The sequence below is a fragment of the Cajanus cajan genome, chromosome 4 (assembly GCF_000230855.2).
Source record: "Cajanus cajan strain Asha chromosome 4, NIPB_CcT2T_4, whole genome shotgun sequence".
Classification (NCBI taxonomy): Eukaryota; Viridiplantae; Streptophyta; class Magnoliopsida; order Fabales; family Fabaceae; genus Cajanus; species Cajanus cajan.
In genome coordinates, this window is record NC_138520.1 from 4,403,985 (window position 1) to 4,473,695 (window position 69,711).

At 30.2% G+C, this 69,711-nt stretch overlaps 4 protein-coding genes and 1 long non-coding RNA gene across 7 annotated transcripts in view; 1 reads left to right on the forward strand and 4 right to left on the reverse strand.

The window, feature by feature from the left end:
• Positions 1-21,974: 21,974 nt before the first annotated feature.
• On the reverse strand, positions 21,975-30,775 carry LOC109816654 (kinesin-like protein KIN-7C). 3 transcript variants are annotated; one of them, XR_002241275.3, is made up of 14 exons: positions 30,619-30,775; positions 30,146-30,530; positions 29,879-29,968; positions 29,577-29,677; positions 29,356-29,469; positions 29,185-29,266; positions 29,039-29,106; positions 28,885-28,950; positions 28,663-28,787; positions 24,849-25,167; positions 23,392-24,297; positions 23,008-23,312; positions 22,393-22,824; positions 21,975-22,271 (listed from the first exon to the last, which is right to left on the reverse strand). XR_002241275.3 is itself a non-coding variant. In XM_020381729.3 (14 exons), the coding sequence occupies exons 2-13, from the start codon at positions 30,363-30,365 to the stop codon at positions 22,503-22,505; spliced, it is 2,718 nt and encodes a 905-aa protein (XP_020237318.1). In that variant the 5' UTR covers positions 30,366-30,530; positions 30,619-30,775; the 3' UTR covers positions 21,975-22,271; positions 22,461-22,502. The 3 variants fall into 3 exon arrangements, 1 of the variants encoding a protein (XP_020237318.1); XM_020381729.3 differs by having other exon boundaries at positions 22,461-22,824; XR_003805815.2 differs by lacking the exons at positions 30,146-30,530; positions 30,619-30,775 and having other exon boundaries at positions 29,391-29,469.
• A 3,882-nt stretch (positions 30,776-34,657) lies between these two features.
• LOC109816649 (transmembrane and coiled-coil domain-containing protein STS1) lies at positions 34,658-40,539 on the forward strand. Its single transcript, XM_029275074.2, has 15 exons — positions 34,658-34,946; positions 35,402-35,486; positions 35,568-36,008; positions 36,256-36,424; positions 36,529-36,678; positions 36,835-36,929; positions 37,140-37,231; positions 37,685-37,755; positions 37,849-37,984; positions 38,518-38,577; positions 38,668-38,747; positions 38,841-38,917; positions 39,007-39,077; positions 39,989-40,046; positions 40,146-40,539. The coding sequence occupies exons 1-15, from the start codon at positions 34,792-34,794 to the stop codon at positions 40,290-40,292; spliced, it is 1,887 nt and encodes a 628-aa protein (XP_029130907.1). The 5' UTR covers positions 34,658-34,791; the 3' UTR covers positions 40,293-40,539.
• Positions 39,784-40,422, reverse strand: LOC145957574 (uncharacterized). Its single transcript, XR_014433609.1, has 2 exons — positions 40,284-40,422; positions 39,784-40,184 (listed from the first exon to the last, which is right to left on the reverse strand). It is a non-coding gene; the product is annotated as an uncharacterized LOC145957574 (long non-coding RNA).
• Positions 40,540-50,197: 9,658 nt separating the features above from the next.
• On the reverse strand, positions 50,198-52,034 carry LOC109816662 (B-box zinc finger protein 21). Its single transcript, XM_083073956.1, has 4 exons — positions 51,737-52,034; positions 51,340-51,648; positions 51,058-51,254; positions 50,198-50,829 (listed from the first exon to the last, which is right to left on the reverse strand). The coding sequence occupies exons 1-4, from the start codon at positions 51,923-51,925 to the stop codon at positions 50,820-50,822; spliced, it is 705 nt and encodes a 234-aa protein (XP_082930082.1). The 5' UTR covers positions 51,926-52,034; the 3' UTR covers positions 50,198-50,819.
• Positions 52,035-68,373: 16,339 nt separating this feature from the next.
• The window catches only part of EMB1967 (Forkhead-associated (FHA) domain-containing protein), a 6,405-nt gene continuing 5,067 nt past the window's right edge, over positions 68,374-69,711 (reverse strand). The window contains exon 7 of the mRNA XM_020381730.3: positions 68,374-68,725. Coding sequence (XP_020237319.1) covers positions 68,636-68,725 — 90 coding nt within the window. The 3' untranslated portion in view covers positions 68,374-68,635. The remainder of the gene's footprint in view (positions 68,726-69,711) is intronic.

Genomic DNA, 69,711 nt, shown 5'->3' on the forward strand with positions numbered 1-69,711 from the left:
AAAAAAATTAATTATTTAAAGTTTTATTTTCTAATAATATTTTTTTAGCAGATTTTATCTTTTATTTTTATAAATAAAATTTTCATTTTCCATTTCAAATCTCAAGTACTGACACTTTTATTGTGTTTTTTTTCCTACATATATATTCCCTATATTTTTTTATTTTTCATTTGAATTCATTATGTATATCAATTTCATTTTCTATTTGAAAATCTTATTAAAAATAGCAAATTTCCGTAATGTGCATGTGGTACTTTTTACGTTTATTTACGTGTATGTTTATATTAATGATACGAGAAGTTAAAAAGTTAAAAGTATAAGATATTTTATTTTTAATTTTTTTGTAATTAATTTGAAATTAATCATCCAAAGTGTATTAATGTATTATGTTTATCCAAAGTTACAAAATTTAATGATAATTTTATTAAATTTCAAATATACGAAATGCTATTAAATATTACTTTATTATAAATATTTGTAATTTATGATATTCGTATAAATTATAATGTTTATTTTACTAGTTACAATACTTTATGCTTTTCAACGTGATTTTTTTAAAATTTTTATTTTATAGTGATCGATTAAAGTCACAATATTTGATGCTTTTCGCCAACATGATTCTATTGTCAATATTCAATAAATATTAATGTATTAATATAATTATTGCAGTAAATATTAATTGATTAAATCAAATATTTATTTTGATTAATTTATAATAGTTATAAAATAATAGTTCAAAACATTATTTAAGCAATATATATTACGTTTGAATTTATAATCATCCAAATATAATTTTTCAATAAATATTAATTAACTTAAATTATTATGGTACATACTACGTAATTCATTCAAGTGTTTGTTTTGATCTATTTATGTTAGTTTTAAAATTATAGATTCTAAAAGTTATTATATTGGATTCAAATTAATAAAAGTATATATATATATAAGGGATCCATTTACTTCCGGAGTAACTCTTTGCATCCTCACTCTTTATTTTATTTAAATCTAAATAAATCTAATAGCTTATAATGAGTTACTAAAAATCATGTGAGAGTTTTTCATGAGTTACTGAAAAGACTTACGGGAGAGCTTATCTTGTAAAGTTTTTTGCTAGACAATCCCTCTTCCTTTATACTTTTTTATTTATCCTTTGATATTGATTTTGGTTCGTATGGTATTTCATTTGCAGAAGAAAAAAAAAAGAGCAATTAGATAAACATTTGCGAAAGAAACAATGAAGTTGAACACAAGTATTTTTTAAACTTTTCCATTGGCTGCCTCGACTCTCATGTGTATATTAAGATATTTTTTATTAAAGTACAATTTTTACCTTTTTGTTTCACCCATTGACAATATATATAATTGATATATTGTTCTCTGTATCACTACTTTGATTGAATGTATTTATTGGACATGTAACTAAATATATATAATCGATATTTTGCTCTGTTTCACCTTTATAATTTTCTTTAAAGTAAAAAATGTAACTAAATATGTAAGTTTTCTTATATATATTATTGACATATAGCATCTATTGACACACTATTTTTCTTTTCTTTTTTTATAATTGGTGTAGCAAGAAATAATGGACAACAATGGTAATGATTTTGAAGCTATGCCCAAGGACTTAGAAATATGGCATGAAAATATTATATTGGATGCTCCAAATGTTGGTAAGGAAACCAATATTGAACCTTGTGTAGGAATGGAATTTGTTTCTTTTGAAAAAGTTAGGGAATTCTACAATTCATTTGCTAAGAAGAGAGGATTTGGAGTAAGTATTCATTCAAGTAAACCTAAGAGATCAATTTTGGTATGTTGCAATGAAGATCAAAACAAAGTGAAAAAATATAGAAATGAAAAGAAGTGTTCAACCTTTCGAAATGGTTTTCCAGCTTCACTGGTTTTTTCAAGAGGTACAATAAATAGCAATTGGATTATAATTGCATTTAACAATGACCATAACCATGTTATGGTTAGCCCAAGAAGTATTTCTTATATGAAGTGTCATAAAAAGATGAATGGTGCAGCAAAGTGCCTTGTTGAAAAATTTAAGGAAGAAGGCATACCAACTGGAAAGGTTGCTACCATTTTCAATAATGGTGAATCAACATTCTCTAATAGAGATTGTTGGAATCATATTAGAAATTTTTGGAGGAAAAATTTAGATGTTGGAGATGCTCAAGCTATTTTCAATTATTGTAAACGAAAACAGATTGAAAACTCAAACTTTTTTTATGAAATTTAGTGTGATGATGATTAATTCTCGGATGATCAATTTTTTTTGGGTTGATGCTAGATCAAGATTAGCTTACCAAAAATTTGGGGATGTCATAAATTTTGATACCACATATAGAACTAACAAGTACAATATGTCGTTTGCTCCATTTCTCGGATTGAATAATCATTGTCAGTCAATTTTATTTGGTTGTGCTTTGTTGCAAGATGAGTTGGAGAGTTCTTTTATATGGTTGTTTGAAACCTGGCTTGAGGCAGTGGATGGTAAAATACCTATATCTATCATAACTGATCAAGATTTAGCTATGAAAGCTTCCTTAGCAAAAGTATTTCTTGAAAGTCGACACCGTCTCTGTTTATGGCATATTAGAAAGAAGTTTCCTGAAAAGTTAGCTCATATCTATCACAAAAAATCCATTTTCAAGCGAGAGCTGAAAAGATGCATTCATAATGCACCCAATATTCAAAGTTTTGAAGAAGAATGGAAGCGTTTAATGAATGAGTATAACTTAGAGGAGAATGAATGGCTTCAAAGGTTATATAAGATTAGAGAGTCTTGGATACCGATTTACAATAGAAGCACATTTTTTGGTGGGATGAATACAACTCAAAAAAGTGAGAGTATTAATTCATTTTTTTGATTCTTTTTTAAATGCATCAACGAAATTGAAAGAATTTGTGCTAAAGTTTGAAAAGGCAGTTGATAGTCGCTTAGAGGTAGAAAGAAGAGAAGATTATGAATCCAGACATAAATCACGCATCTTGACAACAAGGTCAAAACTTGAGGAACATGGTGCATCTATTTATACAAGAAATATGTTTTCTAAATTTCAAGATGAGCTTGAGAAGATCAACAAATTTACTAAAGAGAAGATCAAAAGAGATGGGCCTAGATACTTCTATCAAGTGTCCAACAATTTTGAAGCTCAAGATAAGTTCAATGTTGACATAAAAACTATCTCGTAAATCTTTTCAGTAACTCATGAGAAACTCTCAGGTGACCCTTTTTAGTAACTCATTATAAGCCATTAGATTTAAATAAAATAAAGGGTGAGGATGCAGAGTTACTCCGAGAGTAAATGGATCCCTCCTATATATATATATATATATATATATGTATATTAGTTATATATTAGTTAATACATAATTGTGTTATTATTTTAAATATTCAAATCATGGAAATCATTTTAGTGGATTAATATGTTATGTATTTTTATGAATTAAAAAAATATTTTAAACAAGTGTTACGCAACGATATATAGTTGAAAATCTAGAAAAATAAAAATAAAAAACCTGGTTGAGAAAGGATGAATTAAATATAATAACGAATTGAATATAATAAGGTAAAAATTATTGGTTAAAAAATTTATAATACCCCTTAACAGTACACTGATTTAAATACACATTTTTCCATCGATTGAATTTGTTGAAAATAACAAAAAAATTTTTATAGTTTTACATATTATTTAATGAATTTCTCTTAATTATAAATTTTTCTTAATTATTGTATTTTGGTAATAATTATATATTATGGTATTGAGAAACTCTAGGAGTTGAGGGATTCCTCATCATAAATCTTTTAGTGTTTTAGAGGTTTCTTTATGCATAAGTCCAATTTTACCTTGAGAGGAAAAATATACAAGGTTCCTTTTAAGTAGGAATGAGAATAAGTTAGGTCAGATTAGACTTTGAATATATAGGTTGACCTAAAATTAAAACCTAAGTCTGACCTATTATTTATTATAGGTATTTTTTATAAGCATGGTCTGTTCTTTTTAAAAGTTTGACTTAACCTATTAACTTATTTAAAAGCCTATTTAAATTATTAATGTTAATTATGTCAATAAACTTAATTTTTAAAAATCAACAAAATTATTTTTAAAATATAGTTTATTTAATATTATTAAAATTTAATTTTTATTATATTATATAAATGAATAGGCTGACCTATTAGGCCTAATAGACTTTTCTATAAGCCTAATAGGCTTTTCTATTAGGGGTGTAAGTGGATTGACTTGGGTTGTGTAACGCCTAATTATATAATATTAAATATATATTTCTTATATGTTATTATCCCAATTATATCATTAATAATATTTTACATAATACTATTTTACATTACATACTATTCTAAAAATATTTACATCATACTATTTTACACATTATTTATTTCTTTCACTTCTATTACAATAGTTACATTGGTGGTAAAAATAAATTTACAATTGGATTAGTATGATTGGCGGGTAGTCAAAAGAAAGTTACTATAATAGGTCCATCAATAATAGTGGAGTTTTCTTGGTAAAAAAGAATGAAGATAATCATATGCCTTGAAACGTGATAGAGTTGTAAACAACATCCACATTCCATTTCCCTCCATGGAAGACAACAGTAATAAAAATTGTAAAAGGACCTGGAATCGCGGGTATATCCATCTATTTGTAATATATTTAATTTTAAAAACAAAGAAAAATGAGGAGTGAGAACAAATATCCAATAAATACAAATAATTTAATAGAATATACAAAATTATTTATAACCAATATTAAATATATATGTATATGTATACATATAAATATATTTTAAACTGTCTTATTATAATAAAATTTGAATTATTTTAGTAGTGACTAGTCAGGATAAATAAGTATTATCATAATATCAACTAATAAAAGAATATTTCACCTTAAGTCCTTACTCATTTGAATTCCTAAGGTCAAACCTTCAACTACAAATTAATTCTAACTTTATTTCTTATGGCCATAGAATAACATTTATCTTTACAATATATGAAGAAATAATAAAAAGATGAGCTTAGGATATTTTAACAAAGTTATATTATAGTTAAAATTAATATAAAAATAATTAAGCTAAATAAGTTTAAATATTTTTAATTATTTAAAATTTAATATAATATAGTTTACAAAAATGGAATGTATTAAAGAATATTAATTTATTAAATGACAGTGATAAACATCATAAAATAATTAAACAACAAAAACTAGGAACACCTCATTAATTATTAAGAGTAAAAAGTATCTCAGATTAAGCAAGTAAATGGTGTTAGAAACACCCCACTAAAAAAATATACATAGATATAACATAAATAAACAAACATAATAGTATATAAAATCTTAAAAGGATAAAGATCTCCTCCCCCTTACCTTAGTAGAAAAATGAAATGACTTGGAAGTACTCTAAAATTGTTTATTTCTTTTCTTTTTTCCCTCTTTTCTTTCTCTCTCTTCATTCTTAATGTTCTTTCTCTCCGTAAGTTCTCTCTTTCTCTCTTCTCAATTTTTTTAGTTCCATGTTTCCCCATGCCACCCCATGACCTATTTATAGTAAATTTGATAATGATTACTTTTGGTTGCATTCTAATTATATATAGTTTGATTACTATATAATTACATAGCTAGCTACCATGCAATAAATGTTTTAGATAACCCTTATCTATACATTTAATGTAGATAAGTATCTTTTTTTTTTTAACTTCTTTCTTTTATATAATATATATATATATATATATATATATATATATATAAAATAATTATTTATATTAAACATTTAACAATTTTAAATATTTATTTTTCATAATAATAATTAAAATAATATGAAAAATATTATAAATACGGTTTTAAAATTTTATAATGTCATTATATTTTATATATTTCCATTTCAGTTTCTTGAAAATATTGTGATAAATATTCTAATGCATTAAAATTATATAAAAATATTATATTTAATATCTATTTATTTTAAAATATGATAACAAAAAATTTCGACTATTATTTTAAAAATAAGATAACAATAATAAAATTGATAATATTGTATTAGAAATTTAGGATATTACAGGTTTGGGTTTGGATAAACCTGTTACCCGACCCAATCAAAATTTAATGGTTAACAGGTTAGGTTGGGTCAAATTTGTGTAATTTTTTTAAAAAAAATCTAATCCAATCCAATTCAACCCAATCTAATCACGAACGGGTTAGGTTGGATTAATCAAGTCAACATAATTATATTTATTTATTTTTTGTAAAAATTTAAATATTTTAAAAATAAATGTAAATTATTTGATATATTGTTGCAAACTCAATGTTATCAACCTATAAAGCAAACAATGATACAAATTAAATTCTAAAATAAATTTATTAATTTGTTACATTATTATCAACTTAAAAAACCAATATTAATTAATACAAAATAAAATTTAAAATAAATATATTATAATGTTACAATACTATCAACTTAAAACACAAAACTTGTTACTAAGTAAGAGTCACGGTGAGTATTGTCCTGAACAAATGATCATTCAAATATTATTATTATTATTATTATTATTATTATTATTATTATTATTATTATTATTATTATTATTATTATTATTATATATGACCAGGTTGGGTCGAGTTGGTAACGGGCTGAAAACACAAAATCCATTACCCGACCCGTATAGTACCGAGTTTTGATCGGGTTGGGTTGGGTTTGACCCGAACATTGAAAAAATTTGATCCAAACTCATTGGGTTGGTTTGGGTCAGTTTGAGTTCGCGGGTTACCCGTACCTGCTTACATCCCTATTTTCTATAAGCCTAAGCTTTATACAAATAAGCTTTTTTAAAGTCTAAAGATGATCTTTTTATTAAACAGATCAGGTCAGGCCAAGATTTAAAGAGGCCAAGCCATAGGCCCATGTTTAATTCTATTCCCTACTTCTAAGAATTAAGCTTCATAAATTCAATTTTTAAGAATTTTAGAGAAATGAGTTAAAGAAAAGCACTCTAAAGTCAGTAAATTTCTCTTATTCTCTAAACCTTTTTTTGAGAGGGTGATTCTTTACCCAAAGTTCTAATTTGGCTATGTTTGTTGATTTAGGTCAGTAGAATCGTGAATCAAGATTGTTGAGTCCTGTGAAGTTTCTCGAAGAAGCTTAGAACCATTTCCTTTTTCTATTTTCTTCTAAGATTTCGAGGTAAAGGAAGTTAGAACCTAATTTTTGATATTTTTTTGGTTTTTATGCATGAATTGATTATTGAATGAGTTCAATTATGTTGCTAAAATGCATATATGATTTTGAATTTGGGTTGTTGAACATAGTGTAGTCATTTTCAAAGAGAAGAATTTGATGATTTGTGGTGATCTTTGATTGCATGTTGAGTTTCTTATTGAATATGAGTTGATGGTGGTGTATATATGTTGTTTGGTGCTTTGCATGCTTGAGATTTTCTAGTTTTCAGGTGGCTTGAGCCAAATTCCTGGTCTATTAAGTGTAGAACTCACCGTCGCACCGGACGCACTTTCATAACGTTGGGCATGGTTTCAATTAGAGGTTCTCGATCTTGCTCATGTTGGGCATAAGATTGGTGGCACTAGGTGTGGGGAGAAAGAATTGCCTTAGGTTGAAATGGTGTTGAACATGGGGTGAGAGAATTGGCTCTGTTTGGATTGACGCTAGGTGCCAAAGGAGTGACATCGGGTGTGAGGAGGAGACTCGTCTCTACCTGGATTGGGATCGGATGTGGGACTTTTCCATGCTAGATGGGAGTGTTCAAGGATCTCTACCTAATCCACATCGGACATGGGTTGCATAGTGTTGGATGTGGGCGAGGTAAAGATCTCTCTACCTTAATGGTGTCGAGCGTGGGTAACACAGCGTTGAGCGCGGGTTGTCTTGTATTAACTTGTTATTTTTATGAATAATTGGTGAACATGGATAGATTAGATGATTTTATCACATGTTGTATGTTGCCAGGTGCGGTTGGGGTTTATGTATATTGATTTGGGATAATATATGTAGATGGTTATATGGTTGAACTATTGAGGTGCATTTGTGTTGTAGATTGATTAATGTTGTTAGATTTACATTCATTGACCTAGGGTAATGCATGTAGATAAATATTATTTAGGTGTGATGCTGAGCATACTATAGGCATTTAAGCATGTTGATTAACTTAGGACCAAAGGAGAGACCATTTTCGGAAGTTGGATATCCCATTGTGAAAATATTGGTATGGTGCTCTATGAGTTCAGTTGTTGAAAAACCCCTTCTTGAGTAGGTGTTATCTTTTGGAGTGGATGATTGAGTCTCCTTTAGGACCTTAGTTGATGCGACATGTGGATCAGGTTGAGACATACAAACTATAAGTGACCAATGTTGACTCATATGTGAACAAGGTCGAGACACATGTGTAAAGTGACTAACTGAGTAAAGCACAAGGTCAAGGATTTAGTCTTTGACTGAGTATCGGAGGGATGTAGTATTTGGAGGATAGTCAATAGACTAAATCCATAAGAGGCTTAGTGTTGTAAGTTAATATTGTGGTAGACTCTTTCTTAACTTGTTTTATCTTGACATGAATATTAGACTTTCTAGTTTAAGTGATAATATCTAATAAACCATGTTGTTAGGGATTGATATCCCAATTTTTCTATGGACGTAACATGTGTAAAAAGGTCGTGTTTGTTCAATAGGGTCAAATCACTTAGATTACTCACCCTATTGTAAGAAATCTTTGTAGGTGAATGCGTGACAATGCATTAGATGAAGTGTATGCATATGATGTGGTTTGATTTGTCATATGCTTGTTGATTATACGGTTGAATTGTATGGTTGTTCGTACATGGATGAAATTTTTGTTTACCTTTGTAAGGTATTGGATGTCATGTTGCGGTGTATTGTTGTGTTGATATGTTGTAGAATAGGGAAATCTTTATTGTTGGTCTACATGTTGGTGTTGGTGAGTAGTATAAATATTTTTACTTCTATACTTGTTGTACGTTTGTTATTTTAAAGAAAAATGATAGAGCTTCCGAATTCTTCATTCCGAAAAACACTCTGAAAGATTAAAATATTAAGTTATAAAATATTAAATTAAATAATTATTTAATAATAAATTTATTAAAAAAATATTAATATTTTAACATTCGGACGATGATTCAGACGAAAAAATCAGAGGATGTATCTTCACTCTATTTTAAAATATAGTTTATCTTTGTATGTTTTTTGGTGGTTAAACTACGAAGATCATGTTTATATAGGAGTAAGGTTAGTTGGAGGCAAGCTGGGGCTTTTGTGAGGTCATATTGGTGGCTGGTTTGTCGTTGAATTTTGTCAAGTTACTTTGATGTAACCAATATATAAATGTTACTTGATTGACAACTTAAAATTTTAACGAAGATAACTAATTTCTTTAATATACGTAAAATCAATTTTTTTTCCTTAGAATATAGGAAGTATTCTTTGTATATGATATATCAATATTGATTAATATAAGTAGTAACTGATTGAGTCCCTTAATTAAAATGTTTAGAGTTCGAATAATCAAATTCTAACCTTAAATATGTAACAGTCTATGTTAGGAGACGGATATCAACCTTGTGTGTATAATTCCTGATGAAGATTAGTTTTTACGGTAGATATTTCGTATTAATAGCATAATTATCCTTACCCAATAAAAACTTTTATATAATGTTATAGATTTATGAAATCATTATATAAAAATGAAATATTCTTTTTTATAATTTTGATTGGTAAGGAGTAAATGTGTAAATTGATTTTTCTATCTTTTATTTTTTTTCTACCAGTACTTTGTATTTTTGTCAACATTGTCCCGTTTTTTTTAAACATTATAATAAATTTATGTAATATTTTTCAACAACTTTTTTTGTTCTTCTAAAAAAAATGCGTACACTGTTTAAAAACATTACATATATATAAAAATAAGATTGATTTAAATCCTGATTTTAAAATTATTTAACGAAATTTATTGAAAGCGCATAATTTTAAATCATGATTTTATAATAATTTAGATTATGATTGTAAATAGTTGTTATGATCATTGAAAAATAATATCAGGTTTTGAATTATATGTTTTGATTTTAATACTTACACTTATTTTTTGTCCAAATACTTATATTTATTTATTTTATTTTGTTTTGATAAAGATAGAAAATATTACAAAGATAGTCGCAATGCAAATAGAACCTTGATCCTCTCATGCTTCTAATTATTCCAACTACTCCTCATCCAACCACTAAGTTAACCCTTGTGGTTAAATACCTATACTTATTTGAATTAGTTGATTGTATTATCATTATTATTATTATTTACGTAAAAATTAATTTTTAATATCATTACTCGATTAATACTAATTAATTTAAATAATAAATATCAATGCATTGGTTTAAGTATTTTACTAATTGTAATAGTTTCAAAACTACAACTTTAAATAATATGTTTTGGAAATTGAATAATTAATAATGATAAATTAAAAATAAATATAATGTAGTGATGATGATAATAAATTAAATATAAAAAATAATGTATAAAAAAATAAAATGTATCAACATTTTTAGGTAATGTTTGTCCAAACATTTATAATCATATTTTAAAAATATTTTGATATTTTTGTGAAGTTTATTATAGCATGCAAATTTCAATGTTTATTTATTGGTACTTAAATAAAATATTTAATAATGAAAAAAAGTATTTTTATGATTTCTTTTTGTAACATTGGAAGTTAAGATATTTTGTCAAGCTGAGGTTAGTGGGGAAAATCCAAATTTAAGATTTTAAAGTCTTCTTCTTCTTCTCCTTCTTTACTCAACTCCACTATATTCTTAGAGAGTAGTCATGGTGTTGAAAACTCTTGGAAGTATTTGAGTGATGTTATTGTTGATCTCTATATGTATTGACTGGATGTGATGCATTTAAATAATATATGGTGAGGTATGGATGTTGAGAATGTGGTATGACATTAAGACATGTTGATTAACTTAGTACTTGTGGAGAGAAAATTGTTTTTGAAAACTGAAGATCCCACATGGGGAATCTTGGAGTGGTTAGGGATGAGAAATAAACCTGCACCCGTGGGTAATACCTGAACCCGTCCCGACTTTGATGGAAAATATCCGATTTGACTGGCTACGGGTACGGGTACGGATAAAACCCGATATATTAAACCGGGTACGGATACGTGTATATATTTACCTGCCCTGTACCCATCCCCGATTTAATACCCACCCCCAATTTAATTGTGTTAAAAAATTTAATATTTTATTATGTGTGATTATTTATTATAATCTGAAATATTTATATTTGTTTAATTATTAAGAAGTCTCTTAATTAAAATATGAGATAGAGAAATAACCTAATTATAATTGTAATATAATAGAAAAATAATTTAAAAATTTGTATTTTTTTTTAAAAAAAATAATAATTTTTGATGGGTACGGGTACGAGTATACCCGATACCCGATGGGGACGGGATAGGGACGAAAATAACATACCCAATGGGTACGGGTACGGGTACAAGGATGGGTTTGAGTTGCGAGGATGGGGACGAGTATCATGAAACTCGTGCCCGACTCGCCCCATTACCATCCCTCTTAGTGGTTGAGTAAGGTAGGAGAGATCGCTGACTATAACCATTAATCAAGTACATGTAAAGGTTGTGTGGTTCTTTGAGGATAATTAGTATACGAACTTTATATGTGACTTGATAATGCATGTCAAGGTTGTAGTAAACTTATTCTCAGTTGTACTATTCTTAAAGGGGAATAAGACTTTCTAATGTAAATGGAAAAATCCAAGAAATCATATTGGGATTGGTGATCCAATTTGGTTGATGGGTCTATCTAGTCTAAAGATGATGGGGTTGATTCAGTAAGGTCGAGCCACTTATACTACTTAGTTGTTATGAGATCTTCATAAGTGAATGTGTGATGACACATTGGTCGAGATGTTTTATATAATGTATGTTGTGATATATATGATTATGTTCATTGTTGAATGTCTTGCTTGACATGACATGGATGAGATACATGTTTGCTTTGAGATGTTTGACTTTCATGTATGTTTTGCTATGATGTTGTAGGTCAAAAAATTGTTTTCTATACTTATAAGTTTTCAAATTCTAACTTATCATTTATGTTTGCATGTGATTTTGACTACGATAATCATACACTATATGAGAGTAAATCAGAGCTAGACATGAGGAGTTGATGTCAGATAGTGTGATCTTTTGTTAATGATGATACTACTACGTGTAGGTTGTATAATTGTGATTGACTGACACTAGAACATAGGATTATTTTGAGATTATTATATACATATATATAACTTGTTTATATTAGTATAGACGTGTTACTTTTATATTCGTGTTATATATGCATGTAAGAAGCGTTCTCTCATTTAATTTTGATTATTCTAGTAGGCTAGCTTTTGTTACTAAAAATGGTGATTCCGTTAAGTGTAACAATCAAAACAAGTTGGTACACTTTTTGTTCAATAATGTTGATGAGTTTTATAAAATCATGTTAAGGTGACAATATAACAAATTTATGTTGCTTTCCAAAAATATGTAATTCATTAATCAAGTTTTTTTTTCAATAGTTATAAGGATTGTTTCGAGATACAGAAAATTAATCTAATGCTCTTAAATTTAATATTTATCAATATTAAAATAATACTTATTCAAGAAAAGTTACATTTTATAAATAAAAATTAGTTTTTTTATATATAAATTTGAAACACTTTGAATTTTTAGAATTTGGTTAAAGTATTTAGGATTTAGGATACTAGGTGAAGAAACCGTGATGCATTGCACTGTGCTATTATTAATTATTATGCAGCGTAATGATGCTCTTACTTAGGCCAGTGTATAAACTAAAGGAGTGAGATCAAAAGAGAAAAGTATATCCTCGTAGAGAAAATTATATATGCTACATTATCCATTGTCGATTGATTTCAGGAGAAATGATGAACCTCACTTTGTAAAAGATTAAAACTCAGCAAATCAAGTGCAACTATAGCGCGTCAACCCATAAAAAAGTATGGGAAAGATTATAAAGTTTTATTTATTGATAAAAAAAGATTACACCAATAATAACAAATTTCTAACTAATGTATATTAACTTTTACTTTACAGTCTTAATAATTTAACTTTTACTTACAGGATTGACATTCTATAAGTACGAAAAGAAGATTTAATTTTTTTTAATAAAGACAGAATGTTTTAGTCACGAGTTCGTAATTGACTTTATTAACTCTCCTTAACAAGAACTCACTTTGACAAATCAAATTGTTTATAGCACAGCTGTTATAATTCCATGAGTCGATGCATCTTTGCATTGAATAATGTTTGGACCCCGTTATTTTTTTTTATTTAGCAACATATATCTTATAAGGAAAATAATGTTACCTAGATTGAAAACGTGATTTTAAAACAATTAAATATATGCTGAAATAACCATAAATCACAAATAGTTGAACTACTGCACGTGATATATGACATTGATTAAAATAAATATTTATATTAAAATAAATATACGCTACAAGTGTTTTGTTAGTATACACCACTACTAGACTCTTTGGCTTTGAATCTTTCATCGGCCATTCTTTCTTGTATAAGGAAGGGCCAGCGTAAAGGCGAGTCTCCCAAGGTTCTTGCTTAATTTTTTTAAAAATATTTTATATTAATATATATATATATATATATATATTAAGATTTTATAATTTAAAAATTATTTTTTGTATTCTTAAAATGGATTGGTGCGCACTGAAAGATCTATATTGCTTAATCAAGTGAATAGAGTTCCTGATTTTTATGAATAAAAAAAAAACTCAAGTTGAGGGAGGTTATTCACTTATTTGGTGTCTATCAAGCTCCGGAGGAAGATTATGCTCATCGGTAATGAATAAAAAGAATATTTTAAAAGGTTTATCTTTAAAAGATAAATAAATATAATTATTTTCTTCAAAATTTATTTCTAAAATATATATTTTTTTTATCAAAAGACATTATTATTAATTTTAAAAAAGTCTCACCTTGAGATTTGTTTTAAGTCTAATAATATGTTGGACCAACCTTAGCACAAGGCTTGCAACCACGAGTCATCTTGATCCATTTACATATAGTCATAACATTTAATCATCTTTTCCAAAATCCTTGTAGTATGTTTGGATGAGGAAGTTTAGAAACTCAAAGAATTTGAATTGTTTTTATTTCAATTTGTATCATTTTTTTTAATTCAAATTAATATGGTTACTTGTGCGATGTATGAATTATTAATTTAAAATATTTTATATAATAATATAATAAAAAACTAATATATATAATAATAAATTTTAAAGTATACTTTATTTATAGTTTGAAATTATTGTTATTTTTATCTTATAATAATAAAAAGTTGATTATGTAACATTTAGTACTAAGTTGTTAATTCAAATGGTTTGGTGTTTATGTTCTCTAGCTAAAGATTAGACTTTGATCCTAACTTGAGTTTGATGTCATGACTGGAGATATCTCTTTATCTTTATAGGAGACGACCCAATCAGAGAGAATGATTTTTTTTTTGATAAGCAAAAGAGATTTATTAAAAAGGAGTACAAGAGGTACTCTAACCTATATACAAATACAATAGGCTAAAGAATACTTGTAGCAACTAAAAAACACGGTGCTTATTTTACATCCTTATCAAAGAAAACAAAAGTCCGAATTATCATATATATATATATATATATGAATTTCTTCTAAACAGTTTTGGTGATTGCACTTTTGTGGTATGTTATAGACATAAATTAAATAATCTTTTAATATTTTTCTTGATTAGAGATGTAAAATTGTGTTTTTGTTTCATTTTTGGTTTAAAAATGTTAGTAACTTACATCTTTTGAAATTATTGGATGATTGAGTTGTTTCATCTTTCCTAATTCGTGATAGTTAATCATACCAATTAATTAAGTTTTAAGAAAAAAATACAAATTGCATAGTTTAACTATCATATTATTACCTCTAAAAAAAAGAACTATCACACTATTATGCGATTAATATCTATTATTCAACTGATAAAATATTTTGTTTGAGATAGTACACCATATAAGTTTCAAAGAATAATTTAAATTTTACTACTTAAAATAATACAAGTAAATAGCATTCAAGTAAATGTAACTCTTGACTTGTAGCACTCCAAAGATAGTTTAGAATTTTTTTTAAGTTGTTTGATATGCAACATTTTTTTTTATTAATGGATTAACCAACATTAAGATATACCAAATTATTTGTTTCATCCACTGGTTGAATAGAATTTTCAAACCTTAACATAACAATTTCATAACAAAATCAATAATATGTCAAAATTTAACATAATTTATAAAATTTATAAATTAAATGAAAGGATAATAATGAATGTAAGAAATAAAAATTTAAATATTTTTCTTAATATAGAGATTTCATAAAACATAAACATAATTTATGAATTCATGGATAACTTAATAAATTTTTCAAATAATTTTGATCGTCAACATTGTTTTAGTTTTACTTACATAAACAACAATGATTTCTGAATAAAATGTCATTCATTTTAAATCATTCATGCATTCTTCATTATCTTCCAAAATATGATCGTAATTATGATTTAGGTTTTTCATTTGCAAAACATAATATTAATATGCATCTTCAAATTAAACACAAAATAAAAATAAAAAATGAATAAAAAAATTTAACATGCATTAGAAATGATTTTTAAATGAAACAACAAATAACCACCAAATAGATAATATGTAAAAATATGTCATGTATTTATGACCTTCCAATATTAATATAAATAAAATAGAAAACCAATATATATATATATATATATATATATATATATATATATATATATATATATATATATATATATATATATATATATATATATATATATTACACTATCTTGTATTTGGGGTTCAAAATATAAAAGGAGTCACGGTTCACCCATCCAAGGCAGGGAGTTGGTTCTATGCAACTTCTATCATAAATGGGTTTGTAGGTTAGGCAGCACTGTAATCAATGTACGATATCAATTCATGGATCTATCAAACCCATTTTAGTTGTGAACAAAATAAGTAGAGTTTTTATATCAGTGGGTCATACAATTAGTGAGTTTTGTGGCGTGACATACATGACCTAAGGTTAAATGGATATGACATAAATAGCGTATTTAACTTTCTTTATACAGATTTATATTAAAGAAAACCTCTAATTTAATCTTTTATTGTAGTTGCATGTATCACCTAATTAGTTCTTAAAAATTTACATAAATTACACTAACATTTCTTGAATGTTTCATGAAATTGAACTTATTGGTATCTTTTTTCTATTTTCAATTAACCTATACAAAACTCTCTCAGTTTATATAATAATATAATACAATTTCTCCTATTATTTTATGAGGGATTTGAGCCACTTATTTTATTTTTAATTTTTTAAGAAAATGAATTATATGATATTAGAGTAAAAGAAAAGATTTTTTTTTTCATTGAAATTTAATAATGTTATTTTTTAATGAATCAACCTTGTTCAAACTTATGATAGGCTAGATTAACTCACAGTTTCAACATTTTCCTAGTTCTAATTATATAGATTTAGGACAAATTTAGACCTTTTTTTTTAGAGGAAAGACAAGTTTAGACTTAGTAATTGACATGTTTCTTAAAATATTAGTTATTTTGATTGGTTCATAAAAAATATTACAATGACAACATAAAAACCTAAACTCTTATGCATTTATTTCGAACGTACCCTTTATTATTGGTGATCTATTAAAGTGTGGTTGGTTTACTCTCAATTAGGAAACAAAATAATAAAGAATTGGTTATTCTACCATCTCATAAAAAAATGTTTCTAAAAATTCATCTATTTATTTATGTAAAATAGGGTTATTTTATTAAAGATTGATTTGGTTTAAAGGAGGGAAAAATTTTATTGGAGGGGGTGGGAGAAGAGGAGAGAGGAGAAATTATAATTTTTGTTTGGTTTAGAAAAGATAACTTTTATTTTTTGATTCACAAAAGAAATGAAGAGATTTTAAAATTTAATTTACTTTTATATTTTTATAATTTTAAATTTAATAACTTAAATAAAATATTTTGAACATTATATTAAAAATATTTCAAAATATCTCTCCTCCAAATTTCCTCATTCGAAAGGGAATCCAAAATTGGGTTATGATGGATTTGCTTTTCTATTCCCTCTTCTAAAGATAGAACTAAATAAGAAAAGTTTTTAAAAATGTTCCCCTCATCTTCATTCCCTCCAACCAAACATTATATAAGAGATGACTAAATACTATGTGATTTGTTTTAATTGATGGATTGTATGAATTGTTGTAAATTTATTAATATAAAATTTATTTTTTTTGAATAAAAGAAAAAAATACGATTATTTTCCATCTGTCTTGGAACTAGAAGGTTGGCATAGTAAATAATTATACAATAACTTTACATAACAATTTATACATCACTTTTTTTTCTTCTAAAAAAAAAAAAGTGAGTGCTACAGTGAATCAACTTTGTAGAAAGTTGGTTTACCGTGCACAAATAATTTAAATAATCAAATTTATCTCGTGAATATGATCGTATGATGCACCTTTGGGACCAAATTTTTCACCTCTTCAGCCATTTGTTTTCTCTTTTTGGTTGTTCTCATTTTTATCTCTCCTCAATTACCTTTCTCGACCGAGCTCTTCCTTCAACCATTATCATGCTCCCGATCGATCTGCATGCACACAAATATTTTTATCCTTGTATCTCTTCTACAAAATGGGAAACCCTTGGAGCACAATTCTTCACCAAAAACTGCACATTGGTCATCATAGTCTTGGAAGGTAAAAGGTGAGAGAGAGGAGGTGTGAATAATCAATTTTATCCGGACTCACAAAAGTGATGAAATAGACATCTACTATGAAGAGAAGGAGCTCCCGAAACATGCCGACAAGAAGACAGGACTTTAGAGGGCCCAAAAGCACAAATTAAGTATTTTTTGGGCCCGGAACGGGCCGTTCCAGAATCGGAACGGCCGTTCCAAGGTCCAGAACGGGCCGTTCTAAGATCCAGAACGGGCCGTTCTAAGGCTCCAAAAAGGCCAAAAACCCTAATTTGGAACGGGCCGTTCCGAAATTGGAACGGGCCGTTCCTGCATCTGGAACGGGGCGTTCCAAGGCTGTTCCGGTCAAAAAAATTGGGTGTTATTCTCAATACTGGAACGGGCCGTTCTGATTTCAGAACGGGCCGTTCCAGTATACGAATTTTTCACACAACGGCCATGTCCAGAACGGCCGTTCCGATTTTGGAACGGGCCGTTCTGGACCCCTTCCCGAAGTCTATAAATAGACGTCTGGGGCACAGTTTTCTGGCCGAAAAATTTCGTCCGGTACTCTTCAGAGCTCGAAATTTTTTTCTCTCTCTCTTCCCCCTCTCTTTTGTATTTCTTAAGATCTGTGAGACACCTCTGTAGTGTGAAAGGTAGCCAAAAAGCACCTTCTTGATCATCCTATTCAAAGATTCAACTCATTTGGTATCGTTTCTTCTCTTAATTTTTCTTTTATTTATTTATTATTATTATTATTATTTTATTTTTGTTTGTTTATTTATTTTTGTTTATGGTTTGTACATAGTGAATACGATTTGTTCCCTTTAAGATTATTATTTTTAAAAAAATATATATTTAATATACGACCAATAATTATGTTAATTGAATAACATTTTTATCTTTAACATTATTAGGTCCTGGGGTTTAATGACTAGTCATTTGCTAGCTTAAACTCTCATATATGAAATTTCTTTCTAAAGAGTAAAGATCTGTTGCAACCAATAACGTTAATTAAATAGCATTTCTATTTTTATCGTTATTGGAGGGATTTATTGATTAGCCATTTGCTAACTTGGATCCTTGTGCAAAATCTATTTCTTTAAATAAAAATATAAACATAATTTTTCTTATGTACATTTATTTTTATGGTTAATGATATTAATTGAGTAGAATTTCTACCCTTTAATATCATGTAAATCATAAAAGTTAATATAATACTTATTCATTGTCCTACACTTTAAACATATTTTAGTATCAACAAATAAAAGTCAATAACATGGATTGAATAGCAATTCTATCTTTCATGTTATTGGAAGGGTTTATTGATTAGCCATTTGCTAACCCAAATCCCTATAATTTCCTAATAAAAAAAAAATAAAAAAAAGGGGGCATCTTAGATTAAAGAAAATATATGTCACATACGTTTTTGAGGAATAAATTAAATATTTATAAATTCATATAATTTTGCGCAATTAATTAAAGGTACTGTTTTTACAGGCGTTGTAGGGTGCTAATACCTTCCCTACACGTAATCGACTCCCGAACCCAACTTTAATTTTAAAGATTATCTTTTAAAGGGTTTTCCAATGTTTTTCCCTTAAAATAAAATATTGGTGGCGGCTCCATTGAAAAATAAAAATGTTAGCGTCATCCCGTCGTGATCCCGGTTACGACAGGAGGCATTCCATGCGCAAACTCCAAAGTTGTTATCCTAAAGGACCATATACCAGCCTTGAAAGTTGAAACTGTACATACCAACCTTGAAATTGTACCCTTGCAGTAGTGAATCACCTCAAGATTAATACAATACAGCGTGCCCACAACATCAATGAACTTGGGAGACAGACATGTGGACTCATAGATGGAGACAACGATGCCAAAATCCGTGAGCTTGACTTGGTCATTGGAGTCAACGATGTTGCCAACTTTTATGTCTATGTGGAGATGGTCTTGAGCGTGGAGGTAAGAGAGGGTGTTGAAGGTGTCTTTGAGAACCACCACAATGCATGGTTCGGTTAGGCTGTTGGGAGAGGAGTGAGAGATGATGGATCAATGACATGTGACCATAAATGACATCATCATCCTTCACTAGATAGGCAACTATATATCATTTTTCTATGATATAATTTTTTTTTATTGTTCATCGTTCCATTATGATGGAGTAAGTGGTGAGAAGAGGGAGATAGAGGAAGGTGTATCTAGTGGGGAGAAAAAAACCTAGAATGCAAGGTGACGGATGAGAGACAAAATCGATGAGAAAGGACACATGAGAAAGAAAATACAAGATAGCAGAAGAGAGTAAAGAATTAATAGAGGAGATAAATAAAAAATAGTGCAGGAAGTTTATCAGAATACTGTACATACCGCTGATAAATCTAATGGCTTTAGATATCGTATCATGGTAGATCACCTACAAAAGTGATTTACCGTAACACTTGTCCTAAAATAAATGGTTAATGTAACACTATTTTTCAGATTGCATCATAGAAAAGTTATTTTTGAAAAGTATAGGTAGAAATAAAATGTAGGTTCATGATTTAGACAAGGCTAATAAAATTATTGTCTCAAGTTTATTGGACAAGTTTTTAATTTTTTTTATATCTTTTTAAAGAAAATTAATTTAAATTTAAATTAAGTGATATATCTTGTTATAGACTTGTGATAGATGTTGCAAGTTTAAACGTGTCACGATGAGATGATGAGATGATACGAAAAAATAAGATAAAAATATTTCAAAATGTTTTAAAAATGAGAATAGAACCCTTTATCCTTACTTCCAATAATACTTAATCATTAAACTGATAAGTATTTTTTTACATATAAATAAAAGTTATAATATGTATATACCTTTAATGGTAACCATAATTGCACATATATTTAATGGAATCAAATTCATAAATTAACTGTTATATATTAGCAATAAACTAGCTAAAAGTGTACTTACAAGTAATCAAGCTTCTAGACCTAACGGTCATAAGATTTGTCCTAATAAACGTGATTGACATAATATTCACAACATTAATTCTTGCAGTAATAAAATATTGTTTGATAAATGAAAGTCATACATGGTAATATAAATTAATCTTGAATTCTTAATTTTAAAATAATCTCCACCATATATATCCATGGAAAAAAACTGTTGTGTACCTCTCATCTTTGCAAGCTTTAACCCATAGTAAAACTAATAATTCGGCATGAAGACTTCTTGTAACACCACACTATCCATAATAGCCAAGAAGCCAATGGCCAAGATAGTCACGGATGATTCTACCAAAACTGGATAAACCTGGATTACCAAGATAGTCACTGAACCAGTCATTATTAAGAAAATTACCATCAGTCTTCCAGGGACTAGCTTGGCTTTCACAAAATCACGAATTAAGTGTAGAATGTCTTCATCCGCAACACCACACCTGTTTACAAAGAGAAATAGTAGACAAATATCTATAGACACAAAACATTAGCTGTTCCAACTAGAGCCAAAGAAAAAAGGTTATATTTTCTGGTAATTTTAAGGACCAAGGTCCTCCATGGGTATCAACAGCGTACACCAGCATTCAACCACCAGTAAGCGGATTTTGAAGAATAAGCCCCCTTTGAAGTTTGAAGCGCATACTCTCATCTTCAACACTTTCATTAACAAAGATACTACGAATTTGGATCTTAATTAATTTCCTTATAGACAGAAGTTGCTACGAAGTTTAAATTTCAAGAACAATTCGTATAGACATCACGCACCAATGAGTTAGCAAAAATAAATACTAACAAAACTAATTAACTATTATTTTTTTTAAGAGAAAAAGGTTATAATGTGAGTGTAAAACAATAAATTGACTGATTAAAAAAACAATAAATTTTGATTAATTAATAGTGTCAAACTTTTTACTAACTATGTATAATCATTAAACATTTTTCTTAAATACATGCTATATTAATAGAATATTATAAATAATATTTTTCATTATATGTTTTTAAATTAAATTTTTAGATTAATTTGAAATTAATTATGTTGCAAAATACTAATCGAATGAATTATTGTTTGAGGCGTTGAAGTTTCCTAATTATTAAATTATTATTAAATTTAATTAACAAAATTTTATACGAAAGATTAAAAGAATAAAATAAAAATTAATTAAATATTACAGTAAAACTTAAATAAAAATATTACATAAGACTTGAACAAATTTAGACACAGTCATGTAAATATGACAAATAATGCCATAAAAAATAAACGAATGAGAAAGAGATTTTTTTTTTCCTACTTGCATTACTCATTTTATTTTACATTTTCCTTTCTTTTTCTTTTCACCTCTTTCTTTTTTGTATAAGTTTTCTCATATTTTTTGTATAGTTTTCTGTTTCCCCCCGCTGGAGTGATGTCAATGGGAACAGGGAAAAAAACAGCCTGCATAAAAAATTATTCGGTTGTTAAAAAAAAGAAGCACGTAGAAAAAAGAATCAATCATCTTATTCACGAAGAAAAGATGTATAAAGCATTTACTTTTAATGAATCACTATCATCTTACATTTATTTTGAATGTACAAACAGAACCTAAGGCAAAAGTGGGAAGACCGCAACGCTAATTGAACCGACCTGAATGTAAAGTCAGTGTAACTGCGGAAATGTGTCTCGACTCTATAAAACAGTAGACGTTGTGTCCTTCCAACCATCAGATTCCCTGATCATAAGACGGGATAAGAAGCCAAATCCAAATGATTTCTTTTGGGGCTCACCCGATTGTATAAAACCAACTAGCTTCGCAACAAGTGCTGCACTCTCCCTTGCGTGGTTCAAGTCTTCTGTTTTCGTCCATAAACGCCATGCCAACTGTACACTTCTGTGCTTAGACTTCAAATCAACACCCCACTTTGTGTAAAGTTCCTCTCTTTCCTTCCTCGAGAACTTCTTATGCACTTGTTTACTTAGCATTTTCCTCTCACGATTCAGTGACATCAGGCTGTTCAGTCAAAAGGAGAAAACAAAAATATGACATGTAAATTTCAGCTCCAAATGTGAAAACTCCAGAGTTGCATAATATATAACAAAAACATGACACATGCAGTGGATGCCTATCATGTTTGCAAATGTAAATGTGAATTGCATGTTGAAACTCTACTCATGAAACAGACGAAGATTTTACCTTGAATTAGGAGTGACATCCGTACCACGTGCTGTAATGTTTGTTACGCTAAAAAAAGTGTCCCTAAGGAAGGACAAACGTCTGAGCTCTACATCAAAGTACACAGAATCCGAAAGTTCACCTTTGATGAGAAGAAAAAAATAGGACCTATGTACCAATGGAACATTACATGCATCCCAAAGTTCGATTGTATCTCTCTGCTGCCTCTCAAGATTATAAGGCGTCAAAACCCCCTCATTTCCATGGAAACCAACATCTTTTACTCTGTTCACACGTTTATTGAATCCAGATGTCCTTGCCCGTACCTGATAAATAAGTAATATTAAATGAGGAGTAGCGCAAGAAAGACATACAGCATTAGAGTATGCGTTAGTATGTGCTTACCATAATATCGTCCATGTCCTTGTTCAATGGCTTTTGCTTAGCCCTTTCGTTCATTCTTACAACAAAGTTGAGGACGCTGGAAGTATCCTCCGCATCAGAATCGTAAAAGGATTCTACGTCTTCAACTGAAATATCCCTCTTGTGAATTGGAGAATATTTTTTGGAATACTCGCTTTTTATAGCTTGTAACTTCGATTCAGATGGCATGTCCTCAAAGCAAACCGAACTATTAGAGTTTTCCCTTTCGACCAAAGCTGGTAATGAGACCGATACCCTTTTCAGCACATCGAAATGAGGTGAGGCAGGTTCCAGAGGTGACTCGTTCTGCTCCAAATTACTGATCTGAGGACGTTTTGAAGTTTCCTGATCCACCTTATCTGATTGAGGAGATATGGCATTCAAAATATGTGGTTCGGATTCAGGGGACCCATTGGATTTCTTTGAGAAGTCCACCATAAAGTCGTTGGTATTTTGAGAGCTCTCAGTTTTTCGCTGCAGACCATGTTCGTTGACAACTTGAACAGGCGTATTTCCTCCAGAAACAGGAGTTGGGGGCGTATTAGCGTCGGTTTTGTGCTCCGTTTCCACTTCTTTTATTTCAATACAGGGCAATTTCTTGCAGTTATTTTCAGATTCTGCTTTGCTGGCCATCGCCTCCCAACCATGGCATGGATCAGGCCCAGCAAACGTGGGAGAAGTGCCATCCAAAAGAAAGTAGTCTTCAGAATTCTCAGTAGCTGTTGTTCTTTCAAGATTTTCTGATGCGCTGTCTGTCCTACTAAGAAGATTATTAACACCACCTGACGATTCTGAAGGTCGATCATTCCCACCAGACTCGAGCAAATTTTCAACACGAGATTGAAAGAGATTACGCTGCTGAGTCAATTCTTTGATCTCTTTCTCCATCTGCACGTTTCCGAAGAAAAAAGGACAAAATGAATACTGATTATGAAAATAAAATGCTCTATCAAATTTGTCTCCTTTCTATATTTCCTTTTTCTAAATATGTTGTCTCAAATGTGATTGTTGAATCAATGTCTTTTAGATATGACCGAGGGGTTGATAATTTTAAGCTCAGCGAATCTACCGAGTAAATTAGTAAAAAGGAAAATAATATAATAAAATGCAAATGATTTTATTACACTTTTGAAGCAAAATCAACCTTATTTGGAGATGTAACTGCACTCATAGTTTATACATAGCTGAATGAATTTGTGTACCTTGATCGGTTCAGGCTGATTATTTTTTCACTCCTAGCAAAGCTGGTGAATGATCTTTTAACCCAGTTCAGCAATGAGTATATATTTTTTAAGGTGAACCAAAAATGTAAAAAATATTGTTCAACAACTTACCATAACTCTCGACGCTAATATTATTGAGAATATACTTAAACCCCCCCTCCCCATAAAAAACAACAAATTAAAACAAAAGCCAATTTGTTGAATATCTACCCTCACCTGTTCAATCCGAAGTTCTCTCTCCTTAAGTAACATGGTATTTGGGGTGAAGCTCCTCAACTCATTCTCCATTCTAGCCAATTCCTTTTGCAGTTGCCTTATCATAACCTTGTCTGTCATCACTAGATTGACCCGAGCATTAGTAGTCACCTGTTTGGCGCAACTAGCAAAAAGCAGAGTATTTCTTGATTGCTCAACCTGGCTCCGTGCAGGACTAATGGTACAAATGATCGCTGTTCTGGCATTACCACCTAAAGAGTTCTGCAGAATGCGAGTAAGCTTAGAGTCTCTGTAAGGTACGTGTTCATTTCTTCCCTTGCTGCATTCAATAATTGTGGTTTAGAATTTTGAGTTTTATAGTATAGATGTAATTGGTAAGTAACGAAGCGAAGAAGTAAATAGAAGGAACTACAAAATAACAGAAGTAAGAGAACTTTCAATGATAAGAGTGTGGGCGAGGAATATCCAAAAAGTAAAAAATGAATCAAAACAAATAATTTGAGAAGCAGCTGCAGGAAAAGGCATGCATTCTCCGGTGCTAAATTAAAGAAGTCTTGTTCTCTTGACGAATCAGTCAAAAGACCCACTAGATGGACCATGCTTGGATTTGATTTCCCAAAAATGTCTGGTGTGCCAAACCTGATGTGCACAAGGGGGTTTCCAAACACTCAACAATTATAAGATATTGGCTATTTTGGATTAAAGTATTCGTGATTTTATTTTTGAATATTATCCAAAAGATTTCTAATCAATAAAGACAACTGTATATATAAATTTATATTCATCTTCTTGTTTGAATTATGTAAGACTTTGTTTACATCTGAATAATTCTTTTCTCAAACAAAGAACTATGATTTATCCTCTTTAATGCAGAAATTAATCCACGAATATTATTTAATAGTGGCCTATAGAGGGTTAGGAGACGTGTCCTGTCATCATGAGTTAACATGTTGAAACGACAGTGCAAGTACTTAAAATATGATTGAGCTTTATTAGTCACCATCGAATAATACTTGTGGATTCACTTTCGCTGCAAAGGAAAGTAAATCATGATCCTTTATTTGAAAGGAAGATTGTTAGGATACAAGTAAAATTTCAATCGTTCAAACAAAAAGATAGACGTGAATTTATATACACACAGTTATCTCCATTGGTAGAAAACTTTTTAAGTGATATAAAAAGAAATTGTAAGAACATTATCCTAAAATAAATAATATCTTATCATTATAAAAATATGTGAGTGTGAAACCCCTAATGTCAAACGAAAACAATATCAATCACTCATAAATTTTACAAGATATTTCAAGTGATGTGCTTCATTCAGTTTAGCTACTCCCCTCTTAAACCAATAAACATTAATCCTCCGATGCTTTGATTAAGCTAATCCTTTCATGGACTTGAACCTAGTAATGTCCCAACAAATAACTAGATTGAGATCATGTTAGACTTTGATATTTCAACAAAACATACAAATTTAGATATCTATATATTTAAATCATAAAATTTGAAAAATAAATACATGAGACACTTTGACTGTTATAAAAAAAACTAATTATTTATTCGAAATTATGAATGTGAGATATTTTAATTCTTCCATTTATTTCAATTAAACATTTTCTACATTTACTATAAGTTATTAATGATTTTGTCAAAAATTATGTAAAACTATTTACTTTTTTAGAGATTTGTTTTAATAAGATATAATTTGTTTTTACCATGTTAGGTCTTATAAAAATAGTATTATATTAAGTCATAACTCCATATTTAAGACAATCCATATTTAAGACAAGACCAAAAGGTTAAGGATTACTGATTCTGAACCACTTGAATTAATCATAAGTTAAAAAAGGAGGAGGGAAACAACTTAACAATTAAGGGTGCTATTTGAAAAAAAAACATCTTAAATAAGATATTATTTCGTATTATATAAAAATTTATATTATAAGTGCTTAAAAATTAATAAATTTTTTGTATTTGGATATAGATGTTAATAAACATTCATAAAATTTTAAAGTGTTTGGATATATTGTTACATAAATAATTATAAGATACTTTTCTACTTTAAAAATTTAAAAATTAAGATCAAAAACAAAAGCTAAGTAAATAATTAATACATTAACATTATATTATATATTATATATATCACAAAAATATATTAAAGAAATCTAACAATTGAATAAAGTTTCTTAGTGTTATAAACCACTTATTACTAAGTTCAATTCCTAACGATTAAAAAAAATCACAAAAATATTAAAATAAAATCACTATTTCAATCACTGCACAGTATTCTAGAAGACATACAAAAATTACTAGTAATACAGAAAAATATAAAATATTCAATTAAATTATATTTATTCATGAAAAGGATAAAATATTAAAATACAAATACACAACTGGCAGTAAATAATCATAATTGTTCCGTGTAACACTTAATATTTATATTAATTTAGGTAAGAAATGAAAAAAAAATGTTTAATTTGGGGGAAACAAGAAGGAAAAAAGAAAAGCATAAGCAACTAGGATAGGAATAAGGGTCTTTTCATAAATTCCAATATATTTTTATTCTTGTAAGTTACATTGAAAAATTTATGAAATGAAGAAAGAGTTTTAGACAAACAAGAGGTGTCTATTACCTTGATAAAGATAGAAAACAAAGAGTTAAACGATGGATATGATTGATGATACGTGTAACAAAAAATGAGAGATAAATATAAATTAAGAGTATTTATAAAGTGTTTCATTTATTTGTGTGTTTAAAAATCATTACCCTTATAAAAATAAACTAAAAGTAAGTGAGTCTTTTTTTTTTTTAATACTCCATGATTAAAAAGCACCCATGAGATACCATTAAAAGATAAAAAATAAAAAATAAATGAATGAGTAAGCATTTACGAAGTTATTTAATAAACTACAAATGGAAATAGGGAAGAGAATTTATTTTTCAACGGATATCCCTTAAGTGATTTTGATTTTTATGACGATCCAAAATACATTTACGAAAATAAAAACATCTTAACATTAATCATAAGATATTTTTATAACCCACTAATAATATAAGTTCAAATAAATTATTTATAAATTTTTGCAAACAAACCTAAATTCTTCCGTGTTTGTAATTTTGGTGAACTAAGAACTATTTTATGATGTCTTTCACACTTTTGGAACTAAATTAGGCCGAGTGATTTTTTCAGACTGAATTCAAATTAAGGAATGTTTAAAAAAGTCATTTTTAAAAATAAAGTATATTAATATAAATATATTAACGTGTGTGAAAAGTATTAATTTACGTTAAGACATTTTTCTGTTATTTGTTATCAAAATATAGTAGGCACTGGACGACTGAGAAAAACCCGAAGTATGACCTTAAATTCCTAACCCTAACCCAAAAATTCATTAAAGTTTAATTTCTAGAACCCAAATTCGTTTCAATTGGTCTTGAATAAATTAGGATTCCCATCTTAGAAGATTGCAACAAACATGGGTATTATCAAGCGGATGCGTGAGGTTTCTCCTTGACCCAAATTTACGTGTGCTCCATGTTTGGTACAAGAAGAAACCAGTGAGTTGTAATATCCTAGCTAAGAAACATAGTGTTCTGCAATAAAGATAATATCAGCAACATGAACGAATTCTGGCACTTCAAATTTCCTCATCTACTCAAACTACTACACCAACCCCATAAGCAGAACATTTAAGCAGCAGTTTCAATAAACTATATCAATATTCTGTCATTGCAGCGCGAGCAAACTTGAAAGAGAATAAGAAGCATGTAGATAAAAAATTTAACTTAGTAGGGGGGAATAGGAGATTCTACCTTAGTTTCCGAATTACAGTTCCAAGGCTCAGTAAACTGCGATTTATGTGGCTACCTTCTCTGAATCTTGCGCCTGCTGACAATGCTTGAGAAGCACGCTCGCTTCCTGCTAGATCAACAAAATTCTGTAGAAAGAAACCAACTCTTGTTTTATTTTCATCCACCAGTCAATTAACACACAGACACTCCTGTGTAGGATAAAAAGTGTTGAAGATCATATACCACACTGGCAACGAGAGCTCCAGATCCTGTGGTGTCTACATAATCCCTAGGATTACTTTCAACTGTCTGCAGGAATCATCATTTTGGGAAAATTTAGGAATAAAATGAGAAAAATTATCTCAATTAGCATGTAATTTAGTGATAAAATAAATACCAATCGAAGAATTTGGTGAGATCTGGAGCTAGTTTCATTCATGGCTGTCTCTTCCGTTGTCCTTTCAGCTGCAAGATACACGTAGACATGGCTTGAAATAGAGCACCCAAAAGCAAATTAGCAGTAAAATTAATCAGACCCAATACCTGCACATATCGAAAGGAGGTGCTGCAACTGTCTCCTCTCTGTCAGTGTCTCCTCTGTGAGTTTCTCAACAACTGTCCCTTTCTGTTTGAGGTGCATTCATTCTCAACCATTCAAAAAAACTAAGCCAGAAACTTTTTTAAAGAACAGGGGAATTATGTTACTAAATTCACCTCTGGATCATCTAGAAGTCTTAGTGAAGTAGCACCTGAATTAAGAAGGTCTCTGACAGCTTCATTATATATCTCCATGGCAGAGAACTTGACAACAAATTCTCTGTCTTTATGCTGAAACGTAACGAGAAATGTCAACCATTTTGGCCACAGTAAAAGAACGTCATCATCCATTCATTTCATGGCAAGGTGAAACCAGGATTTGCATTGTTTTATTATACCTTCTCCATGTATTCATATATATCCCTTACTGCATATTCAGTAATCCCAGTCATGGTGTGTGTCTTTCCACTGCTTGTTTGCCCGTACGCGAAAATGCTAGCTGAGATTATATTTCACCAATGAGAAAGCCTTCAAAAATCTCTTGTTACAAGAAACAAGTTATAATGTATTTTACACATAACATGTTGCTTATAAAAAGAACAGGAGGTAATAACAATAATAAAAAGCACCAGCCAACATAACAATGATATACACATTACATGATCAGTAATTATGAAACAAGAAAAAGAAGATTACTCACAGTTGACACCCCTAACCACTGAAAGGGCAACTTCCTTAATCCCTTGTTCATACACCTGTTTTGTATTGTACTTTTCCCCAAACACCTTACCTGTTTCCAATAAACCGTTTAAAAAATAGGAATTGTGATCACAAAATGCCTGGAAAACTGTGACATAAATTAAAAAAATCCATAACATACAACGATTCACATTAAAGAGAAAAGAAATAAGCCTCGTGATATTGGTATAGACATGAAGTAGCATATACGTTGATGTTTGTTTATTACCAAAGGTGTAGGTATCCATTGACAGAGGTCGCGGTTCTCCATGGCCGTTGTTCTTGAACCTGATGGTGTTGCCAGAAATGCATTCCCAATCGGACACATCGTGCCTCGCTTTTTCTCTCTCGTTTAAAGGCCTTACTCTGATCGAAACGAAGATTCTCTCTTCCTGAGCGGCGTTTCCGTGTTCCTGTGCCATGGACGCTGTATCTCTCGCCTTCACCATCCGCGTGAAACGCACTCAGAACACCGAAACGACACTCAAATTATTCGCCTCACACGCGCACGTTTCCGATTGTCGCAACAACAGGTCCCGTTTTTGTCCCACACAATATTATTATTCATGTTTCATTCAAAATAATATAACTCGGCAAACGCAGCGTCTCAGCCCCTGCAAAAAAGTGAAGAATAGAAATGTGTACGTAGTGGTGCGTGAATAAATGTAAATGATGAAATTGTGATAGAAAATTGGATGATACCGTTCTCTGTGCCTCTGTCGCCGGTGGTTAACCGGAGAAAGAGACAGCGGAGTGGAGAATGAGATGCAGCGAGATAGGTTGGGTTATGCGGTATGAGATGGAAAACCGTTGTTGCTCCTTTCCTTGCTTCTGGATTCCGCACCCTCCGCCCAAACATAAAACCGTTTTCCCCGCTAATTTTTTTTCCATTTCTTACCATTATGTTTGAACCGGTGGTAAATAGTAAAATCAAAAATAATATGGTGATTGGTGATTGGTGATAGTCAAAGTCATTTCAGTATTTAATGGCAAATATTTAAAATTTACACGTAAAATTGTTTCGTCACTAACTCTTGGATGTTTTTTTTTTACTTCATTAAGCCACCAAATAGCAGCTTATAGCCACTTTTTCCACCCTATCATGTTAAATTCTCAAATGAACTACTTTATTAATTAGAGTTTTGAATAGCTCACAATATTATAATTTTCGAAAAAATAAGCAATAAATTACTTTATTCTTACTGATGCAACTTAAAAAAAATGATATTGACATTATGAATATATATATATATATATATATATATATATATATATATATATTTTATATAGATAAGGCTATTATAAAGTGAGGGATTTATTTTAAAATATAAAGTATATGTTTATAACTAATAATTAAGATAAAAGTGGAGATTGTCATTAAAGATTATGTATAAGTCTAATGATAATCAAAGTTAATTATACTCTTAATTGTTAATTTTCTAATAATTAATTATTAATAAAAATAAAGTACGTTCCTCCTAATTAAACTACCGAGCCAAATCTTTCATTTATATATTTCTCATTAAATTTATTCATTATCAATATGGAATTGTAATTGCATCTCAAACACTTAAATTTTAAAAAAGTTATTCTATTTCAGCAAAATCAAACTTCATATAATAAAGTGAAGCTGTTGTGTCATCTTTAAATTCTAAATTTTAAATATGGTTATTTCATAAATCCTAAAGACGTGACACTTATAATTCTCTCTAAAATTATAAGTTACTATTTTATTACACGAGTCTAAAAACTAAATGAAAGTGACATAATTGAAATGAATGCACTTGAGTTCTATGCATTTCACTGTCATTAGTTATCATTTATATACGTTTTGCATAATGGAGATGCTCAAGTAGTCAGGTCCATCTAAAAGCCTTTTGAGGTAACTTGACCTTGATCAAAGACATCTCAAATGGTTGGACCCAATTAATACCACTTTACGTGAAACATCTATACATCGTAATTGATGATGATCCAATCACCCATGAAAGTGGTTAATGTGCCTTCAAATGTGTCACTTGCATAATCTTTTCATTATTTGTCACATCATGTACTTGAGAAGTGATAGGATCAATAGATTTAAGGCTAAATACTCATAAGTATTTAGAGGGATCGATCTTCCCATTTCACATTGAAATAAGGTAATATATTAATGATTCCACTTATACTTTTCTATCATCCCATGTTATTAATACCTAATTCGAATTCTTAGTTAGATAACCTTTTCTTCATTCTAATAACATTATGTTTAGTGTTAATCTTTGCAAGTCTTTTCACTTTTATCCACCACACTTAGTAGTACATAAAATAATTTTCTAAAGAAGTTAAAAATTCGAATTTGAGTCTCATATTTAAATATATTAAAATAAATTGTTTAACTTAAGTTAATGTGTCAATGTTAAGGAGTGAGAAACAATTTTGTTGAATCTCAATTTTTATATGGTTTGCATTTTTATTGGTCTGTCAAACTGAATTAGATTGACCTATTTTTATTATATATGTTGTTTTTAATTTTAATATATTATAAAATAAAAGATGTAATAAAATATCGACCATACAAGTTTGATACATTTTGTTTCAAAGACATCTAAATAGAAAGTTGAAACTAAATCAATTTTGACATCTCTTGATATAATATATTCTTACCTCCATTAATAGTAAAAAAAACAAAAAATAATTAATTTTGATGAAATGAACAATTATTTCGAAAAGGTGAAAATAATTAGAAGATAATTTATAAAAATAAAAAAGTATTAAAAATATATACGAAAAGAATATATCACTTATATATATATGGTTATAAATTAACTCGAACCAAATATTTCCACTTACCATATCTACCCTATTATTATATTTATTCAAATTTTGTACATGCCTAGTTAGTTAAAGAAAAAAAAACATGGTAAATTTTATGCCAATTTGGGGGTAAATGCTTTCCAATTTTATGTACATGCAACCAACATGATATGTCATTCATTCGGTGTGAGCAAAAGAAAAATAAAAAATCCACTCAAACTCTAATTAATCGCGTCCAATTGTATTTTATAAGTTAATAATATTATTTGGTACGAAAATATTATACCAAATTGTCAGAAAATATCTCCTACAAACATTTTTCATTTCTTATTTGTTTTTTCTATGTGTAAATCATTTTACAAAAATATATTTACGAGCCCTTTAATATATTTCCTTATAAAAAAATTTAATATAACATAAAGATAAAATTCTTAATTTTTTTTTTTTACAAATAACATCTCTAACGATACAAAACCATTACCAACACATAAATTTTATATAAATGATCACGCACAAAATTAGTAAGAAAAAAATGAAAATAAGTAGAAAAAAAGTATAAAAATGTGTCGGACAAATTAGGAAAAATAAAATTCAAACGAGTCACAACTAACAAGAAAACAATGCAAATGGGTGAGAAAACAAATATTCATATGAATTAATGAGAATAAATGATAAAAAAAAAATGAGCATAAAGATGGGTGAAAAAAATAATGCAAGCAGGCAAAAATAATAATGGAGGAAATATTTTGAATGACCAGAAAAATACCAGCAAAAAAAAATACAAATAAGTAAGAAAAAATTGGACAAAAAAAAGTTGTTAAATGATCCCTCGATTATAATATGTATAGAATTTTACGAAAAAATAGGATGGAAATTAAAAATTAGAGGAAAATCTTATATTATAAGGTAGATAGAAAATAATACCATACTAATACAGGAGTTTCTAAGAGTGACGCAAAAAGATACTTTTGTCTCTTAAATCACTCAAATAGTGCAAGATAACCAAGATCATGACCTAAACAATGAAGTTATATAAGATAGCAGTGGTTGTGACTATGGCAATATATGCAATATTTACATCCTCAACACCGGTGCAGCATGTTATTGATGGTGCGATAAAGGATAACATGAACTTAGGTGATGGATTTCATCATGCATTCGATTATGGTATTTGGAACCCTTCTCCTGGTCAATGGGGAGGAGGTAGGGTCGCTCCCATTCCTCATCAAAAAATGAAGAAAGAGAATTCATCATGATTATCAGTTGTATTATGCTTTTTAAATTTCTTATGTTATGATAAAGGATAATAGTTTTTTTTTATTATTTATTTTTTATGTGCAAGCTCAAGTCCTGAAAGTTAAAAAAAAATAAAAAATAGTGCGTAATTTGATTCAAATTATTCAAAGCTGAAGAGAGTGAAATCATTCATAATAGTATTACATATTTTGTTTGGAATCAGTCAAATATTTAATTAGATATTCCAATATGGTGGTAATAACGCGTGCACGCACACAAGAAGAAACTGTATAATAATTATAATTATAAAAAGAAACAGTGGATCTAGCCGAATGGATGCCACTTCCAAAATGATGTTCTAATACTAAGAAATTAAAATTCTAGACGATCACGAACAGAATGAAATAAAATAAGTTTACTAATTAAAATGAAATATGAATAAAAGGTTTATAAATAATCATCATTAAATAAAGAAGCTTAATCACAGATGAATTATTAATTTTTAGTGAATTTAAAAATTTTGTTTATATTTTTAGCATAATCATAAACTTGAAGACGAGGCTGTTCACGTGGTGATCGCGTGCTCTAGTTACCGCGAGCAACATGGTTTCCCGCTAGCGCGAGAGGAAGTAGCTTTTACCATTCATTCATTCGTGATTCGTGAAAAGCGGGAGGGAATTTGAGGCTTTAAAAGTTGAAGGCAATTGTGAATTTTATATCCACGTTGTGATCCCAGCTAAAAGAAACAGAACAAAAAAGTGCACTTTCTTTTTCAGTTCCCATATATTTTTGCATTTCAGTTAATTTCTTAGTTGCTTTTGGTTTTAACTTCCAAATCAGGCCATGGAAGAAAGCTCCTCATACTTGTCGAGTAATCATAGAAAAGCAGCAGCTTCTCTGTTCGCTCTCGCATTTCATCACTCTCAAATTCATCAAACTCTCGACTCTAAATCTCCTATTTTCGAGAATTATTATGATTTCCTTTGCCCCGTTTTTAGGTATTGCTGTAAGCTCTTGTTTCTGTGTTGTGATTTAGAGTCTCCACAATGATTATATATATCTTAAAGTCGTACCTTATATCATTTTAGATGCTATATCACATTATAAGTATTTCACATCATTTTTACCCGATAGTTAAATTTTAAGCAACTTATAAGATATATACTCTTTAATTGAACATTTTTTTTTTTAATTGTAAGCAGCTTTATCTTAAGCAACTCAATATGCCACTTAGATTCTCTCCAATGGAATTTTTTTTTTTAAGACACAACTACTGTGGATGCTATTAGAAATAAGAGTTTAATTGTCATGTCATTTTATACTTTGAATCAATCAGAAAATAATTTATTATAAAACTCAACAAAAACTTATTATGTACATATCTGATATGTTATTGAATGATGTAGTTAAAGACTAAAATTGTATTCTAATTAAATTCTAATAATAATGACAGGTTCCTTGGAGTGGACGAAGAAGCCTGGCATAGCCTAAAGGAATCTGCCGGTTCCTTCTCCCAAATCAGGGATCACCTTGGATATGTATGTTGTTCATCCCTTCATTTTCATTTTATATATTGTAGATAAAAATATAATGTTGAAAGGATGCTTGCTTCATTCCAGTTGTTGAAATCACTGTCAGAGGAAAGTAATGCAACTCCTTCAGAAGCATTGAATAAAGAAGCTGCGTTGACCAAAGCTGTTGATGCCTCAGCCATGGGCATGAACAATGCTGCTGCAGATTCTGAAAGCGGGGTCCATGGGCAGAAAACTAAAGCCCAAGATGATTCATCTGAAGTTGTGGAGAGCTCAGCTTTGCTGCCTTTAGAGAAAGCACCTTCCACTGAGCTAGTAATTGTGACATTTGAACAACCTTTGGAGGAGGCGACCCTTATCAGTTACCAGAGGAAAGTTACAGTTCTTTACACACTTGTTGCGGCTTGTGTAGCAGATCATGTTGAGACCGACAAAAAGGACTGCCAGTTAAGGCAGGGTTATGATGCTCGTCACCGTTTGGCTCTGCGATTGCTTGCTGTATGGCTTGGTATAAAATGGAATGAAATGGTTTGTGTACTTGGAACACCTTCATTGCATGCTTTTCAAACACCATATGGTATTAACTGTCACGTTTGCGGTGTGTGGATCTTATATGTTACGTTTGTGATGTGTGAATCTTCATATGAAAAAGTTTTTTCTGCTTAATGATGTGGTGCAGATAGCTGTATGTCTTCATGGTTTGTTGTTTTTAACGAAGTGGTTTTTGGGCAGCTCTCTATTACTACAAGTTTACCTTCAATGTGATATTTTACAGGAAGCAATGGAGGGTATGGTTGCCTATACTTTAATGAATTCAATGAGTAAAGAAGGTGACAAGGAAGGAGAAACTGTAGGTTCGGAAAACAACTGGGATAAATGGAAGCGTGGAAGTATCATAGGGGCAGCTGCTGTAACTGGAGGAACCGTAATGGCTATAACTGGTGGTATGTATGATGTATCTGCTACTACAAGTCTAACTTACAAGTAGCCTTATCTAACCAAAGGGTGAGATAATATCAATATATTAAGTATTGAAATTCTTTGACAGGCTTGGCTGCCCCAGCAATTGCTCACGGATTAGGTGCTTTAGCTCCTGCATTGGGCGCTGTTGCTCCTGCCGTTGGTGGTGGATTTGCTGCTGCTGCAACTGCTACAGGATCTGTTGTTGGATCTGCAGCTGTTGCTGCATCATTTGGAGGTGTGGAAGAATTAATTTGGTTTACATACATTGTGAAAGCCTTCACCAACACTAGAAATATACATATAAACTATATATAATTGTGGCGAGAGGGACTTTGGACAGTTTTTCAATGTATAGGTTAATGCTAAGTGACTTCCTTCTTTTGTATCTCAGCTGCTGGAGCTGGCCTTACTGGGAGTAAGATGGCTAATAGAATTGGAAATCTTGAGGAATTTCAGTTGAAAGAGATTGGAGGCGCTAGTCAAGGCGTAAGTTCTGAAATTTCATTGTGTTATACTGATTACTTCGGAAATTTAGAGTATCAGGGGTTTGGGTGGAGCAACGACACTTGGTAGGTTCAGTAGCCACTTTGTGCATGACTTGATGATGAACCCAACAGGATCTTGTTAAACTTAACCGTGAAGTACACTAATATTATTGTTGAAATTTGAAGCAAAATCTCCCTTTTCAATTTTCAGCACCTATCAGTTACGATTTGCATTTCTGGGCTTGCATTCGAGGAGAAAGATTTCGTAAAACCTTGGGAGGGTCTCAATGATAACATAGAGAGGTATTGAAAATTATCCCCTTCAACTAGAATTTTGTTATTGTACAGAATAAAACTATAAATGTTCTTTTCTGTGGTCAAAATGCAGTTTTATCTTTGCAATTCTCTTTTGGGCATTGACTTTCTTGAGATACACCTTTAATACATGTTTTTATTGGCTAGGTTGAGCAGAAGTCAAATTACTCTATAATTTCTTACATGCTGTTTGATAATTTAGTCGATTTGTTTTTCCATTTCTTTCTAATTTTCAGAAAACCACATAAGCTAATATGTAGGATTATGTAAATGCTCCCAAGTCTTAAAGCTTGTGGTGTTCCTCTATGGCGAATAACTTAATTTTCTCTAATAAATTATTAATTTTGCTAAATGTTATATTTGGCGGATTCAAACTTAGTCTGCTTGAAAGTTATATTCTTAGTATTTCTATTATTTTATACTAACGACCTGTGTGATTAGGTACGTGCTTCAATATGAGTCTAAACATTTGATCGCCCTTAGCACTGCCATCCAGGACTGGCTTACTTCAAGTAGCTTCTTTGAACCCCCTATTTATGTCTGAATAATGATCAAATATGTATGGCACATTCAAACTGAAAGTATTTGATGGTTTACAATTGCAGAAATTGTAACTGAGTTGATGAAAGAAGGTGCCATGATGACAGTACTAAGCTCACTTGTCGCATCACTAGCATGGCCAGCAACTTTGGTTACTACATTTGATCTTATTGACAACAAATGGGCAATTGCAGTTGACAGGTAAGTGCTTTTCTTGGTTGTAGTATCCTTGTAAAATACTATGACGGCTATTTGATGCAAAAAAACACTATGAGACCAAAATTTCTTTTAAACACAGATGATAGGTTGCTCTGGTTTTCTAGTTATCAGCTAGCAGTACTATTATTACGCACTTAATAAATAAGGCAGTATCCGCTGTTCTACTCTCATCCATTTCATCTCCTTTGATTTATCCAACATAGTCATTAATTAGCTTAAACTAAATAAAAAGTATAACTTTAGCGAAGATTCCATATTTACACATTAGTACAAATGAATTCCGCATTCAGATTTCTTGACTTGGATGTTTTTACTCGTGGACATCAATGTTTTAGTTGCCGTTATGTTGATAAATATGTTTTGGCCATGGAAAGGGTAAATAATTTTTTAGTGTGGTTTCTGTTGAATATTTGTTTCTGTAGGGAACAGAAAGATCGTACTTACTAGTTACTACTTGGTATCCATCTTTTTTACATTATACTACATTTAGCCTGACTTTCTTCTTGTTGGAGCAGATCAGACAAGGCTGGTAAGGTGCTTGCTGAGGTGTTGCTGAAAGGCTTGCAAGGATGCAGGTGACACCATCTAATGTTATTACAAAAGGACAATAATGTTGCCTCACTGTATAATCCAATATGTTTTATAGCTTTCTATTTATGGTCCAGGCCTGTGATACTAGTAGGTTTTTCATTGGGAGCCCGTGTTATTTTCAAGTGTCTCCAATTTTTGGCTGACTCTAATGGAGGTAATATGGAATCATGACCTCTTAGTTTTCATGTGAATTTGAAATTTATATTGTTTGCTTTATAAATTCTTCATACTGTTCTATGTTATGTAGCTGGAATAGTTGAAAGGGTTGTTTTTCTTGGAGCACCCATCCCAATTAAAGGCGAAAATTGGGAGGCAGCTAGAAAGGTACGCAACTTCTCTACAATCTTTTGTTTCCCTAAATCTCCATCCATTAACTTTTTTCTCAACTACTTAATGATCCTGCCACCATGCAGATGGTGGCCGGAAGGTTTGTGAACGTTTACTCTACGAATGATTGGACGTTAGGTATAACTTTCCGTGCCAGGTATGTGCTATCTATATGATCTATGTCAAGTCACAGTTACACTAATAAAAGGTTGAATGTTTAACTAATTATTGAGTCCCTGCGAATTTATCATAACAATTCTTATATAATCTAAGAGAGACAGGAAGAGAAGAAAGGAATCTGATAGATAAAATTAGCAATGTGTTTGAGAGATAAAGAGAAAAAAATAAATTATAAAAAATAGTTGAGAATGTCCTCTATGTGTAATTATTGAGAAAAATCTAAGTCTTACATCGATTAGAGATTAGACAATTATTTAGTATATAAGTGGAAAACAATCTTCACTTTACAAGCCGATTTTGTAGGATTGAGGTAGGCTCAAATTCACAATTTCAAGATGATATCAAAGCCGTCTAGATTCACTTTAATGGATTATCCACCATTAATATATGCACCGTGAACATGAGGAGGTGTATTGAGAAAAAAAAAATTCAAGTCCCGTCTATCTTAAATCATTAAAAAGCTAGGACTATCTAAGGTAGTCTCATAGAACATAACATTCAGTGGTTACTAAGGTGGTCGCATAGAATTTATCTACTAACATCCTAACCCTAGTCTGCTGTTGTAATTTCACCATTGAATCTTTAGGTGTGGATAATTTTGTATCGATCATTATTAAAATTGATAAAATTCGATCTTGATTCCTTTGCATTATAATTATTATTGCTATTTATAAAATGGAAAATTTGAATGAAAACCACCTCACACTTGTTTGTTACGTCTAAATTGTGAAATAATTGAAAGTATGACTGATTCTCACTCTACAACCGTTATCTGAGAGCATGAAACTGGAAAGTCATGATTTTCCATCCATTTTTCACTTGCCACAAAGCATACTCTAAGAGACCATAAGCTCATAAATTTATTTTCAAATAATTTTGTATGCACAGTTTACTTTCTAAAGGATTAGCTGGAATCCAACCTGTTGAAATTCCTGGGGTTGAGAATGTAAGCTCTTTTCCATCCTATATGCCCAATTCAACTGTTTACTTATCAACGATTTATTGCTTGAATTGAAGGTGCCATCCTTTTTTTATTGCTTTGCAGGTTGATGTGACAAAACTTATAGATGGTCACTCTTCCTACCTGTGGAAGACACAGAAAATACTGGATCAGCTTGAATTGGACAATTGTTCTGCTGTTCTCACAACTGAACTAAAAGACCCAAAGGAAGGGAAGAGTAACCCAAAGTAAGAGAAGAGTATCGCGAAGGCCTGAACATGAACTAGCTTTATTTATTTTTCTATTCATTCTTCCTCCCTGAACCCCCCACCTTTGTGAGAGATTAATATCAAAGGGGCAAATTGGAGCGTGGAACCATCAATTATATGGTTCACCAATGAACTTCAATATTTGTGTTTTATATATTTAAATGGTTCATCGGTATTTAGACACCGTTGGATCAGATCTAAATAAATGAATGGACTAGATTGTCTGGCCATGTCTTTTATGTATTTTTATATTAAAATTAATTTATTAGAGTAAATGTCAATTTTGCCCCTTAGTTCATAGTTCCTCTAGGTCGTGCTTTGTCATTTCATAAAACTAAAATAACTTTAAAATTTAAAAATAAAACCAACTCCTTATATATTAAGGATTAAGTCCTATATTTTGCAAGAGTATTTTTAAAAGTTTTTTTTTTATTTTAGATTTTATAGATTTTTTTAACTTCTTATTTAATTTGATTTTTATTTATTATAATTATTTATAAAAAATTTTAATATTTTTTAAATAAATCAATCTCTATATTAAATATAAATCTTCTTGCGTGAGAGTATTTTTTTTTTTTGAATTTTTCTTTGACGAGAGAACTTATAGAAATTTTTTTTACTTTCTTATCTAATTTAATTTTATTTATCATAATTATTTATAAATTAAATATTAATATTTTTGAAATAAATTATCAATAAATAAAAATAATTTTTTTACAATACAAATTATTTATCATAAATCTAAAATATGATTTATATATTCATAAAATATTTGTGTATACTAATTTTAAATTTAATTTATATATTCAAACATAACATTTATTTTTATATATAATTTATTATAAATTTTAATTATGTATAATAAATATATTTGTGCATTGTAAAGCTAAATACTAGTTATTAATAAACAAAATAATATTATGATACAATATAAATCAATCTCAATATATTAAATGAGGATGACTATCTTGCATAATAACATTTTTAAGGACTATCCTTCTACATGAGTGTTTTTAGGAATTTTTTAATTTTTTATTTAATTCAAATTTTTTATTTATCATATTATTTATTTATGAACTAAAGTTACAATTTTGAATTAATTCTTAAATATTTCATGTTAACAACTATCACGTGTAAAAGCATTTTTAGAGACTATTTTTTGACAATAACATATTCAATAATTCTTTTAACTTCTTATCAAATTAAATTTTTTATTTGTCATATATATTTAGGAATTAAATTTTAATATCTATTTATACAAAGTTTTATATTCAAATAAAATATTTATTATATATAACATTATAAAATTTAGCTAAATATAATAAATAGTTAAATGTGAAACAAACATGCTAAAATGCTTGTAATATAGAATATTGCAACTTTTTTTCGCTGGTGAGCCATTTGCATTACGACTTCACCATAAAAAATAAAGTTGTCAAAGTGGGTCGAAATTCATAAGTTAACTCGGTCCATCGTGAGTTTGAGTCGGGTTGAGGCAAAAAAAATTTGTTCGTTTCAATTATAAGAAAAATTTGAGCTGACTCACCCAAGTCAAGTTGTGACTCAAGGGTTGGCTCACTTAGTATACTTTTTTATTTTATTTTTTGGGTTCCCAAATGTTAATTCATGTGTTTATATATTTATATCATTAACTAAATTTTATACATACTAATTGTGAATTATAATTAGTGTCAATTTGATATTATTTGTCAATAACTTATGTAATAACTTTATTTTTTAAGTTGACTAAGTTAGTTGTGGATGATTTTTTTTTTTTACATTTTATTTATTTTTTTGTTAGATAGTTGTAATTTTTAAATATAAGATCATAATATGTATTTTTTATAAAGTGAATAATTTTTTATATATATATTTTTAAATTAAGTGAATCAATCCATTTAATCTATTAATGTGTGATGGATTGGGCCAGATTTTAATTTTAATCTCACTTAAAGATAAATTAATTGGATCAAATTCGGTCCACTTGTTACCCAACCTATGATGATCCAGGTCAGATCCTAAACCCTATGATGAACCGGATCAATTCCTAAACCCTAACCCGAATTATCCCTATGATATAAAGCGCCATTGTCAAACACCGTAAAAAAAATGGTTTTGGAAGTACCACTGGCTGAGTTTTCGGGTTGAATGCCATAACCCAATTTCCTCACGGGAAGATACCAAAGAAAATAGTCTCAAGAAAAGCTGAACATTATTTTGTTTAACCAATACATCACTTCATGCTCCTAATACGAGGCAACAAAACCAAATTAGATACATAGGTGCTTGAGCCTTGAAGTTTAGTGGTAAAGATTTTTGTGCCTTAACATATTTGAGGCCAAAGATTCCCATATTTCTTATTTAAAGCAAAGTAGCAAGGACCAAATGTTTTTAATGTTATTTTCAAAGCTTAGGTTTACCATCATTTATTTATGACGAATTTTGTATCAATGTTTATCTGTCCGCTCCGTCGATGACAATATTAGTAAGATTATTTATTTGGATAAACCAACAAAAATTCACATTAGGACTGGCGTATATTTCAGGTGCTATGGGCCTATGGTTGATTTTTCTTGGTTAGTTTATGCGTTATGGTTGGTTAGCTTGATATTGGGTTTCACGTGGATGGCTGGAGGTATGTATTTTAAAGTGATTAAATTATCTACATGGTCTGGATGGCATACGCAGCAACCCAACTTTGCCATCAAGCTACTATGTTATGTATTAACCATTCGTTCCTTCTCTGAAATCGTAGGCTTAAAGGCCAAGCAATTAATCGTAACTCATACGACGTATGCGGGTATATATACCAAGTTGATGCGGGTAGTACCAACCAGTGCATTCATGATGCATGATTAGCCTTTAAGGGTCCATCGTCCTTAGGGTTGTAATGTTGTTGATTAGCCGTAGGCAGTTGTTGATGCATGATCGAGTTATGCACGTTTAGGAATAATGACTCTCGTCCCTAGTAGTATCACACACCTACTTTTTATCTACTTTTGGTAGTATATATGTTTTGATTAAAATAAAAATAAAAAAGATAATAAGTGGTTAAAGGTGAAAGATTTGGAAATTGAACCTCGTTGAAGGTTGAAGTAAAAATAAATAAATAAATAATAATGAAAGAAAAAAGTGGTTTAAATGTAATTATAGAGATAAATTAGTCCAAAATTTATATATACCAAAATGAGATATCTTCTTTATTAATCATATAGATGTAATTAAATTGTGAAGTAATATTAATAATTGGTATTTCAACTTCAAATAGTTGACATTGTTAGGATTATTGTGTATTATCCAATTTGATGTTCCTTTGGTAAGTTAAATGGCAAAAGTGTCCTAAAATCGATGTTCTAACCTCAAGTCTACTAATATTGTTACATTCGATATATTATTCATTTCAATATTTGTTAAGATTATCATAATTTTATATTTGAAAAAGTGTCTAAATGAGCTAAGAAAATGAGAGTGTTTATAAAAAAATCCTTTATCTTAAATACAATGTGAGATTTTTTGGAGTTCCAGAACTATTGTTAATTTATTTTATTACTCTTGTAATGTTATTTGTTAATTAATAATACATTTCAATCTTAAATTTGCTAATATTGTTACATCTAAAATATTATCTACTTTAGTATATTTATTAAGACTATCACAATTTTATCTTTTAAAAAAGTGTTCAAATAAGTTTAAAAAAATGAAAATATTTATAAACAATCTTTTATCTCACAAATAATATGAGATTTTAGAAGTATTAGAATTATCATTAATTTTTTTATTACTCTTTTAACATTATTTGTTAATTAATAATACATCATTCCAATCTCAAATGTGTTAACATTATTCCATATGAAATATTATTTATTTTGATATTTGCAAAAAATTGTTATGATTTTGTTCTTGAAAAAATATATAAAACAAGTTAAGAAAATAAATGAATAACCTTTTGTCTCATAAACAATGCGAGTTTTTTAAGAGTACGAGAATAATAATTATTATTTTTTATTACCTTGTAACATAATTTGTTATTAATAATACAGCAACCTATTGAATACAATTCGTTATTATATTTTTTTTCAAAGAAAGAAAGTACAGCCTAAAATATAATATTATGGTGGCACTCTATTATTAGAAACCAAGGGGGGCCCGTGTGCAGTGTTAGTGGGAGAGGTTTGGGGACAACAGGGGTTGCACTTCTTTCTAGGTGCTACAACATACCTGCAAGTGGCTCAAGTGGGGACGAAGTGACTACTAAGCCACCCTCTAGCATCTATCTTATAGATTTCATCATTAGGTGGGGACAGACAATGTTGAGTTGGTGATCGAACATTGTAATAAAATTGTCACGATTACTATATATATAAGTTATGATATATGCATTAAAGGAGAAGGTATGCTTATTAGTTACAAAATTTCGTTTTCTAGAGTGTGTCAAATTAAAGATGGAGACCTTGAGAACAAGTTCTCGGGTCCTCTGTCTAGTACTTGCAATGACAATTGTTGGGTTTAGATGTGACGACCTGAAAAATGTCAATGCTCCTAGTCCTAGTCAAGACAATGCTACTTTTGTAACATTCCCTAGTGAAGTTGTAAATGATGAAGTAAAAGGAAAACACAACAATAATAAAGTCCACGTCATGAGTACTTGGTATTATGGAGGAGGAGGAGGTGGCGGTGGAGGAGGGGGTGGGGGTGGTTATGGATGGGGATGGGGTGGTGGAGGTGGAGGTGGAGGTGGAGGGGGAGGTGGAGGGGGAGGTGGTGGTGGAGGAGGAGGAGGAGGAGGAGGAGGAGGTGGTGGATGGGGAGGTGGAGGTGGTGGTGGAGGAGGAGGAGGTGGTGGAGGTTGGTGGAAAAGGGGGTGTAGGGGATATGGTAAAAGGAAGGGAGGGGGGAGTGGACATGATTATAAGCCATTTAGGAAAGGGGTGTTTGAGAATGAAGAGGAGTATAGGGTGGGGGAATATGCACAATGCATGGCAAGAACCCGATGCCGGGGCATAAGGTTGGATTGTCCTCTTCATTGTGGTGGACCTTGTTACTATGATTGTCACCATATGTGTAAGGCTCATTGTCGACGACCATGAAATCTATGTTTAAACCAATTCTTCAATTCATTTTTTTTCCTTATAATCTCACTCTCTTTTAAATTTCCATTTTGGACTGTTTTGCTTCTTTAGGTACCGATGTTTATATGTTCACACTGAATTTATATGTGACTTGTGTACTAAATACTAAACCATTATGTGTATTTTATATGTGATTTGTGTTTTTTACAAATGCTTTTAATAGAAATAAATTGAAGTTTGTAGTGATTGTTCCACTTCCATCTTAGAGTCGGGAGAAAGTTTTACGTTAAGGATACGCGCGTAGGAGAGATTTAAAAAAAAAATGTAAATTACATGATATTTGTCTAATTTTATTTATGATTACCAAATACTATCATAGTCAAAGTTTTGATAATAACATATACCTAACTTTATCTTATGATGTTTATCAAACTTTATTTATAACAAAATTATTGTAACTTACAAAGTCATATCTTTATATGATATGATAAAATCGTTCACCTAACTTTTTTAGGAATTTTTGTCTAACCATATATACACACACTATAGTGAAATCTTTAATTTTCAACATGTTATAATTGTCATTTTAGTTTGATCTAGTTGAAAGTAAATATATATATTGTTTAATGGAGTTAAATTCTCATATACAAAATGATAATAAATATATTTAATCTTATACATTATCTCTTTCATTAACTTTGCATTGTAATCATTTGTTAGATTTTTAACTTTCTAGAATTCTTCATCTGGAACATAAATTTCTGATGCGAACTTAAAATTTTTTGTCTTTTAAAATAAGTTGGAAAGAATTATCTTATTGTTAAGTTAACAGTCATTAAATATTTGAGATAAACTTGTCTTATTAGGATATAATAGTTTAAACTAATAATTATTAATTTTATAGAGATTCTAACAATTTAAAATTTATTTCTCATTTATAAGATAATCTTCAAAAAAAAAATCCCAAAATAAACTTCATTTCTAAATCATAATTATCTGGATAGATTTTAAAAGTAAGGACAATGAGATATAATAATTAAAGTGAAATTATAAATTTTCTCATAAGTTACTCAACTTTCTTGAAAGACCAACATGCGATGCGACTTCTTTAATTGCGAATAGTCGTATAATAGGGAATCCTAACTGTGGCTTACTTATTTGATGCTGTTGCTATATGCCTATATCATATCGTCGTCGTCGCTACATATATATGTTCAAGCTTTTGCATAGAGTATATCCTGCCACGTGATTCAGCGTAATACGCATGCGGAATCTTTGCTTTTGTCAGGGGAAAAGTAGTAATTAGGCTTTTTTTTTTTAATTTATATTTTTAAAGTTTAGATACATTTATTTACCAGAGCTAAACTAATATAAATCCATAAATGACTCGGTGAGCATTGAAGTAGTGGTCCATTGTCCCTAGCTATTTTTTGTCTTCTTCTAAAGCAATGTTAATGAAACAGCGATAGCTTCTATTCATTTGTGTTAAGATATAAGAACACGAACAAGTTTTTAAATATTCATCATGAAAAATAGGGTTCACTAAATCCAAATCCATTGAAGATATATCACAATAGGAATAAAATATGACATATCTCATTGTTTATTAGGAAATTCTATGGATCTTTCAAACAAAAGTTTAGTTATCCATGATAACAAACAGCGACAAAAGGAATAAAGTAAGAATGGGGGAAATAAAAGCTTTTAAACTTCTCCAATAGGTGCAAATCCACTCCTTCATAATTATTCAATGAACAAATAATAATAAAAAAATCCTCCTTTATAATCTTTTCCATTTGTAACATCTATTAGTTTACTTTTGAGAACAACTCCAATAGGAGTTGCTTGTCCTATAAAACAACTCAAGTCTCGATTTCTTACTATTGGAGGACTCTGACATGACAACATGAGTTATTTGAAAAAAAGAGATAGTTGTTTCCTCAAGCAACCGTTCCTTACCAGATTTTAAGCAAATCTTATTGAATATATTTAAAAATGTTTCGGAAATAATAATGATGAGAATTAATTTCGTATGATATTTATGTATTTATTATTGTTTTATTTTATTTTTAATATCTACTCATTGTGTATTTTTTCTCGTAATTTATTTTCTTTCATTGTAGCGCAATTATCCTTTTTAATAAAAATTTAAATTTGGTTCATAAATGATTAGAAAAAAAAAATTCTAAAAGTTAAATTTCTTAAAATTTCTTACCATTGAAGTAAATTTGTGTTTGAATTGCTTAATGCTGATATGGCACACTAGAGACCACTTTTTTCATTTTTTAATGCATGAAGCAACTCAAATGAGTTGCTTCTATTGGAGATGCCATGAGAATCTCCCGCTCTCTCTCGCCTTATCTCCATGATTTAGTGAGTATTTAAAACTTTTCTAAGCCTAAAAACTTTCTAAAAAAATGTGTAAATATATTTATTTTTTTATTTTTTCTTTTAAAATCTATTGAAGACAATTTTGTTCAAAATTATATAGGATCATTATAAATAACAAAGTTCTCCAGCCTTTCAAATGCTTAATAATTACATATTCAAAACTTGAATTATAAATTACCGACTAAATTAAAATAATTTCATTTTAGTTAAACCACATCTTCAATGATATATATCTTTAGTCTTTACACAAAATTTGCTTTTAATTTTTCAATAATTTGTTTGTTGCTATGTTAATTTTTAAAAAAAATTAAAGGTCTTTATAGTTATTTAATAATTATATTACAAATTGGACCTTGACATATCACAACAATGATTACTTTGTGATAACATATGATGTTGAGATTTTTACTGGATTCTCTCTTACGAAAATCTCCGTAATCAAAATCTCATTTTCTTTTTATTTAGATAATCTATCTTATTTTTAATTAAAGACTTAGAATTCACTAAATAGAAATGTCATATAAATGGATTCAAATTCATCTTTAGTCTAAAATAGTGTATCAACCTTAAAAATATTAATTTGGCCCATGTGCTAGCCCTTCATCACTTAAATAAAATTAACCAATTAAAGTTTGAATTTTCATAACTTAATCCAACTTATTTGTTAGACTAATCCAGTCAACACAATAAATTAGACTCATTTTTGCCACTTTTACGATACTAGTTAAATTAAGAAAAAAACTTCAGCACAATCTTATTGGTATTGTTCTTCAACCTAAGCTTTTTCCTTAAATAAAAAAAATATTAAAATAACGATAACAACTATAATTATAGGAGTGATAGCTATGAAAAAAATAATAATAACTTTAGAACATATAAGAAAAATAAATAAATAGTTATATTTAAAACTATAAAATAAAAAACTAACATTAATTTTATTTAAAAAAATAAATTAAAAATTTTCAAATATTAACTCAATACTTTTTTTTCTTTTCATTTTAGTGATCATATTATTAATATAAAATATCTATCAATTTCGTATCCGTCAAAAAATCTGATTAATTATTTTTAAAGAGATCTCTCCCGTTAACTATGTATTTTCTATATAAAAGACTTGAATATGAGAACTTATTTAAAAAGATTAAGTCTCATATTATTCGAATCAACAATATATTTGTAATTCAACATTATTTTAATCAAATACATTTTATTTTAAGATGTATATGCAAAAATTAAAAGGTGAAAACTCTGTAAACGACCAAATAGAAGGAGAATCAAAATGTTATGTGGAGTGTAAGACAATTGTAGCCACTTCTGACTTTTCTGAGGTCCACTTTATTAGATAGATAGTTCTTTAACACATACATTGCAGGATAACTGAAATATGTTCACTGTTAGAGACTTTAAGCTGTGGGTAAGGACACAACACACCTCCGCACGTGCAAACTTCAAGACACAAGATTGACCTTCTACTGATGATCCTTTAAAATTAGAGGCACCATTGCCGCTACCCATGTTATCCTTCCCAATGAATAAAAAGAAGGGAAACAAAGACAAGTCACTACTGACAAGTGACACTATGTATATGTGTTAATGCAATTTTGTATACTTAAATTATCAAGTAGTTTCATACTACTGTATTACGTATTATATATTTAAATTTTTATTTTATAAAGATAAATTAATAACATTTGATCAAGTATTTTATAAAAATTAGTCAGAATAGTAACAATTCCAGAATATTTTTTACCCATAATTTTTTTAGTTTTGTATGTTCTTTTATGAAGCCACTGTTTTTCTTTGTTGATAATATTTGACAAGATTTGATACTTTTTTTGGCCAATCAAGTATGAACAATAATTGTTGACAACGTGGTGATCAATAATAGCGTAGTGCTGATGATTGAACTAATCTAGTATTTTCATCCGGAACCCTGTCTTACAACTATTTTACCAGCTCATGTCGTTTATTGGCGAAGCTAAAGGTCAGAACAATCCTCGCCAAAACCAACTTTAACACTACCAATTTTGTCAAATAAATTTGAATGCATTCAATTCCTGTTGTTAACCACCCATTTTTAGACGTCTTCGAGCCAACAACCCATTCTCATGGCCCCTCACCAAAAGGGTTGCCGACTTAACAGTTTTCTTTCATCGATCAAGTTATTACGTACCAAAATGTTAGATTTCGTACGAATTTTTATGAAAGCTAATGTACCAAGCCACATCGCCACGGATTTTCTTTTCATTCTTTAACTTTTAAAAGTTATTTAATTTATTAAGAGTAAATTAAATAGTGTATGCATTTTTCCAGTCATTGATCAATCACAAATTATCTAAGTTTATTAACTATAATAATCATCATCTTAAAAGTTATATCGTGATTTTTAATTAATTAACTGTGTAAAATATATATATATACACTGACATGCAGAAAAAAGTAAACTCATTTATTAATTAACCAAAACAAAATTACTCTTTGAATTTATACAAATTGGTGAATAAAGTTTTCATTCAATAAAGGATTGCTCTACTATAAGTAACAAAAGCATCACTAGCTAATCTTCTCCCCCACAAAAATTCAAAGGCGGCATACCTTAGTGTTTGTTTTTGCAATTCTCTAATTACATTGAGTTTTAATTTGGCAACTAAAGTTGACTGTTATTGTCTTATCTTTACTGTGTGGATTATTGAGTTCAAATTTCAATCATTATTAAACAAAACAATACATAAATATTTGGTTCATGTTATACTCCTAAATATGGGATCAGGACAAAGCTAACCCAGCTCGAAAGATCAAATTGGTGAAGATATCAGCTACCTCTGTTGTCCATTCATTTGTGCTATGTAAATCTGTAAAGTCAGGCGGGGAATCTTGGGATCGTAATCATGGTCAAACTTATATTCCTATTCGGGCTGAATTTGGCATATATTTGAGATTTCATCAAGGTTCATAATAAGTCATTATGAGAGTTTAGTCAGCCGTTGATTTTCTCACATGATCCTTGGCGGCAACTAGTGCTAGCTAGCCCAGTTCAAGTTTGACACAAATTACGTAAAACTGTAGCAAAAACAATTAATCTGAATCCAAAGAGCTCTCAAAACGTACACATATTTACAATTTAGAAGTGATACACAAATTAAGGGAGAAAACAAGAGGGAAGTAGCTGGCAGAGTAGTTCAGAAGGGTGAGGGACAAAAGCAAACAAACAAAAATTGAAAACAACAATATATATAAAAGAAGAGGAGAGTGAAATTGAAGTGACATGAATAGTTGTGTCTGTTTTACCATTGAAGCCTGGATCTCTTGTACACATTGTTAGGAGGAGGAGGAGGATTCAATTGTGGAACAATGAAATTATCATCCCCCAAACCGAAACTGTTGCCAAATCCATCCTTTGCCATCCCATTCTGCTCTTCAGGAACCCACATCCCACCACATGAGAAAGAAACCATGTTTCCCTTCCCAAACATGTCATCACCATTCTGTAATTCATAAACGTATCAGTTAGATCCAAATCACAAGGAAACAATTATGGCTACTAATTATAAATTGAGTAAAGCTGCATACGTTGGAGTAAGGAAAGGGAAGCGTATGTGAATCTAGGAAATCCTCGAACTTCATGCCGGGGATAGTGTTGATCAAGTACTCTGATATGCTGCTACCAACTTGTTCATTTGTTTCGGCAGAATGGTTTTTGTTGGGTGGTGATTGTGAATAAGGCATGGCAGTGGCAGTGGCAGTGGCAGTGAACTTGATCCCAGTGAGAAGAAACCTGTTATGGTTCTTAGTGAGTTCGTTAGCGGAATGAATGGGAACGTCGCACTCTCTGCACAGAATGGCTCTGTCTTCTTGACAAAACACGAAGCCTCTTCTCTCCTGCGAACTCCTACTCATTAACCAACGACAAACAAGTGCTAATAATAATGTTACTGTTAGAATTAACATGTTATGTTATGTTATGTACCTGACACACATCGCAGAGAGGAAGATGATGGTTGGTGGAGGGGTAGGTGAGAGAGAAGCGTTGGTGTTTGGAGGCGAGGGTGTTGGCGTGGTGGACGCGGTGGTCACAGGCGTCGCAGAGGGCGGCTTCGTCGGCGGAGCAGAAGAAGGTGGCGTGGTGTTTGGTACAGACGTCGCACTGGATCTTCATTTGGTGAGAGGATGGGAGGAATTGAATGAGTGAGATATGATGGTAAGGCAGCCCACTGCAACGGTTAAATTAAATACGCTTGAGAGGAGTCAAATGAAGCAACGCGAGTTAAGGTCTCATGATTCACGTTTCACTAAACATTGACTCCGTTAATGCAATTAATTTCAACAGATTAAATATCTTTCTGACACCAAATCAAATTCATTTTATTATAACCTCTCCTCGACTTTCTTTTTAATAAATATATATATGTTCTTGTTGTTGAGAAATCGGGGTTGACCATTTTGATTTATTCAAAGCAATTTTTTTTCTTTTTCCTTCTCTTTTTATATTTTTATTTTTTAATTTTAGTTTACAAATTTATATTTTCTTAAAGTTAATTAAATTAATTTAAATATAAGGCATAATTAAATAGCTAGCTAATAAAATTATTATTTGAAGGATAACATTCTAAAATTAATTGTTAGACATTTTATAATAAAAATATTAATTTAATTAATTAATTTAAGGATTAAAATTATGATTTATCCGGTTAAAAATAGTTTTTTTTTTAAAAACATCGTGGTAATAATTAAGTAACGGGTAATTAATTGGATAATTTTTTTAATAATTATCTCCATAATTAACTTAATTATTTATAATCAATTATTGTTAACTAAATTAAAAATGATGACAAATTATTTGATTAAGATTTAAAATTAAAATTACATGTTAACAAAAATGACTAGTCGTTGTAATGGTGTCTAGTTTCACACAATGAACATTGTCATATATGTCTTTGATTTCAATGTGATTGTCCATGTTGAATTTGATTTTGTTCATCATTAGTTATTTATTGACTATTGTTGATGCACATCATCTAGTGAATTAAGTTGGTCGAAAAGGGAGACAACATTTGATAATTTGAACATGTCGTACAATGTAGAATAACTACCTAACTGTTGCTGGTGAATTGGTAGAACACTAATTGGTACATACTTTGAAGATAAGTTTGGGCTAATTCTGGCATTCTGAGGTTCTCACTAAACAAGTAGTTGAGAAACTCATTTTTCGTAGGAGACGGTAGAAAGCTTCAATGGTAGTCCAAATTATTTGTTGGCAATTGTTATGATAGACTAAATGCAAATGAATAACAATGCAGAGAATAATGAGATGGTTCATTGCCTTGGTTATGCATTGTGTCAACAATAGGGGGTGAGTTGCCTAGTTGTAGTTGGCCTTTGTGCACAACATTATATGTTGTGTTCAACTCTTGGATCATGTAATTTTTGTTATGCAAATAGAAAATGAATGGATTTGGCATGATGTTATTTAATGTATTCACGCATGTGCATGAAAGGACCTTGGACATGCGTGTTGGATACCTAAGGTTCACACATACACATTTCTCTATATTGGTATGATATTATCTACTTTGGATCTAAACCCCCATGATTTTGTTTTTGGTCATTTTCTAAAAGGTCTCATACCAATAAAGATTGTGTACTTTATAAACCTTTATTTCTGCTCATGGTCTAATAATGTGGGACTTTGTTTATAACCCCAACAAATTTCCCCTCAAACAAAGGAACATAGTTTAACCTCCTTTTTAGTGATTTTTTTTTTCACCTGTGAGTATTAAATGGTAGCCCTTAAAGCTTTAGCCACACTTGTCAATTCTAGATACTTGCATTGCCATTAGCTCACATCAATGAAACATGTCGCTTGACCTCCACACTACTAAGAATACTTTCAACACAAGGGACCCCATACTTGAATCCATCGACTCCGATTGCCAAATACTTGTCTAAGACTTTGAGTTGGTTACCTGATTAAAATCATTGACTTTGATACCATAGTTGAGCACCCAAGGTTTACACACACACACAAACACGTCTCCACATTAGTATGATACTATCCACTTTGGGCTTAAACCCTCATGATTTTACTTTTGCTCATCTCCTAAAATGTCTCATACTAATGGAGACTATGTATGCTTTATAAACCTTTATTTATCTTCACGATCCAATGATGTAGAACTTTATTTGTATCCTAACAATGTGTTCCCACTAAGATTTGTTGCCACCTATTTTACCAAATCTTGAGCCATTACATATTTGTTTCAGCCTAATTTGTGTAATGGTTTCCTCTATGTCCATCTGGTGTAGATAATCCAAATTTTGTAGTGAATATTGAACATCTTGGCACAATTCAAATTGTAGTTTGACCCTATCTATTTGTTGCCATTTAATGATTATAAATGAACTAAAGTAGTACAAGTTGTCCACACATTGGACTTATGAAATGCAACACGTGGTAAAATGTTTTCTAATCCCTTACAAGGCATCCATTAGAACTGTAAAAATTAAACTTAGTACAATATATATAAATAAGTTGAGTAAAACACAAAGCATTTTCTAACATGCTCAAGTCATGTGATCAATTATTGATCTATATCCGATGACATCACCTTGAGGGATTCCAATATATTATAACCTTTGTCTACCCCATCTAGTCACACATTTATATTTTAGTCTATTTGGTATATATGTACATATAGCGTAGTAAGTGACTATTGTTTACCTAACTGGAAGTGGATATGATGGTTCATGACTACCAGATAGGTTCCTCATAATTCACTCCAAACTAAATAACTAGTTTTAGTGACGGGTATCTTGTCAATTTTTATACCCAAATGATCAATCTTGAGGTGTCTAATCTTTACAACTTTAGCAAACTCAACTCTCTCTAATAATGGTTCTCTCAAAGGATTTGGAGGGGGATTAAATATAAATACAATTCAATTCAATGAGGTTTGTAATGGGGTCATGTACATATAAAACTAACAAAATCAATACAATAATTAAGACATATGGAGAGATAATGCTAGGATTATGTTAAATATACTATTTGAGCAATAAACGCAAATATGTGGAGAAACTATCTCCTAAGTAAAGGCGTATTATCCATTAGCACATGTGTGTCGTTGATTTTGTTTGGTCAATCTTTGTCATCCATTTATGGTAGTGCCATCAAAGGCATTCATGGTTATCAAGTTAAATCATCTACGTGCATGCCTTTCCTTTTGCGTCATTGATGACACCATATTAGAACATCTATGCACGTGCCTATCCTTATGCACCATTGGTGATACCACATCAAAACATCTATGTGTGTGTTTGCCTTTAGACGCCATTGATGACACCAAGTTAAAGCATCTATGCGTGTGTCTCCTTATGCACCATTGATTATACTGCATCATAGCATCTATTAAGCTCCTAGACATTTGACTTAAATTACATACAACCCCATGTTACTCCAAATGAATGGTGGCAAACCCAACCAAACAAGCCATATGAAGTCCAATCCAATGAACTGCCTCAACATGAAGATGAATGGGTTGGTGTGTACAACAAGTTTGTCAGTGCAATCAATGACAATGAAGATGATGTCCTTCTACATCATGATAATGAAGACAATGGGAATGATGTCAATGACAATGATAATGAAAACAACAATACCCAACAAGTAAGTCCCTCTAACTTGGAATATGTATACAATCCTCCTGCACAGATGCATAGCCTAGATCTAGATCGAGTGGATGTTGATATTAAATTTGGTCACGTCTTAGAGCATGAAATCATTTTGTATGATGTAACGACCCACCCTAGGTCGTCACATTAATAACCAGCCAAAATAAAATAATATAAAATAAAGAAAATAGAGCAAAAGCCAGCTACGATAGAGTGAAAAAAATTATTTCATAATATCAAGCATAATTATATCAGAGTCATTCTTGGTAAAATTATACAGTAATCCAATAGTAACATCATGAAATATAAGTTAGACACCCTAGGTGCTGGTCAAGCTCTACGTCTAGCCACTTCTCAAAGCAGCTACCCCAAAAGACTCCTTGCTATCCCAAGGCCTCACACCTGATCTGCTCCCCCACATAGTGAGATCATCACAGTCCAAACCACATGGAAACACAAGGGTTAGCACATATAAAACCAACCATAGTATATCATAATAAAATATCATTAAACAAATATTTATCCACAGTATTTATCCAGACCAACAAGTCATTTTCCATTCTAAATATAGACCAACCCAAAATATAATGTATACACGTCCATGCCAATATATACATATTTTATGATAATAAAATAATCCATAACCAATGTATACAATCCATACCATATGTATACAGATTCCATATCCAAAACAAAGTCACACCACTGTATAATCCATGATGTAACCAACACATCCAAACCAAATGTTGGCCTCAACACCATCCAAACCAAGTGTTGATACGGTGAAACATGTCAGCAACCCATGTCCCACACCTAACCTCTCATGGAAAATATACAGTTGGATTACGTCGTCACGTAACCCTGGTGATCATGGCCACTTCATCCATCGGTATGACTCGGCCTTGCCCCCATACCGGTAGCAAATAGAATACTTAGAGGAGTACTTCAGAATCCACCTAACATCTGAAGTGGTTTATCATATAACCTTTGGAAAAGTTCCACATTGGAATCCTCACCATGGGATTCCCAAATTTCATATTTTTCCAAAGATTATATCCTGATCTCACCAAGAGATCTAATCCATACCATAACCTTACTCCTTTAAGTCCTATTTACTTTTCCAAACCACATACATAGCATATTCCATAATTAAACATAACCATAACCATGCCAATTTGTCAATATAATAATAATATAAATATCCAAAACAACCATCAATTGATCCAAATTATACTATATGAAATGAAAATCTCCACATAAAATAGCATATTAAAATTATACTATTCCTATCATGCTCATATATACTAGATTAATTTTATAAGCACTACCCTTACTTGGATAAACCTGAACTGAAACTCGGGCAGAACCTCCACCTCTCTCCTTAAGCAAGGGCCGAAACTCGGGCAGAATCTCCTCTTCTCTCCTCTTTTCTCTCCCCTAGCAGAACCTCCTCTACTGGATTCCTCTTTCTCTCTCCTCTTTTCTTTTCTCCTCCCCTCTTTTCTTTCTCTCTCTCTCCTCTTTCTCTCTCTAGGATTCTCTTTTCTCAGTATATTTTTTTTTCACCCCCCTGGCCCCTATTTATAGGCAACCAGAGTCACCCGGAACGGCCCGTATTGAATTCGGAACGGCCCGTTCCGAATCTTTCAAATGTACGCAAATTTTTAAACTGGAACGGCCCGTTCCAAAATCGGAACGGCCGTTCCCAAAAAGCAGAACGGCCCGTTCTAAAATCAGAACGGCCCGTTCCGAGACTCATCCAGAACGGCCCGTTCTCCTTCCGGAACGACCCGTTCTCCCTCCAGAATGGTCCGTTCCAAAGTCAGAACGGCCCGTTCTCCTAGTTGGAACGGCCCGTTCTGGGCCCGTTCTCACTAAAAAAATTTAGTATAATTTTTAAGCTTGGAACGGCCCGTTTTGCATTTGGAACGGCCCGTTCCAAGTTACCAAAACACCCCTTAAATTTTTTTAAAATTGCGAAAATGCCATCAGTAATAAAATTACAAGAATACCCCTATACCTTTATAAAATTTACGAAAATGCCATTGATAATTAATAATAATAAAAAAAATGGGTATTACATATGAAGGCACGAGATCTCTCTTTGTTGGGATGCGATTCCACAATAAGGAAACATGCTTGTCCGCTATCAAGGAGTCCTACATCACTAACCACTTTGATTTCAAGGTGTCAACATAAAATCAAACATATTTTATTATTAAATGTGTCATTGATGGTTGTGTTTGGTGATGCATAGCAGTAGTTGAGAGATACAACTCCTTTTAAGAGATTCAAAAACTTCAAGGATCTTATACATGTGCAACACCAATGTTGTCTCAGGATCATCGTTAGCAATGCTCAACAATGATTAATACAAATATACTAGAAGTCATTAAGAAGTCATTAAGAACGATCCATCAAGTACACCAGTGTCAATCTTGATTTCACACATTAAAACTGCTGAGGGGTATACTGTATCTTATAGAAAATCTAGGTGGCAAAACAAAAGGCTATTGAACCTGTCTTTGGAAATTGGAGAAGTCATACAAGGTCTTACCAAGATTACTTCAAGCCATGCAACATTATATTCTTGGAACAATCATAAAGTTACAGACATTGACACCGAATAATAAAGTTGCATTGCTTGAGGAAACATATATATTTCATCGTATTTTCTAGAGTTTCAAATCATGCAACAATAGTTTTGTATATTGCAAACCCATTGTTCAAGTTGATTGAACTTGGTTGTACAAAGAGAGTAAAGCTACTCTCCTGATAACAGTGGCACAAGATGGAAACAATAACATATTTTGACAACCTTTGTAATTGTGGAGGGGGAGACTATTGACATATGGTTTGTTATTTTCTTAGCAACTTGAGAATGTACATCCCTCCCTAACAAAGAATATGCTTAATCTCATATAGGAATGAGTCCATCAAGAGTGCCAATAGTACATAGGTTGTCACGAGACAATTCAATGCATGTGTTTTGCATTCATCACATAGCCCAAAATTTCATGAGACAATTCAAGAATGCAACTATGAAAAATTAAGTCTTCAATATGGGTTAGTAAAAAATTTATGTTAAGTATAAACTATTGATAGTTGTCATTTATTCGTAACCGTATTTCACATTTTGTTTTTGCCTCTATCTCTTTAGGATATGCAATGATGAAGCCTAACTTCAACTACCACTATTATAGTCCCCAAAATCAATGTGCTTAGGCAACTAATTGGATTGATGACACATCCTAAGGACAAATGGACTCTTGTGTGGGATGAGTAGTGATGGTGGGGCCACATGACCACCAACCTTGTAAAGTTTATCGATTCAATACTTAAGAAGACAAGGAATCTTCCTATTTCTATGTTGGTCATAGCTACTTACCACAAGTGCAATCAATTATTCACCAAGAGAGGGAAACAAGCAAAAGTCGTGATTGCATCTGGTCACATGTGTATAGAAGTTGTTAATAAGGCCATCAATGTTGATCGGGCCAAGGCAAACACTCATTCTATTAGTGAGTTTGGCTGACAGAGCACAAGATTCTTGATTAAGGAGTGAATTAACCCAAGAGAAGGACGACCCATGAGAAAATTTACAATAAGGTTGGATCAAAAGTGGTGTGATTGCGGTCACTTTCAGAAACTTCACATGCCATGTTCACATGTAATTGCATCATGTACTCATGTGCATCATGACTATAATGCGTACATACATCCAATCTACATGTTAGAAAGTGTCTTCAATGTATATAGTGTGTCCTTCAGATTGCCTCAAAATGAAGCGTATTGACTTGGATATAATGGACCATAGTTGTAGCATAGTTCAGACATGAGAAGAGATCCAAAAAGTTATCCACGCTCCTCCTAGATACATACTGAAATGGATCCTAGGAAAAATGGTCATCCTAAAAGATGCTCATTGTGTTGCACTCTTGGTCATACAAAAATTAAATGTTTCAACCAAGGAGGAACATTAATAAAATAATTATAATTCATATTTATGTTATAATTTTTTCATTTAAATTAAATTTTATTTTAAATTTATAAATTGGATTATTTGTCTAAAATATAATCCTTGTATTCTACAAAATAAAAATTAAATTATAGATAATAAATTTATCCACTAATTATTTAATTATCTTTCAAAAATGAACCTATAATTAAATTAATTTTAAAAAATTTAAATTTAAAACTGGAATTTAAATAAATGAAAATAAATAAAAAAGTTGCTTTAACAAAATTAGGTGGTCAATCTCAATTTTTCAACAATAGATTTTGTGGAGAAAAAAATCCTTTTGAATAATCGAAATTGGAGGGTTAGGTTAGTTACAAGCACAATAAAATGTGCTAATTTGATAAATATTCTATCATTTGCGCTATTGTTATACATACTTATTTTATTTGTAATAAAAAAAATAAAAAGTGTCTCTTTTGGAAATCTATGGTTTTAACTACTTAATGTATTTTTTGAGCTTTTTATTTTATATGTAATGCAAAATTTTAAAATTTTTTTATATTTTATCTCTAATGAAAAAATTTAACTTGAGTTTTTGATTCATTTTGTAGTGTGGATTCTATAATGAATCCACCTTCCTCGTCTTTTTCTCAATAGCAATTCTTATAAAATAATTGGTTCTATTTTATGGAAATCATGTCATTATACTCTACAATGACCTGCCATAATCTTACACTTAACGGAATCAACTATCAACAACAAAAATAAAATAATTACTAAGGTTTATATATCTATAATTTCTAGAAAACATCGTGATAATATATGCATATATGCAATAAAATTTTCACAACAACAACTAAAATACTATACAAGTATATATGTATAAATTGTAATCCAAAACTGTAATATATTAGTCTAGTTTGTTGATCAAACAACCCTACCAAAATCACTACAAAAGTAGTCTCTAATTAAACCACCATCCCACAACATGGCTCTCCACATGCTTAACTCCTCAAGCCTATACTTGTCATACTCTCATATAAACATAATTATCATAGTCCAACCATCAAGAAACATACAAGGGTAAGCTAGAGTACAAAAGGATAAAACATAGCACAAGTATAAAAGTAAAAGTATTTATACTACCCATCAACATGTAAAACCATACACATATCACTTCATGGCCTACAATCTAGCCACACACCAAACATCTCAATATGACATTCAACAACCTTATAAAAGTAAGCAACTTACAACATATGATGCATCATATTTCACCACATCAATGTTATTCAACCATAAAATCAACAAGCATATGAACACCATCAAATCACACCACATCATATGCATACACCTCAACTAATGTGTCATCACGCATTCACCTTCGGATATTTCCTATAACAAAGTGAGCAGTCTCAGTAACCTGATCCTATTGAACTAATTAACACGGCCTTTTTACACCTACTAGGTCAATAGCCAAATTAGGATACTAGCCTCTAACAACATGGTTTCTTAGATATCGCTATTTAAACTAGGAAGTCTAGTATTCCAAACAAGGTAAAAATAACTTGGGTGTGAGTTTAGCATGACATTAGCTTGCATAACTAAGCCCTTTATGGAACTAGCCTACAAACTACCATCCAAATACTACACTCTTCCATTACTCAAATAAGGACTAAGCCCCCGACCTTGTACCTTACTCAATTGGTCATTTTATAGATGTATGCTTCAACCTTACCCATATATAGATCAACATTAGTCACTTGTACTCGATATGCCTCAACCTAACCCACATATTACATCAACTAAGGTTCAAGAGAAGACTCAGATATCCACTTCAAAAGTCAATTAGAAGGGTTTTCTACAAATCGAGCTCTCAGAGCACCACACCAATATTCTCATAATGGGATATCCAACTTTTGAAAACATCATTTCCTCTAATCCTAAGTCAATCAACATGCCTAAATGTCTATAACATTCTTAGCATCACACTTTAACAGTGTATCAATACAATATGCCTAAATGTCTAAAATATTCTCAACATCACACACCTTAATAGTGTATCAACATAACATACCTAAATGCTTAAAACATTCTTAACATCAACATCTCACCAACATTCATCTATGTGCATTGCCCAAGGTCAATGGATATAGATCTAACAACTTTAACCAACTTACAACACACAATGCACCTCAACAATTTAACCATATAAACCTACATATATTATCCCAAATTAATATACATAGACCTAACCACCCCTAGTAACATACAATATGCAATAGATTCAACTAACTTATCCATATTCACCAATTAACCATGAAAACAAGTCAATATAAGACAACTTACACTCGACACTATCCAACCTACGCCTGATGCCATTGAGACATGGAGCTCTTTGCTTCATCCACACTCAACACCATTCTTCTCGTGTTCGACATGGATGAGGTAGGGAACCCCTGAGCCCCCATGCCTAGTGTGTAAAAGTCCATGTCTGGCCCCAAGTTAGGCAAAGATTAGTCTTTCTCTTCATGCTCGATGTCACTCCTTTAATGCTTGGTGCCCATTTAGGTAGAGACAATTCTCTCACTTCATGGTTGGTGCCATTCAAGTTATGCTTGATGTGATCAAATCAGAGGCTATTCCCTCCTCATGTCAAGTGCCACCAATCCTTTTGCCCGACATGAACAAGATAAAGGTTTTTTTATCTGAGCCACGTCCAGTGCGATGATGAGTTCTACACTTAACAGACCTTAACTTTGGCTCAAATAACCACCTAAAACATAGAAAATCTCAAGCATGTAATGTAATATATCACACTTATACATCATCAACTACTCATTTCTCATCAAATTTTCAACATGTAACAACTAATGAGATCAAATCATGCATTTCACCTTCACCATTCAACAAGAACACCAAAACTTTCAACATGAACCAAACCAAGTTCCTACCTTCAAATTCATCAACATAGCCATGAATTTGAAGAATCCATAACACACATAACTCAACAAATCAACCACAATTCGATTCTAACTTCGTTTACCTTGACTTCGAGCAAAGATAGTAAAAAGAAAAAGAAAAAGAAAAAGAAAAAGAAAAAGAAAAAGAAAAACAAGAACAAGCTTCAAGTTTCTCTGGGGAACCTTCACATGATAACACCTTGTTTCTCAACTATTCGGCTTCAAATCAACACTCAACAAAGATTCTACACACACAGGAAATCAACACTTCAAATCTTTTCTCTATAGTATCTCTTTAAGGTTCTCTAAGAAAGGAGTTTATGAGGCTTAAGTTTCAAAATATTAGAATCAAACTTGACCGCTGTCTAGAGAACCCTCTAAAACACATAAAGATTCCTCAAAAGTTCCTTAACTCCCAAAGTCTCTCAACACCATACCTCAAAACAACACAACATATAATTACTGCTAAAAGACAATAATTAACTAAAACTTACTATGTTACAATTCTCTCTAATAACATGAAATTTTGTCCTTAAAAACACTTACTTAAAAAAGAAAGGAATATCGATCTTTAAATTGTTTCTCAACGTCCCAGGTTACGTCACCAATAGTTGCATCCCATAATCATATAATTATCATAGATTTTCAAAATAATATTTTTTCCCACTATGACTCATAATATATATTGATTATTACCAACATTAATTGCATAAATGATAATAATTTGTCTTTTTTAACCAAGTTGTCTAAAGTTTGAATATTAACTTTAGATATGAAATAAATTGTGTTAAAAAGAAAATACTTACTTTAAATATGCTCACATCTTTAACAGAAATTTGTCACTGCTTTCGAATGAATACTTCATACTCATGCCATAGTTAAAATAAAAATATAATAACATGTAGAAATTGTTATTTAACCCTTCAATCAGGATATTCTCCATTTGGAAGTGAGAAATTGAAGGTAATAAAATACAGATTTAATTGCTATTATTTTTCAATAAATTCATCAACTTTATCTTTGTCTTTATAATTAAAAAATAATTCGGTTTAACCATTATATATATTGCATATGGTTCTTTTAAATCTCTATATAATTTCATAAATTTTATGAGACTAAAAGAAAGAAAAAATTATATGCGTACGAATTAAAATGAATACTTTTAAATATAAAAATTGAAAGATAAAATTGATGAAACTATAAAGACCAAAAATATAATTAAAAAATATTGATCTCTTAATAATAATAAAAATATTGTATACGCAAACTCATGAAGATATCAAATTTTAACTGCATAAACAATGTTATTAGTCAATTATGTTAGTAACTTGGTAGTGTTATCACATGTTTATCTTAAAATACACCAACTTGGAATAAATATTTACCTCCTTTTAGAGAAGGTTTTTTTTTTAATCTTGCCATTGGTATCTAGTCTCACTTATAGCACTCTAAATTTCACTATCCACTGGTCCAACAAATTTTCACATACAATAGGAATCAGATATGTGAATTAATTGTTTCTAACTAATACGCCAACTTATTACATTTGTTTACATTTGTTGAAGAGAACATGATTCCAAAATTAAAAATATAAATAATCTAATTTAAAACTCTATTAAAAGGAAAATATATTTTACTCTTTTAAAAACCATTACTCTAATTTGCATTTGAATTAACTCATTTTATATATAGATAATTATTCTTTAACTATTTGTAAAAAAATAATAATAAAATATATTCTCTAACAATTAAATTGAAACACAATATGCTAGAAACATATTTCTTAACAGGCTGTGACTAAAAAGAGCTTTATGCATGGTAAATGAATTTTTTATACTAGTCTTATGAAATGTAATATATGAACAATCATTTCGTACTTTTCTTTTATATAGTAGACATGGAACAGTACAGAAACTTATCCATTTTCTTATAAAATAAACTAAAATTATATATATATATATATATATATATATATATATATATATATATCCTATTTTAATCCTTAAAATTATAATGTTGATCTCTTTAATAATTAATTTTGTACAATTCCTAATCTAGTCTTAAATTTCTAAACATAATTTATTATAATTATTTTTTAAAATTAATACTAAAAATAATGCAAAATTCTAAAAGGAAATTAATAGCTCTGTAAAATAAAAAAATTAAAACAATTAACTATAATAACCAATACTTATAATGGTATTTCTTTCAGATGAAAAGTATATATATTTAGCTCATATGAATGCTAATATTGTAAAAAAAAATGTTAAAATTCAGTAACCACCCAAAAACCAAAAAAAATATACAAATTCACATGCTTTTAAGTTGAGAAATGATACTTATATAATAATTTTTAAAACTAAAAGATAAATGAGAGAAATTTGAAATATAATAAATAATGTTAAAGAGAAAATTAAACATAAAAAATGATATTATAGAAATTGATAAGCATCCCATTAATATTTTAAGTTGTATCAGTGTTAATTTAATTTAAAAAAATGATACTTGTAAAATAAACTTTTCAACTAAGAAAAAAAGAGAAAAAATATAATATAAAATGATGAGAAAAAATAGATTAAAAAAAATAATGTTGTATAATTTTTTTAATGAATTATTATAGTATAGATCTTCACTAAAAAACATATATAGTAAAATACAGATGTTTAACTTTGGTTTGAGTATATGTTGTTGGAAATTTATTAAAATAATTTCTCCCACGTGTTAGCGATTACATCATGTATATCATCATATCATATTAAATAACCATTTTAGAATGATTATTAACAAGTCATGATTGATACTCAACACTTTAGCTAGCATCCTAAACATAAATCTACGCGAATTCACATGTTTTTAAGTTTTTAATAATCATGGTGACGAAGTGTCTTGCGTAAGCATTTGATATTTGATATTAATATAAAGGGTTAATGGTACTTTTAGCCCTTGAAAAACGTATTTAACTTTAGCTTTTGTTTCTAGCTTTTAAAATTATTAATTTTAATCTCTTTATTTTTTAAATACTCTAATTCTTAAATTTCTGTTAACTATTGATCTGTCCAATGAAAATATACATAAGTGCAGTGCTATGCACAATAATATCTTAGGTAACGTAAAAGTCATGTGACGCAACACATGTCATTCACATCTCACGTGATAAGCATTTTTTTTTTACAATGTGTGATAAGCGTTATGTTAGTCATTTTCAGAATGACTTTTTTTATAAAAAAAAAAGTTGATTTTAATCTTGATTAGTTTTAGTTTTATTATCCACAAAATGACTAATTTTATTTTAATTTTCATAAAATTCAAATTTTAATCATAGTTTTTAACTATTTTATATTATTTTTGGCATTTTTAAAATTTCTAACTTTTTCTTCCTTCAATTTCACTTTCATTTAAATAACATAGCATATTATTATTCAAACCACGTTAAAGATTAGGATAGTCAAAACGTCCAAAAACACATTACTTGACACTCTTTAATATAAAGTTTTTGACTTTAATTTTGAAGTTCTAATTCAACCATTTCTTTAAAATCATGTCAATGGTATTAATGTATTCTCTTAGACTCTCTTACCTATTATATAATTGATCAATAATCACCTTACTTATTTTAACTTTCATTTTCTCTCTTATTTTTTTATACTTTTTATTTAAATAAAATATATAGAGGTACAAAATGTCTCATTCTAATTGATATTAATAGAATATCATAAGCTTTACTTCAGCTTTAAAATATTAATTGACAATGCTATTTAGTATATATGTTCAAATATTTTAATGACTGGAATTAAATAAAATTATAATTATATGAATTAAAAACGTATTTAAATTTATACACTGATAAAATAATGTCATTACATTAGTAATTAAACTGTTGCTTTAGATATTTTTTTTAATCATCTTGTAATTAAACTATCTTGATTTGTACCCAAAAAAAAAAAAAAAAAAAAAAACTATCTTGACCTGTAACCTGATTCAGGTAGAGATGACATGGTTTATAGTTGAAGCTCACAAGATGAACAGGATCCAAGATCTTGGCCCGTACCTCCATATTTGGTGGATCGTTCTAGTCTCCACCAGGAATGCAGATAACCCACGTCGGTTTTCTCCTAAAAAATCTGCTTAAAGGGGGACCATATACATTTTAATATTTGATGTTTGATATAATATAGTTGATGTCTTTCCTTGTTGTCTCCTTTTTGGGAAGAATGTGAATATTGATAAGATAATGCATTTGCCTCTGCCAAAAGACTATAACTTCGATCCGAACAACTCATCAGTCTTATTATTGTATGCTATTTGTTGGAAGGAAATGGGAATTGAAAATGTTATGCTCCCTTCATTTTCTGTTTCTCTTAATAAAAATACACCTGTAATACACTAGCTAGCAGGCTATGTTTAGAACATCATCTTTATTTGCACGTAAAATCGGTTTATTTTATCTTACATAAAGTGCAAGGTATAATGTATATCATTACTTAACAAAGTATACCACAGCTGCTATAGTTGAATTCCTCAAACATAGACTTTCAGTTTTTATTTAAAAAAAAAAAGTATTATTATTAGAATCGGTTAGTACAAGATGTAACATCGCTTCAAGATCAAAGTTTATGTTAAGTATATGTACAAAACCCTAAAAAATAGTCATGACTTCCATGAATTTTGTACGATAATTATAACAAAAGTATTTTTGAAAACATTTAAAACTCACCAAGTCTAACTCACCAAACACGTGGCTCACACCAAATATATTCATTTGACATATTAACAACGTATTTGGGAATGTTTGTTTTGACACAATTAAAAATTTTACTTTCGAATGCACAAAATCACAAAACAAGTATTTATAACTTTGTTTTAATGCTGGTTTGAAGAACTTGAAACGTCACCCTAAACACAAATTAAGTTGTTGCTTTTATTCATAACACAAAATCGTAGCATCTTTTAACTAACACGACCACTCCACCAATCATTATCTTGGAACATTACTAATTGTGCATTTCGATATGAATTAGTAGTTATACTGTTTGAAATATATATTTAATAAAAAGAAAAACAATATATCGATAAGATCTGTGATGTGAGTAATTATATTAATAAATTTTCTCTACTAAATCATGGTTTACATTATAAAAGGAATTTGGAGAGAAGTTCAACTTATGCAAATTCCGACAATAAAGGTCAAAACTAGCGAAATTGAAGAATACATATTCTCAAACTTTTAAAAAAAATAGTCTACAAAAAAAATATATTTTACTCTGGCATGGAGACATAAATTTATATAAGATAAAAGATAGAAAAAATTAAAGTTATTACAAAATTATTAACTGAAAAAAAAAAAACTACATATAATTTTAGTTTGTTTAGAAAAATTTCTCTGTTGACATCTCACAATTTAACATTTATATTTTCATTATTTGATCATTAGAAAATAAACAAACAACAAACAATTCCAACCTTGGATACGACTGCATCTGCTGGGATTAACCGTCGCATATCATAAGGACAAGAGTCCCATTGCATGAAAGATGACATTTATATTTTTCTTTAAAACCTGACTCATACGATCATTAAAAAAAGAAGAAAAAAAAATTCAACATGTAGCGGCGTAAGACATGGGAGTAGATTCTAAATAGTAGCGACCATGAGATTCATGCCCTATTACAAGAATTCAACTTGTACAATGTTTCTATATGACAATAACATGACTGGGTTAATTGATTAAGATTAAATTAAAAAGACAATTAGGGATGGAAAATGACGTTTCAAGTTTCAAGTTTCATGGAGAGGGGAAAACGACCAAATTCTTTGGCAACAACCTTAGATCTATTTGTTAAGGTAACGAGATGGAGAACTCCAAATAAATGTAACACGAGGACCTATGTCATTCTTCCAAGACTGCTTCAAAGATTATGTATCCTATGGACTGGAGGCAAAAGAAATAAAGTATGCGTCCTCCTTACCTTACAAAATGCAGGGTGGTTTGAGATACAGATTAAGGCATTAGCGTAGAAACAAACACTCAGGATTGGATAAATTTACCATGAACACAACTTTTGGTGAATTATCTACTTTTGTGAGGAAAAAACCATAGGGAATAAAGTGCAGAGCCGCATAAATCCATTCCGGGGGAAAAATAAGTTCACCAATAAATGCAATGACATATACAACAATAGTGTCACTGCTTACCATTTCCCAAAAATCAGAAAGTGCAGTAAAAATAAGCACCTTCTGTGTTAGTAGACCTTTTGCTATCATTTACAAATCGACACTACAAGGTCTGTGAATTGTCAGAAATGTGATCCAGGTACTGCTTCACACGAGTTTGATTTATCTCAAATATCAATGGCATGCCCCTCACCTACAAGATAAACCACTCATCATATTTCAGACCTGTGGGAAGTTAAGTACAAAAACTCTGAAGAATTCACATTTCCTGTTGATATAAGTAATAATACAAATAGCATCGTGCAAGTTTGAACACAGCCAAACCCTTTTCCCCGAAAAAAGTAGTGAAATGAAATTCCACGTTCAGTTTATAAATTGAATCATTCACAAACGAAAATAGTACTAAGCGTGTGTTTGCTTCGGATTTTGGACGTGAAAATTCACGTTTACAGGAAGCAAAAAATTCAAGCTTCCACGTAAATTTGATTCTAAACGTGGAGAGAGAAAGAAAACTTACGTTCATGAATCAAAACTAAACACACACTAATACAACAGAGCAGGTATGGAATTAAAATATCATAAACTGTAACAAGTCATTCTTATAATTATAAATAACACCGGCTGTGTTTTTATATCCTATTTAGCATATCTGCCTATCTGGTAAAATTGAAGTAGAAAGTACGAAGAAATCCAGGAATCTACGTACTTAATTCAACTAACAAATAGAAGAAAAAAAAATATTCGCAAGAATATGAACACTGTCCAGCATACATCAAATCCAAAATTAAATTCCGTGAAACCCAAACACTTGCCTACTGCATATAAAAAAAAATAAAGATATTGTACTGCAAAGAGCAGAAACAGGAATGTTACGCATGTTAATAATCTAAGGATCAACGTTATGACATGTTATAGCATCTTCCAATCTTATAAGTTGTAAATGGACTCTGGCACACATACATATCTGATCTACTTGGCATGAAAAGACTATTCTAGCAGCATTATAACAAAAGGATTGCAACAACACATGGGCAAGAACATACAAAGATGCAAACGACAAAACTTAACATATAAGGATAATGATAGACCCGTATTACTGGGCTGAATGCTAAAAGGAAAAGGATGAAAATTGATAAGTCAAACATTAAACTGGTGAACATACGTAGGTGAGGAGGGCAA

Bases quoted from the DNA above. Each gene is read 5' to 3' on its own strand.
- LOC109816662 (XM_083073956.1), bottom strand. From the start codon at position 51,925: ATGAAGATCCAGTGCGACGTCTGTACCAAACACCACGCCACCTTCTTC. The intron at 51,649-51,736 runs GTACATAACATA...AGGAGTTCGCAG, and splicing joins CTCTCTGCGATGTGTGTCAG to GAGAGAAGAGGCTTCGTGTT. The intron at 51,255-51,339 runs GTATGCAGCTTT...TATGAATTACAG, and splicing joins TTCCCTTTCCTTACTCCAAC to AATGGTGATGACATGTTTGG.
- LOC109816654 (XM_020381729.3), bottom strand. From the start codon at position 30,365: ATGGTGAAGGCGAGAGATACAGCGTCCATGGCACAGGAACACGGAAAC. The intron at 28,788-28,884 runs GTATATGATCTT...TTCTTTCTACAG, and splicing joins GAGCTCTCGTTGCCAGTGTG to AATTTTGTTGATCTAGCAGG. The intron at 23,313-23,391 runs GTAAGCACATAC...CTTATTTATCAG, and splicing joins AGGACATGGACGATATTATG to GTACGGGCAAGGACATCTGG.
- LOC109816649 (XM_029275074.2), top strand. From the start codon at position 34,792: ATGGAAGAAAGCTCCTCATACTTGTCGAGTAATCATAGAAAAGCAGCA. The intron at 36,425-36,528 runs GTATGTATGATG...ATTCTTTGACAG, and splicing joins CGTAATGGCTATAACTGGTG to GCTTGGCTGCCCCAGCAATT. The intron at 38,578-38,667 runs GTGACACCATCT...TTTATGGTCCAG, and splicing joins AAAGGCTTGCAAGGATGCAG to GCCTGTGATACTAGTAGGTT.